Source organism: Dermacentor andersoni, chromosome 1, assembly GCF_023375885.2.
Source record: "Dermacentor andersoni chromosome 1, qqDerAnde1_hic_scaffold, whole genome shotgun sequence".
NCBI lineage: Eukaryota > Metazoa > Arthropoda > Arachnida > Ixodida > Ixodidae > Dermacentor > Dermacentor andersoni.
Window position 1 is genome coordinate 345378724 of NC_092814.1, and position 60948 is coordinate 345439671.

A 60948-nucleotide genomic window follows, 5' to 3' on the forward strand; every position below is an offset into this window, starting at 1 on the left:
ACATAACCAGCCTGCATCATCTATATACAAGGGCGAGTGAGAAAGTCTTTGGCCTTATTTTTTTAGCCAAGTTACGGCTGTAAATGGGACATCACCATATCCATTCCCAGAGGTGTACCTTTCTTGGACCGCCCCGACTTTACCTGCCGGTAGCTCCGCGACACGTCGCTGCATTCAGTTGTTAAGATGGCGGTTGTGCTTCACACGTCCATGGCGTACGAGCAGCGCAGTGTAATTCGTTTTCTATGGAGCAAGGGACGAACACGCATCGAAATCCACAGGGATATGTAGCCCACTTATGGGGAAAGCTGTGTCGCTTTGAGAAGTTCGCAAACGGCCGTGAACACATGAATAACAAATGAGCGTTCGGCGAGTCCGCGTGCGTCGCTGACTGACGGAATTTCTCAAATTTAGTGCTGCAATGGTAAAAATGGGTCTGAACCAGTGTGGGGACTATGTGGAAAATAGTGTAAAGTACGTGGAATAGTACGTATATTTATAATAACCTGTATGCACCTGACTTTAGGTAATAAAAAATAGGGGCAAAGGCTTTCTGATTCGCCCTCGTAGCTTCAGTACCACGAGGAACAAACTCGGCATTAATGCTAAATTTATATTGGAAATATTCGTGTACAGTAATTTCACTTCCAAGTACGCGTATAAGATATGAGTTGATCATGTAAAACAATTTTATTCAGCCGTAAATTTGGAATGATTACGCGAAACAAATGTGGTATTGCTGTGCATCACGGACAGGCTGACATAGCCGGCATTGAATTAGCGGATGGATGGATGGATGGATGAAAAACTTTATTAGGGTCCTTTAGGGCGCGCCCTAGCGCGCATCGGGCCGCTCCCACGTCGGGACAGAGAGGCCGAGCCTCTCTCCGGAAAAATCAGTCCGTGAGGTTGTGGCATTTCACTTTGTATACCGATAACACTAACGGATACGCGATGCATAATAATACTACTAAGTGACAGAATTGTGCATGATCATCTGGTTTACAGGAAACACTAAGAAATGAATTCTCTACGAAGTGGACGTTCGTATTAAATATCAGTTGAATACATAGACCACTTGGGTGCGGAGACACTAATGCAGTGAATGCGCCTGAGCACTGCGCACGCAAAACATTTCCTATACTTCACAAAACAGATGTCACCTCCGGCTTGCCCCTGTGGCAGCGACTGTGAGGACTCTCGTCCTCTGTTGCTAGATTGCAGGAGACGCCCTAAGCGCAGGCCACAATTAGAAAAAGTACTACATGCAATTGATCCCCGTTGACTTCTGCTAAAATAAATTGCTCGGCACTTGACCAGCCAAAACAGCACAGCCAAAGGTATTAAACGCATTTGAACATTTATTGGAAAAAAACAAACATCAAAAGTGGGCCAGGAGGCGCAATTGGTACAGTTATGTAAACGCAACTAATCTACTATCACTTGCATTCATGTGGAGTTGTTGTTTAATAAGTGTGTCGCACTCATCGTAATCCGCTTTGTGTGATGAAGCTCGGTTTTTACTGTTGTGTCTCTGCGTGTGGAATATGTCATCTCTGTATTATCTTCGTCTGTACGCCTGCTCAACTTGGAGCTCATTGCGGCCTTGTGCACGTTAGAACTCGGTATACGCGTAGGTGTCCAGACTCACTGTAGTGGGTGACGGTACTTATCTTCTTCGCCTTTTGTCTCAGAATGTTCCAGTGTGACAGGGCTATATGTGAACTTCTTTTACTCTCTTATCTGAATCCGCTTGAGATTTTTCGAACATATCACGCTACTTCTTGCATATCAATATTTTCTTCTTACTATCACTATTTTTTCGAGAGAAGCAGCCGCCGCCATCATATGCGACCAAAAATTTTCCATTTATTTTTATTTTGGTAAGAGGAAACGGTGTATATTCCTAATACACCCTGCCGAATTATTTGTCGTCACCAGCTGCAAAGGTGTGTCTGAAGGAAATGTCGCCACCATGCAGAGCACCTGCAGCCTCTCATTTACAGTGACGGAATGGTACGCAGTAGAGAAAACAGGCATGTGCGCTTTTTATAAGGCCTGCTGCAGTATGCAAGTCCTCGGCCTCCTACACTGCGAAAATAATGAACAGGAACTCAGAAAATGATTTCCCACAAGCAGCAGTGGAAGAATTATCTCTTCCAGCCGACTCGCCGCGGGTGTGCTGACGAGACGTCTTGCCGGCTGTCAACAGAATGGGCGAATCGCTACTTGAAGAGCGCTAGCTTGGGCCGGTCGCTACACGTTGAATTTAATAGGGATAACATCGCGTGGGACAGGATGAACAGAGGGAAAACGACCAGAGCGCTGTCCGTTTTCCTTCTGCTAGTCCTGTCCTGTCTTTTCTCAAATCATTTACAGTGACTGCCGGCCTAATCGCGTACTCATTTTCGAGATAACGACGTCTCACGAATCCTGTCCGCTCACCCATTTAAGTGAGGTGACCTACCCAGTGAGTGCTTTATTTTTTTATTTTTTGCAATGATTTACGTCAATGCTTGTGTCACGGCGGGAGTCTGAAATCTTAAATGTTAGTACGTCACGTGATGGAGAAAACAGGAAACTGAAGTCGTTGTTCAGAATTCCTGACTAGTTTTTCAACAGGAACAATCCGGCTATGAGCCTTAGAGCACAGCATAACTCAATCAAGGACAAGTGGCATTGCCGAGACTTCTAAATCGAGGGGACCCTGGTCTCTTTTCTAAAGCACTGGTAAAGTACAGTCCCATAACATTGTGAGTTGTTGAAAGCATCGGGACGTAATGCGATCACTTGTAGCGGTTGCCTATAGAATGGCGGAACCAATTTGAACTCGTAATTATATCCGGCCTTTCTTATACCATATTTATGATCAGGATCAATCAATGAACCAATAAATCAATCTTAATTATCACGCTTTTGATCAATAACATTACAGCATAGAAAATCTATATACGATATAACGGGCACCAAGTGTCCAGAAGTGAGGTAGAAAGAATAGTAAAAAGAACATTCACTTGTTTCTACTTCTATTCTTGTCTTCATTCGCGATCAGTAATCCTTGTCAGTACGATATGAACCAACTAGCCCAGCTACTGGCAATCTTAGATGTCTCCTATGGTGTTGGGCTGCTAAGCACGAGGTCCCGGGATCAAATCGGGGCCACGGCAGCCGTATTGCCGTTTTTCGATGGGGGCGAGATGAGAGAACACCCGTGTACTTAGGTTTAGGTGCATGTTAAAGAAGCACACGTGGTCCAAGTTATCCCGGAGTCCCTCACTATGGCGTGCCTCTTAATTAGATCATGATTTTGGCACGTAAAACCCCGCAATTTTATTAATTTCCATTTAAATATCTCGTAACACTTGTCGCAGGCGTGTCGCTATGGCAGTCGTTGTAACACTTCTCAGTATAGTTGTTCCCGTACTGAGAGAAACAACAAACGAACAAACTAGAAAATGGAAATTCCGTACTCACTTCAGAACAACACTCATTTGGGATAGATGGTGCATACTTGAACTAGGAAAGAACAGCGCCAACTAAGACTATCACAAGCGGGAGAACGACACAGGACAAGCGTCAACTTCGTCTATCTTATTCACTGAAAAATCAGCAAATATAAGGAAAATCACACACACGCGCACAAGGATCACAATGCATGATCTACCAACCGTTCAAGCTATGACATTTCACTTTTAAAGAGGGTCACAGAACTTTCACTAACACAGTTTCTTCCTCTCTTCCTTATATGGAATGCGCCCAAAACCTCACGTGCCTTTGTATCTCTGCTTCTGCCAAGAATCTTTATCTCTCGGAACCGTGGTTCACATTTCTTGCAGTAGAGGCATTGTTTCCGTGGCGAATGTTCCGCCGCCCAGCCACACACAGTGCAAGTTGCGCAATGTTGCGAAAGATGAGCGCCTCCTTTTTCATTCAGTGAGCGCAAATGTTCAGCTTCGCGGTCATTCACGCATACCCAGGTAGCACACACGTCGTATTAATGGATTCAACTTCTCAAACAGATTTTTGAGCAAGCTTGACGCATTAAAAACGTCGCAAGCAGGATAGCTTGAAAACGAGGGGTGAATACGTTTCGAAAACGTTTTGATAATATTGGCCGTATCTGTTCAGTTGGCTCGCTGGGTTTTCGACGGCGCCGTTCATTGCGGAAGAATTCTCCACTTATCCAGAGACACTCGCCGTGTCAATTGCTGCTGTATTCGCCCTGGATTAGCACGAGTTCGGCTACAAAAATAAGTCTTTTGTGGTATTGACCTCACGTCAGAAGAGACGAACGATAGCAAATGATGTTGACACCGCAACAGGCCACGAAGAAATGGTGCGCGAGTGCAGTAACATTCAAACCGCTCATCGTGACGCACACAACGGCACAACAGCGGAGCAACGCTGCCAGTCAGTAGACCATGCAGGTGTTAGTGCTGATTCTGACAACGCATCCCCATTTCTGCAACTTTCGCTTTTTCATAAACTTTATCATCATTCAATTGTTTTCGACGATTTCTTGCAGTCCCCTGCGGTAATTGTTTTCTCATGACCACCGGCGCAAATGTATATCACTCTCGTCGTTTTGCAAGTTCATTCATACCCCTCACTATCGTCGAATGGAACCACTTGCCATCGCACGTACCTACTGAAGGATACGCAGCAAAATTCAAGGAGCTGCTACACACTGAGCGCAGTGCCCGACCGAATTACTTTTTACACATTTTGTTTTCAGTTTCTTACACAATGAGATTTATTTTACCGACGGCATGTTAACTTTTCTGTTGTTCCATTTTGTGAGCAATCTTATGCGGTGTATTCAAAGGCTTTTTCTATATTGCGCATAAATAAAGGTATCGAGTTAAAGAGCGAACATCACTTTCGATGGCACCGAACAAATGCAACGGTACATCCGTTAATGTAGGAACGGTGCTCTGCAGAAAGTGTAGCGGTGAATTCTACTGTGAGCAAAGTGTATACAAAAACAATGTGCAGAAACCGCCTTCGATGAATGCAAGTACAAGCGAATAGCCTGAAGGAGCGAGCAAACAAAAGAACAAGAGCGAGCGAAATATAGTTGGCTAGAGAGCAAAAGAACAACCCAACGTCTTCCTTGCACATCAACAATACTTATGACCAACCGCTGATCTGTTATCAACCATAAAAACAGCGGGAGACAGTAAGCTATTCGCTGTAATATTCATGGGACTCAACGGTATGGGCTAGGCACGCTTGGGCCTGCTCAGGCGCGCCCATCGTCTAGCCACAATGATGCGGCACTGACGGCGTCCTAAATGAAAGGGGGAAAATAAAAGGCCTGCGAAATGCAAAGTGGATACTCCCAGCTCACTGCTCTTGTTTGAGTCGGAGTGGCATATCGAGCAAGGGAGCCAGCGCACGAGAGGTTCATTTGAGACAGGTGCGGTGAGAGGTGAGGACGTTCATTTGAGGTGCGAAGGTGCGAGTAAAAGCTGGCGTGAAAGAGAGAAGCTGGGGGCTTTTGTTCCTTGAATATTCACTTTGTCTAGGCACTACGGAGGAGGTTTCTTAGCGCGTGTTGTAGGCGTTTGTCCCTAGGCGTGCCGGCATTGCGGTGTGGGGTCGAGTTCGTTTACGCTCGGACGCTGGCTGCCGGCGCGGTAAAAGACCGCTGTGTCGGACAGACTGTCTCGCACCTCTCGCGCACGTGCTAAGTCAGTCGGGGCGGATGACAGCTTACGGCGATGTACCTTGTAAATCACATCACAGATGTTTCTGTAGGAGCAGTAGCGACCAAAGTAGAGCCCGGGCCGTATACATTGAAAATATAGAAGGCAGAGCGCCTTAGCAATCGCGGTTGAATGAAAGTGGCTGAAAGGCCGCCCGTGACGAAGGCGGACTCAGCACCACGCTTCGGCCTCCGCGGCCCCACCCCATGGACCGCCCAGCTTCCAGCTTTGATCCCCCGCTACCCCTGGGGTGTCCTGGAGATCCTGCGCCGCCTGCTATATTATAACCTCAAGAGCTTTCCTGAGGCCTCCCTTTTTCCGGTTACATGTGCCCTCCTGGAGCAGTGCTTGCAAAAAATCCAATCTCTCGTCGCGACGAAGAAAGCGACCAGCGATTTATACAACAGCAGTCAGAAGTTTGCCCCTTCAGACAGCGATCACCAAATGGGGCATCCGTGCCCACTGCCTCACCGCGCGGGCATCCAGCGGCGGAGCGCAAACAAACTCTACCGCACTCCGCAATGCCGGCATCTCCAGGGGACAAACGCATACAACACGCACTAAGAAACCTCCTTCGTAGTGCATGGCAGAGTCATATATTCAAGGAGGAAAAGCCACCACACTTTAACGCGACAGTGTTAAGGAGCTCGTGTCGCAGAAAAGCCGGTGTCGTCGGCGTCGGTATCGGCGGCGTTGGCCCTGAACGAAAAATCCCGGAATGCAATTCATAAATAAAAACACCTTTCAAGATGGGCTGGGTGGGAATCGAACCAGCGCCCCCGGAGTGTGAGACGGAAACGCTACCACTCAGCCATGAGTTCTTTTTTTTTCTTTATTGCCAGTCCTCGCCATGTCACAACACAAATTCCTTAAATGATATATGCAAAGACCAAAGAAGCAAAAAGGAATGAATACACAAACCGAAGAAGGAACAGTAATATTTACATTCGTTGCCGTCCGCTACTATGGCACGACGTTGTCGGATTAAAATTCCTTTAGTGCTGCCAGGGGTTCAACCTTGGACAGCCACTCAGGAACAGGCTGTTGCAACTTCTGCACTTCCACATACCGCTGCAAGCATTACCCCGAAGTACACACGCGCCGGTCGGGCACCCGGGTCACAATGGTAGCCCGCCATTCTTGCACGCCATAAACAGTGGAGGCCCGTAAGCATGATCAGGTCGTACGGGAAACCTTCATCGTCGTATACTGGCAGAAACCTGATTCCGTTGGGATCTATTGATAGCTCCTTTTTTAGAGTCCTTTTCAACACGTCCCAGAAAAAGACCCCTTTCCAACAGTGGATGAAGACATGATCTATGCTTTCTGTTTTTTTTTACATACAAGGCAGTGAGTCCCCCTGGCATGTAGAATCCACGTTGTTCAAGGAAGATTTAACAGGTAGAGTACCAGTGTGTAAATTAAAGAAGAACGATTCAGTGGCTGGCTGAACTGGCATCTTCTTCACCCTTTTCAGTACATCTAGGCCTGGGCCTCCACTGTACGGGGCCCTGTACATAGGTATCAGCAAAACAATGTCACACAAATCACGATATACCTTTTCCGTTTTACACTCCACAAATATGCACTAGAAAAACGAACACGCAAGAAGGAAGCACTCTGAATTATTTACCTAAGAAAACCACGAACTGGTCCTGGCATTATTTCGGTGCCTACAACGAATTCTGGAAGTGACCTTGACAGCCTCATTTGGATAACGTTGCGTAGAAATGGGTCATTTGTGTCTCGAAAAAAGAGAACCTGTTTACTAGTTGACGCATGAAGAGGTGCGCCAACCCCTGACCACCATCCTTCACGCGCCGGAAGAGATGATCTCGGTTGCAACGCTCCGAGCTCGATGCCCAAACGAAAACAGCAAACACCGCGGTGTAGCTTCTGCACATTATTCCGAGAGCACTGTAGGACCTGCATTACGTACGAGATCTTTGTCAGGAGAAACATGTTGCACGCTGCTTTTCTCGCGAATATTGATAGGTGACCGGCGTTCCATCGGTCGGCGTTTTCTTTTAGTTCTTTTCTCCGCTCCTGCCAGTACTCGCTACTGTCCTTGTAGGCATCAAGGGGTGCGCCAAGGTACTTAACTGGAGTCGTGACACAGGTTACGTTCGAAAAGTGGTCTGGAGTGGACGCCCATGCTCCATGCCAAAACCCCAAACATTACTATCAGTTCACGAAGCTATTAGTGGCGTTACCACACTGTCTGACGATATTCACCGCGTTCAATACACTTTGCGTATCTTTCCAACATACAGCCACATCGTCAGCATATGCCAATAACTTCACCCCTGCTGCTTGGAGGCAAAATCCCTTAATGTATTCATTTTCAATGATGGCCTGACATAGCGTTTCTATGTAAACACAAAACAGGAGTGGGCTGAGTGGACAACCCTCGGGAACGGAGCGCTTCACGTTAATGGAGGCCCCCAACGTCTGATTAGTTATAAGTCTAGTATAGCATCTCCGGTACGCCATGGTCACCCCCTCAGTGATTAAGTGGCCAAAATTAACGTGTTCAAGGATGGTGAGCAATGTCTGGTGAGAAACGCAATCAAACGCTTTCTCCAAATCCAGCTGGAGGTTCGCTACTGCATCACACTTGTCGTCACAACACTCCAGCACACACTTCATCTTATGAATGTTAGTAAAAATCGTTCTTCCGCGAATGCCACACGTCTGGAGTGGGCCGACTACTTGCTTAATAAATGACTGCACCCGCCGTGAAAGCACCTTCATCAATATTTTGTAGTCACAATTAGTAAGCGCTATGGTTCTATAGGAGGAAAGTTGTTTGAGCTTTTCGGTCTCTTCTGTTTTCGGAATTCGCACTGTATGGGACTGGCCAAAGGATGGTGGAAATATATTCAGTTCGTATGCTTCATTGAAAACAGCGGTTAAGATAGGAGCTAGGTGGCCCTTAAACGATTTGTACCAAGCGGCACAAAGACCGTCTGGACCTGGTGACTTGCCAGAATTCAGATCTTCGATGGCCTTCATCGCTTAATGTTGTGTAATTGATCGTTGTAACGGTTTTTAGCTTCACTCGAGAGCTGTGGCATTCGCTGCAAAAATAAATTCTTGAAAGCGTGCATATTGACAGACTTGAATGCAAAAAGCTCTTGGTAATGTTCAAAGAAAGCATGCCCTATATTATAGTTATCGGTTAGTCCCACCCCTTCATATTCAATGGCCTCAATCTTCTTACGTCTGGAGTGCTTTTTTTCTAGACCCAGTGCTCTTTTCGTTGGCGTTTCCCCACATGTTAGTCTTTCTGCTCTCGCGCGCACGATTACGCCTCGATAGCGCTCTTCGTCGAACACTTCGAGCTTTTTCTTAACAGCGCGCCTATCGTCTCGATAAGCGCCCGGTTGCAGCATTCCAGCGTCGCCAATTTTTGCAGCAATGTTTTTAAATCCTGTTATCTGGCCTTCTCGTCATATCGCAGTAGGGTACTTCTTTCAATTGCCTTCATTTTTATTGTTTGCTTCAGCAACTCCCATTCCTCGCCAAATTTCGTGAAACTGTCTTTTCCAACAGAATTAATAGCAGTCTCTACCTTTTCGTTAGGTCTCATCCCGTAGCAGCTCAGTATTCATTTTCCACAGTTCCCAGACGAATTCCTTTCGTTCTTTTTTTGCGGCCCACCCTGCAGTTTACCAGCCAGTGGTCAGAAAAGGATACGGCAGTAACTGCATAGCACTGGCATTTTTGTAATAAATCATATGATAGATAAATACGGTCCAATCGTGCGTGACATGTGCCCTGGAAATGAGTACCTCACGTCTCGGTCAGCCCGAAAATAATCAGCGATATCTTCTAATTCAAATTCATGTACAGTCTGCGCCAGGATATCGCTGCTTTTTTCATAAACTACGCGTCGCGTAGACCTATCCTCGGCGTTCAATACGCAGTTAAAATTCCCTACACAGGCTATTATTTTGTGCACACGGAAATGATGCTTTAAACTCAAAAAGAAATTTGCCCTCTCTTGCAGAGTATTAGGCGCATAAATGCAAAACACGCGCCAGGGGACATTGCAATAACTGAAATCACAAACGACAAGGCGACTGGAAGTACACGAGTAGTAACCCTCTACGACAAGACCTGGGAGCTTCCTCACGAACAACACACACCTCGCCGAAGTCCCTAAGGCGTGTTTCACTACAGTATAGTAGCTATACGTGAACCTTTGCACCATGCTCCCGGTGTCCTCCTCGCCGTCTACCTTGGTTTCTTGCACGGCTAAAACATCGAGGTCGTGGTCCACTAGTAGCCTGTAAACCTGATTCTGTTTCCTTTTGGCGGCCAGACCTCGAACGTTTAGCGTGCAGAGGCTAAGCGACGGGTTGGTAGCCATTACTTATGTAACCTGGAGGGTGGAAAGCCCGGAGCATGGTGCTCACCTTAACGTATAGCTGACCGCTCGACGCCTCCGTGGCCATCCGGTGGTCGTCGCACGAGTTCGTCTTTGGTCGGCTTCACGGTGGGCCTACGGTCAGCCTCCAGGTTCGGCTTAAGCTTGAGGATGGAGCGCCTTACGGAATGCGTCTTGGCGGGCGGTGGCTCCGAGTCACCGCCAGCTTTTCCGTCGACTTTCTCCTCCTACTGCAGGGATTTCTTGACCGGTGCCGAGACGCCTTCGACCCGGCCGCTAGCAGGGGTCGCGTTGTCGTCCGCCTCTGCCTGCGTAGCAACCGTAGCTGGCTGGTGGTTCTCATTTTCTTACGAGGCCTTCCTCACACTCTCGACTGTGGCTGCTGGTTCCTTGGGGGGAGGGATATTATTCCGTCCTCCTTCGGCGTGCTTTGTCGTTCCGCTGGTTTGTGCCGCCACTTCGCCGTTTCGAGCTCCCGTGGCCCCTGTCTCCACCTCGGTCACGTCCATCACGTGGTGTAACGTCGACGGCTCGCTCTCCGCCGCACCCGCGGCTACTGCGTATGAACGCACACAGTCCGCGTCGTTGTGTCCAAAAAGCCGGCACCGCGAGCAACGGCGAACCTTGCATTCACGACGAACGTGGCCAGAGCCCCGGCAGCGCAGGCACTGCATGGGACTGCCTGGGGCTACCTCCAGCGCAAGCTCGCCGGGGACGCGGATCTGGTGGGGCAGGTCGTCGACTTTCATTCCAGCCTTCAGCTGCAGCAGCACTGCTCGGGTCGTCGAGACCTTGTCGGAAACGCCATCCACTCGCCAGCGCTCGCGGGTCACTTCGGTTACTTCGCCAAAAGAGGCCAGCGCGGTCTTTACATCTTCGTCATCCACCCCATGTAGAAGCCAGTGGATACGAAGCTTCACCTGTTGTTCCTTGGGGTCAATGACCAGGCAGCGGCGCCCCTTCACCTGCAGCTCCTTTAGTGCGGCAGCTTATGAGCAGCCTCGGGTGTCTTCATGGTTACCGCCCATACATGGTTGATTTGGTATGCTCCAAGGGCGACGACGCCAGAGAGCAAACCAACAGCTTGAAGCGCGTAACGGAAATCTTGTACACGGAACGGGCGAACACGAGCGTCGCCGTGCAAGAAAACTGTGTTTAAAACGATGCGTCCTGTAGGTAGCCGAGGCAAAATATTCTGGTAATCCTTATCATCCTCCGTCGAAAGCCTGTTGCCGCGGCTAACAGCCGCATATGCCGCTCCATTGGAGCCCATGATCCTACGATCCGTTCAGCTTGGAAGCCGGAAGCATTGTGTTGTATTGTATTGGGTTTTATGGCGCATAAGCAACTCAGGCTATCATGCGCCAAACATATGGTATAATTTATTTCAAAAATTGGGTATCCTCAGTGAAAGTCCTTGTCCGGACAAGGACTCTGAGGAGCCCAACAAATGAAATGGAGACCTCAGCCTTCTTCTCAGGACTGAGAAAATGGGTGAGGTGTATCATAAGATGCGCGAAAAAACTGGGTAAGAATTTTTAGAATTAGTGGTTCTGTGATATATTATATTTCGTTTAGGATCGCTGCGTCTTTCAAAAAACTAAAAACGGATGAAGTTCCTACAAGTGGGTCATCTCCTAAAAGTAGACTGGGATGGAAGGGAGTGCGTTCAATGTAAAATACAGTAAAATATTTTTTTCCTTAGCCGTTCAAGTTGTGTGCACGAGAATAAGATGTGATTTACAGTGAGTTCATCTCCGCATTTCTCACATAAGGGTTTGTCTTGTATTGTCAGTAGAAAGTTATGTGTTAGGTTTGTGTGTCCGATGCGCAGGCGGCATAAAATTACTTCTATAAAACGTTCCTGATGCCTGCATGATCTCCATTCTCCCAGAATAGGTTTTACTAAATGTAGTTTGTTATTTTCTTCGCTATTCCATGTACACTGCCATTTTTCTTTAAGCTTGTTTTTCACTAACTTCATGCAATCTGCATAGGGTACATTTACAGTACTGACATCTTTATGGCAGGCTTGAGCAGCGCACGCGTCAGCTCTCTCGTTGCCTCTAATTCCGTGATGGCTTGGTATCCAACAGAGCTTAATTTCGTGTCCTTGTGTTTGAGCAGTTATTATGTTACGGATTATATTTCCTATTAAAGGTTCCCTTACGTTTCTGGCTTTCAGTGCTGTGATTGCACTCAGCGAGTCCGTGTAGATAATGCTGTTTTGAATGTTCATCTCGACTATTTTTGATACAGCCACCGAAATGGCATAACATTTGGCTGAGAAAATTGACGCGCACTGAGGCAACCTGACTACCTTTTCCCATTTATCTTGCACTACAGCACTTCCGACGTAAAGTGATGTTTTAGAACCGTCAGTATAAAATGCTGTGTATTTGTACTTTTCGTCTAGCGCCGAAAATTCTTGTATTATATGTTCACGTGGAGTTTGCTTTTTATGAAATTGTGTCAGTGTGTAGTCACGTACACTGGGAAAGGTGTGCCAAGGTGGCAGTGGTTCGGGTCTCTGGGCAACATCAGGCAGTGTGTCTAGAATACCTAATTCCTGGCAAATTTCTTTAAATCGGAGAATAAGGGGTCTCGTCGCATTCGGTTTGTTGTTAAAAAGCTGCTTAGACGGGCCCTTCGTAACTATGGAGTAGCAGAGATGTTTTGGTAGTGAACGGGTTTTTACGACATATGCACATATGAGCATGGCTCTTCTATCTGCGAGGGCTGGTTCGTTACATTCGACATACAGACTGTTTATGGGTGATGTCCTGTATGCCCCACTTGCAAGGCGCAGACCTGAGTTATGTACTGGATCTAATTGCTTCAGGTAGGACGGTCGAGCTGAGTTGTATACTATGCACCCATAATCTAGGCAAGAGCGAACTTTACTGCGGTAGATGTGTAAAAGGCAGGTCCTATCAGCCCCCCAGCGTTTATGTGAAAGCACCTTTAATATGTTTAATGACTGGGAGGTTTTCTTCTTCAGGTTCTTTATGTGTGGCAAGAAGGTCAGTTTTCTGTCAAAAGTTATGCCCAGAAATATGTGTTCACTTTTTACCGGCAATTCCGCTTCGTTCAGGTGTAGTCTAGGAGCTGTCTGTAGGCCACGTTTGAGTGGGAAAAGGATGGCCATTGTTTTCTGTGGGGAGAACCGGAAACCATTTCGGTCAGCCCACGCTACAAGTTTATTTATTGTTAACTGCACTTGTCTTTCGCATGTTGGTATGTTTGAGGACCTGCAAGCTATCTGAAGATCGTCGACATAGATTGAATACATAATTGACATTGGAATTATTTCATTGATTGAATTAATTTTAACAACAAAGAGGGTCGTGCTTGAAACACTCCCTTGGGGCACTCCATTTTCTTGAATGGAACTTCTCGACAGGGTTGAACCGAGGCGCACATGGAATGAACGGTTTGACAGGAAGTCCTTTAGGCAGTTCAGCATCCTGCCACGAATGCCAAGTTCAGCCAAATCGTGAAGAATTCCGTACCTCCAGGTTGTGTCATAAGCTTTCTCTAAATCGAAAAAAAAAAACAGCAAGACATTGCTGTTTGTGTATAAAGGCTTCACGGACAGTATTTTCAAGACGAACCAGGTGGTCTGTTGTGGAGCATGCCTTTTTGAAACCGCACTGATGGACATCGAGAAGCTCACGGCCTTCTAGCACGAAGGTTAATCTCATATTCACGATACTTTCATGTGATTTTGCAAGGCAGCTGGTGAGCGCTATGGGCCTGTAACTACTGGGAGAGGTTGGTGGTTTTCGGGCTTTAAAAATGGAATAATGATGGCCTTCTTCCAGGCCTCGGGTAGTTTACCCGATACCCAAACCTTATTAAAAAAACTTAAGAGTGTCTCTATGGCAGGTTCAGAGAGGTGGGACAGCATTTGATAGTGTATTCCGTCAGGGCCAGGTGCAGTATGTTTACCAGCGGACAAGACTGTGTTGATTTCTTGAACTGTGAATAATTTATTATATGGTTCATTTGTATATCCACTTGTTGGGAGTCTTTGTTTTTCGGCTGTGTTTTTGTACGTAAGAAATGATTCTGTGCAGTTTGATGAGCTGGTATCTGCCGAAAAATATTCACCTAAAATGTTTGCCTGTTCTTCGATGTTTGTCTGTATACCAGGGGCTGTTAGAAGGGAAAGTGTGAAAGGGGAATATTTACCATCTAGCTTTCGTACCATCTCCCACATTTCGTTTGATGTGGTTGAGCTATTCATGGAAGTCACGTAATTTTGCCACAAAGTCTTTTCGGTTCTACGGCTGATATATCGGGCTTGTGCTCTTGCCTGTTTAAAGTTTATTAGATTTTTCTGCGTGGGGTACCTTCGAAAGTTTCCCCATGCTTTGTTCTGTTTCTTTTTTGCTAATCTACATTCTTTTGTATACCAGGTTTTGTGGTTTTGTTTCACCACTCCAGAAGATTGAGGTATGGCCAGGAGCGCGGCAGAAATAATGCAGTTTGTGACAATTTAATTAAGTTCATCTATACCTAAATTATGTGGATCTATTTTTTCTAAGCTGGAATTTTCTTGAAACAGCGCCGACTCGGCCAAATGAAGCTTCCAACGTCGTGGTTTTGTAGGAATGATTTGCGGAGATGATGTTAGGTTGATAAGAACAGGTAAATGATCGCTACCATATGGGCTGTCCAAGACATCCCATTTCATAGCATTAAAAACAGAAGGCGATGTAAGAGACAAATCTATGCAGCTCCATTTTCCGGAGCCTGGAGAGCAGTATTCGTGTTTGCCCCTGTTGAGCAGGTATATATTATTGCAGAGAATAAAATCTTCTAAAATACGGCCTCTAGTGTCCGTTTGTTCGCTTCCCCACAAATTAGAGTGAGCATTAAAATCGCCGACTAACAGATATGGCTCTGGTAATTATTTTAAAAGGTCTTCTCAGTCATGAAGTGTTACTGTCAGGTGTGGTTGGCTATATACGGAGCATACTGTAATTGTTTTAAAGTGTACTACAGATACTGCAACGGCTTCAAATGTAGTCTGAAGCTTGACTTCACGAGTAGCCACACTACTTAGAACAACTATGGCAGTACCTCCAGAGAGCCTATTTGCTTGCTCTCGGTCGTGACGAAAGACTTTATATTTACTTAAGATAGTTTTATGTTTTGATCCCAAGTTTGTCTCCTGGAGACACAAAACAACCGAGGAATATACAGCAAGAATATCTTTTATGTCACCGCAGTTTTTTACTATGCCTCGACAGTTCCAGTGAATTAGGAACGCCATATTTAATAACTTTGACGGATGTATTTCAAAACCTATGCTCACGGTTTTGTGGGGCCCGTTATTGGAATTTTTCCTCCCTTTCTGTAATCAAGGGAGTTGCGCCGCCGCTGCTGCGGAGGCGGGCTACTGCTTATAGCCATCGCCTCCAGCGAGGTGATGGGTTTCCGCGGGGAACCCGCGTGGGTACGGATTTGTGGCTTCTCCCGATGGGGGGGAAGCCATGCGGCCTACCGGCTCAGGGGCCAGCGAGCCTTTTTTGTGTGATACTATGGCAGCTTTGGCTGCACCTGTCAGAGTTGTGGATGGCCCTGCCTGGGCAGTGGCCTGAAGTTGGAGTGGTGTGTCGTCACTCCCACTAACTTTGGTTGTGCCAGAGGCCGCCGTCAGGTGCACCTCCAGGATGTCAATGGTGCCGACACCGGAGTGCCGTTCGAGTGGGGGACAGGGCAGGTACACATCAACAATGGTGTACTGTGAACCCACTGTCACCAGACGCCGCTCGGTCCCCCGGCGCACGGAGTCAACATATGACCTGGATGTCTCTTGACTGAACTTTTTCCTTGCCTCAGGGTAAGATGTGTTGTCTCGGACTTTTAGATTGATTATTTGTTTTTCTTTTTTTGAATACTTCACAGGTTCGTGAGTACGCTGCATGTGGACCGTTGCAATTTGCACACTTTGTTTCACTTGCTTGGCAGTTGTCAGTATTGTGTTCGGTTTCGGCGCATTTGGCACAGGTCTCCTTACCTCTACATGTTTTGCTGCCATGGCCATACCTTTGTCATTTCAAACATCTCCGAGGGTTAGGGATGTATGGGCGCACTGGGCACCTGATGAATGCAACCCGGACAGACTCGGGCAAGCGAGTGCTGCCGAATGTTAGCACGATGTCAGGTGTTGTTTTTTCTTCGCCGTTGCGCCTTATATTTATGCGGCGAAGGGACGTTACTCCTTGGTCTCGCAAATTCTCGAGGAGCTCATTTTCGTTCTCTGTCAATAGCAGCCGCTAAGAAATTACTCCCTGAACGCTGTTCAGGCTTCTGTGAGGTGTTACAGTAATGTTAAGGTCAGCAAGCTTCTTTTGTGCGAGTAACGCATCACTCTGCTTTTTGGATTTGACTTCTACAAGCAGATCTCCTGAATACAGTTTTTTTGCTTCATATTCTTCGCCTATGTTAGCTACTAGCCACTGACCAGCTGCCAGACCAGCTGAGTTGACCAGTCCAGCTGAGTTTTTCATTCGAGAGCGCCAAGTGGAGGGCACTAATTTGCTCTTCAAGCTCATTGTCATGTCGTTACGGCTGTGTGAGGCGTCTTTTCAGTGACGTAATTAAGGCGTAAAGAGCAGTATTAAGATGAAAGGGACAAAATGTTGCTTTTGGGGTGCCTGCATCGGGATCGGTCGTCATTCGTGAAACTAGCGAACTCTACAGGATGCGGAGGAAGCCGAGAATTACCGCGTCTGCGCACATTGCCTATATCCGCTAGACAGCCATCATCGTGGTACTTCAGTTTCCCGTATAGCAGCAATGTTGCAGACGAGAAAACTGACAAACGGGCTCTTTGTTAATGTTCACTGCGAGTACGGTAGCGCATTACGAGTAGGTAGGGAAGTGCCCGGTCCTATTTCCTTGCCTTAGGCTACAGCGCACTTGTACAATACAGGTGTATTGCGTGAGCCACACCGTGCTGTTGTCGCTTGCGATTTAGCTTCTTCGATTGTGTTTTGGCCCCTTTTATCCCACGTGCCTGGTATGTCATGGTCATAAGAGGAAGCTTGTGTCCAATATGAGGCGGCCAAATTCGATTTTCTTCGGCGCCTCGAAATTCTAGCAATATATTGCGCTGCTTCTAGTTTTTTTCGTTTTATAGTCTGTAGTTCGCGATCGCATATCGCATATACTCAGTGTAACTCATTAGTGGATACTGCATTCGTGAATTATGAACCCCCTTGGCGTAGAATATCCTGTTACTCCAGGTAGTTACTATTTTTTGCTGTTTGTGGCTGGTACCGGTCCCTACGCTGCGCGGCCTTCGCGGCACTTAATCGGCCGCCTGCCGAGTTCGTGCGTGTGCCATGTGTACGCGCGGAGTTTCAGAAGTGCTCGCGCGGTTTTTCCGATTTTTGCGCTGTTCGTGTGCTTCGCCCAACATGGCATCCGCTGTTGTTGGTCCTTGTGCAACAAAATTTCCAAGCGTACGTAAAACAGAGGAACCTCTATTTAGGCATATCAGTTCATTAAGTAAGTTGATGGGTAAAAGTACATAACAGTTGATGCTTAGAGTTCATTTAATATGGGTTATTTGCGCAGCAATTTTAGCCATGTGATTGCACAATTCATTTGTGCATGATTAATCGCATATATAGGTCCCTGCCTGGAGGTTTTAGTAGAAAATATGATTACAAGGTGACAGTGTAGGAATAAATGCAGCACTATCGAACAAATGCTTGAAAACTTAGCGTGGTGTGATGAATGGTAGTAAGCAGATGACAGGTCACATAAAACGTGATATAATACCTTAAGTACATAGGGGCTTTGATCCTTGCTTCATCGCAATGTGCCAACTGATCGTTTTCATTCAGTCCACTGGCATCGACACAGTGGCCCCTGGTCAAAGGGTGGGAGACTATGTGGATGTACATTAGGGGGTATCTTCCCTCATCTGATTTAAAGGAAGTCCTCCAAATCGTTTAGGAAATGCAAGCAATCAGATCAGAAGGGGAAGTGAACGCAATTTACATTGTCATTACATAGTTGAGATAGTTGGTATACTTTATGTGGACTCTACATATTATGCGCCCATTTCATCGAACAGCCTGTCCGAACAATTTCCACAATACATTTTTACAGTTATGGTTGCTAGTATTTATTTTTATGATCCGAATACGGTGTTGTAGTTGTAGTTGCAAATTTTGTGTATGTGCCACATTCATAAGTCATAACATTACCACATCTTTCACATTGTAGCTTAAGTGTACTGCTATATGTTTCATTACAAGCTGCAAAAATTTGAAAGAATCTGTAGGCCTGCCCACTTATCTGGCAAGCACACCGAGAGTGAACACCGAAAGTTCAGTGCTACCAAGTGAAGAGTGAGCGCATGCATGTGTCAGAGATTGTATGTGGGCAAGTCGTTCTGGTGAAGCCACTGCATCTGCATTCAAAATATTTCAGCTACCAGCGTTGTGCAAGATATCGTGTCCACTTCGACGAAATGAAGCACCAGTGCAATTATCTGGGCATACCTGTCCAGGGCAGCAAGTGTGTCTAGATCGAAAACATTTCAAAGCACCAGCATGTACGGCAGTGTCATTGCCAGCGGGCCTGTAGAATAAAAAGTCGTCCGCTCCCAAGATTTTCATCAATGGAACTCTGCCTGGGCTGTGTGCCAAATATGTTCGGATGTGAAAATGAGGGTGAAATGGTAAAGAATTTGCTCGGGGCTACATGTGTGAAATATTTTTGTCATTCGAAGTGCGTTATACAGCGAAGCTGTTGGCCCCTTGTTGGTCGTCATTTTTTGTGTTCGTGTCCGTTACCAAAAATATGGGCCGATCGTGGTGGCAGTGCAGGACCACAAGCAATGACGCGTACCCCTGTAAGGCAGAGGCTTCGGCAAAGTGAAGTGCACAGTGCATACATTCTTTGGAATCACGGATACAGCATACAGAACAGCGTACCTTTCAATAAAGAGCAAGCGTAAAACAAGCATACAAGCCACATAATTGCTAATAAGGTGCGCCTGGTAACAATGCGAAGCACGTAGCGCTCCCCGCGTGCTTTTCCCGGTAGCGATTACTGCTGCGTAAGATGCCGCGGCGATGGCAGCTTGTGACGTGGGAAGTGACGTCCCTAGCCTTTCGTATATGGAATAACTAGCCTAGCAACTGATTTCAGTGTTGTTGCAGCACCGCTACGGGTGGCGGCGGGCTCTCAAAATTACCATCATTATAAAGCAGCAAAACATTGCATACCCGAACAGCAGTTGTAGTGGTGGTTTTAAACAGTTTCGCTGGACATCCACTTTCGCAGGGCCAGGAGGGCTAGCCAATTTCTTTCTTTTTTACTTTAGGAGACTGGAGGTGTGTGCAAAGTGTACTAATGTATCCATGGGTTTTCCAAATGATTAATTGCGATCTTATGCCTGTTTTTGCGAGAATGGTACATATGTGCCTTTTGTACAATGCTGTTTATATACAGCGATGCATATTATGAACATTGCTCCCTCGGTTACTGAAACGCAGCTTTCTGCGCATTGCAGTTAATCTCCAGGTTTACACAAGTTTCTAATTGTGAGGCTTGCACATTCATTTCTTGTGTACTACAGTACTAAGATTGTTTTAGTTGTGTAGCGTTACTCAGCCACATCGTACTCTGCATTACAGTCGTGCTCATTTGTTACACATATTTCCTTGTTTGATTATTCTATACTATCTTTGACTTGATTGTTCTTTTTTTAGTTTTGCGGTTCTTTTAATTCTCTCACCATTACTATATTTGATGTACCGTACAGAAAATATTTTCAATTTTGACATCTTGCCGTTGTTGGTTTTTATCATAGGAATGATTTTTGGTGGTATGTGTCGTTATTCCTTTTTGTTTATTTTTTCTTTTTGTTTTCAAGCTTTTAGATTATGGGGTGACATTGCTTGTAGGCAGATACCATGCGATTCGATCTCACATTTTCATTCTGCTTCTTGCAGTTCCTGTCATATCAATTTCTAAATAACTCTAGTCTGTTCATCTGATAGCAAGTGCTCTTTACTGTGCAAAAATAAGAAGCTTTAGCTCACTTGGCGTTCTTGCTGTTAGTCATTGTATGTGTACTTACGAATTTTGTTTATGCATTTTAGGACATATATTTATGCATTTTAGGACTTAAGTGTATTTTAGGACAGTCAAGCTGCTGACGCAGCTTTTTTCCTCAATACCTGTCCATATTCAAATGTATGTTGTATATGGGAAATAAAGCACTTACTTACTTACTTACTTACTTACTTACTTACTTACTTACTTACTGCATGTTCTAGTTATGGTTGATCAATTTCTAGTTCATAAAGAATTGTTTCTGGGAGTGTTCTTGATGTGGTTTTAATTCGATTTACTTTGCAGTTCTCATATATTTTGCTCAAACCTTACAAAAGTATTATTTTTTCAATAAAGGGTTGCTTTGTCATTTCATGCGCTATTGGCACAACAGCCCTGGCATGGCCGATTGTCAAGAGGAACCTGTTTTTTAGCGGGATATCATTCCCATTTTGGTTGTGAACGTTGTTGCTGCGTACCAAAGGCGGATTCATCTTCATGGACAGGTTTCTTCTCAAATGACTTGGACGAAGATGCGTCAGCCTCTACAGGCAACAGTGCTTGGCACTGCGCCAGGAGCTCAATAGCTCTAGACACCGACGCTTCGATTCATTTCGAAAGGGTGAAAACGAGCTTCAGATTATCGTAGACCTTTAAAGACTGCTTCTAGACCAGCCTTTTGATAACGTCTTGAAACTGTTTCGAAATCACATTATGTGTATTTCCCAATCCTACTCAAAACCAGCTTTTCGAATACGTTTTGAAGAGCTCTTCTAGATCGTCTGAATAAATTAATTAAGCCGAATATTAGCGGACATATACGACGTTTCAACGACGAAGTTGTCTAACTCGTATCTTCTTTAAACTGTTTTTATCGTCTCGGATAAACGCTATAAAACGTTATGTATCTCTCTCGTGCTACCTGGATTGGCCCTCATAAGTTTTCCCACAGGTCAATGGTATTTCATATACCAAACCACTGCAGCACTTTACAAACTGCTTGCCATGCTTTCTGCTGCAACTGCCACTCGTGCCGTGGCTCGCGCCGCGGGCGCAGTGCTGTGCTTGTTTCCGTGGAGCCGAAAACAGGACTGGGACGCCATGTCTGTTCGCCACCTTTCTCACATTGTGGACAATCCTATGTACATACGGAACCACTTCCGGCTTCGCAGCTTTTTTTTTGTGCGCGTGGTTTGTTGACCATGGAACCTTTCATTTTCTGCAAGAGTGCTTCAGCCACTGCTGTGATGACCGTGCTTGGGAACCCAGCAGAAACCAACCTATCAACTTACTTGTTATAGCTCGCACGCATTGCATGGTGACATGATTTGACGAGAGCAGACTCAGGACAAAGTTTAGCAATGGAACTTTTTACAGTTTTTGAATGAACCGACGCACAAGGAAGCAATTTCTTTTGTGCTCGAGACGCGTACTGCCAACATACATGCTCTTCACCCCAAGGTAAGATTAATGTCCAAAAACTGCAAGGGCCCCCGCAAGGTTAGTTCATGCGTGAATACCAACCCCTCCCGCCCCCCCCCCCCCCCCCCCCGGGAACCATGCCTCTACTGCAAGAAGTGTCAACCACCGTTCCGAGAGATGCAGAATCAGAGATACAAAGGTACGTAGGATTTTGGAAGCACTGGATATAAAGAAGAGAGCAAAAACTGTATAATTGATAGTTCTGTGACCCTCTTTAAAAGCGACATGTCATATCTTGAACAGTTTGGCAGATGATGCAGTGTGGTCCTTGTGCGCATGTCTGTGATTTTCCTTATATTTGCAGATTTTTCAGTGAATAAAGACAGATGAAGTTGGCGCTTGTCCTGTGTCGCTCTCTTGCTTCTGATCGCCTTAGTTTACGCTCTCCTTTCCTAGTGGAAGTATGGACCATCTAGCCCAAATGAATGTTGTTCTTAACCATGTTTCGAAAACACAGGGCCCTTTTTTATGGGACAGCAAATCGTCGTATTCTCAACCTAATGCCTTCGTTTCACCCATCGTTGCATCAACATGTCGTGTAAGCTACATTTCGTTTTGCCTTCGGAAGGGACTCGTTCCAGCGGACGTGAGTGCCATTTTTGGTTACTTGCGACCACCCGTCGGACTGCTAAAACGCCATTTGCAGGTTCTTCAAAGCAGAGTTGTGGCGGCAGATTAGAAGATGTGAAGGCCATGTGCGTGTGAGTTGTTACAATGTGGATCCGGGATGGCTGCCGGAGATAACGTTTCGTGCAATTCGCCAACTTATATGAAGACCGACTGAGTTTTGGTGGGCTCACACAGTGAACCAGGGGTTACAGTCGGCTCCTCTGATGAAGGACGAGAAGCCCCCGAAAAGACTGTTGACGGTCATCGGAGACGGTGAGCTTCCCAATGATTTCAGGCACGTTTTGAACAAAGGTCCGAAATTGAGCCATGAGCCATGGATAGAAGCACATGAGTTCCTAGCGCTGAATAGGCGCATTGTAAGAAAGGCGTCTGAAGAAAACCATGAAAGATGCCTACTGGATGGTGTGAATGGGCTGATAAGATCTGCGAGCAGCACGGCCAATTCGCCTACCAAAGATTTTATGGTAAATGTCGTGTCGTATTTCAGGAAGAAACTCTGGCTTCTTCAAGCCGACAAGGATGGCAGCTGTGGGGTGCTCACCGAGAGAGAGTTTAGAGGCTCCTCGAAAACATGCACAGCTCTGCGCCTGCGCCGCGAGCAGGGTACGAGGAGCAGCTGCAGCAGAAAACATGGCAAGCAGTTTGTAAAGTGCTGCACTGCTGTGGTATATGAAATACCATTGACCTGCGAGAAAACCTATTTGGCCCAAACGGGTAGTTGCGTGAATGACCGTGCAGGTGAACATGTGCGGTCACTGAAAGAAGGAGGTGCGCATCTTTCGCAACATTGCGCAACTTGCACTGCGTGTGACCTGGCGGACGAACATGCGCCAAGGAAACAATGCCTCTACTGCATCAAGTGTGAACCGCGGTACCGATAGATAACGATTCTTGTCAGAAGCAGAGATACAAAGGCACGTGAGGTTTTGGAAGCATTCCATATAAAGAAGAGAGAAAAAACTGTTAGTGATAGTTCCGTGACCCTATTTAAAAGCGAAATGTTATATCTTGAATGGTTTGGCAGATGATGAATTGTGGTCCTTTGCGCATGTCTGTGATTTTCCTTATATTTCCTGATTCTTCAGTGAATAAATGCAGATGAAGTTGGCGCTTGTCCTGTGTCGTTCTCCTTCTCGTGATCGTCTTAGTTGGCGCTCTTCTTTCTTAGTTCCGCAGTAACTCTTTCACGATATGGCTTTTTTTCCTCCCATGGCGCCTACCCGCTGCGTTATTATGTGCCTGTAGTTATTTCAGCGAACGTCACAGATTAATACGGTTGTTTTCTACCCGGGACCAGTACTTCGAGTCTTACACGCAGTGTTAACTCAGTGACTATGGTGCTGCGTGGCTGCGCTCGAGGTGCCGCGTTGGATCTGGGCCGCGGCGGCCGCATTTCGCTGGGGGTGAAATGCAGAAAGACAGTCTGCGTACTTCAATATAGGTGCATGTTAAAGAACCCTTCGAGGCCAAAATTAATCATTATTCTCCACTACGTTGTGCGTCATAATCAAATCGTGATTTCGGCACGTAAAACGCCAGAATGCATTTTTTATTTTTTTTAACCTCGAGTAAGTCTTTTCTTTGAAATAGTTCTGCATCATTTGACTTTACACCAGCCTAAATAATATTGCTGCATGAGTCTTCGTTTTCTTTCCCACCACTTTTCTACTTTTACTTCTTTTCTAGTCATCCGAGAGGTCTCTTATGACCTCTTACGTTGTTCTTACAGCCTGCTACGAGCGTCCTACTGCGTTAATCGCATACACGCGGGTTTCTTCGATCTGGCTGAGGAATGAAAACACCAGCATAATATGGGTCTCACGATAAGCCTTCTCTCGTATCTTGGCGCCGAACAGACGATTGCTGCTGCGTACGTCTTTCGGCCGCATGGTGTATGCGTTGCGGCGTATAAAGATGGATTCACCTAGGAGTTGGTTGGTCGCCGCGGCTTGCTGCTGGATAAACGTGTTCACTTTCGCCCTGATCCGTTCGGCCGCCGTGGTGTATGTGGCGCTGTTGCAGGCCTTCCCGGTGACCAGGCAGCGGGCGTCGTGGCCCGTCAACCTTGCTGTCGTCTGCTACTTCCTTACAGGTGCGTAGCTGCGTTCGTAGGAGGATGTGCATTTTTTTTAAACGATGAAAAGCGCTCGGTTGAAGCCCGGGCTATCGTCTGTGACAACTGTTTTTCTTTTTGAAATGCGCAGAAGATTTCTTATGCTTTGAGTTGTCTGCAGTTCAAAATAAGATATAGCATTGGCAGCAGCGTGCACTTTATCTGATCGCGGCAGCACCCGGTTGACCGAGCGATTTGTGCTTTTCTTGTAGAACTGCACAGATGATTATGAGGAACACGATATATTAGAGCGCTCGGGGTTAACTTTGATCAAGCAGATTTATCTGATGTTCAGCGAAAGCACAATACGCGAGCTTTTTTTTTTTTTTTGCATTCAACTTCCGTCGAAATGCGTCCGCCGCGCCTGAAAATCGAACCCCTGACCTTGTGTTCAAAAGCAAAACGTCACAGCCACTCAGTCACTGTGGCGGGTCCTGCGAGAGCCTTTTCATGTGTGAAGTGGAAGAGCAGCGGAGAATGTTTTCAGCGTCGATATCTTCGGTTGTAACATGCATATTACCAGCATGTACATGCCTTTCTTGTAGGCCCAGACAATTCCTATGCATTCCTGTTTTCACGCAAGTTCAACCAAGCTTTAGAGCAACGTGGTATGTTTCAGACGGGTATATTATACAAACGATGTGCTGTTCGCGTTTGCCCCGCGTGAATGATGAGCATTGATGATGAGCATGTAATGAGCATGCTTAGCCTACTTCAGCTACTTTGTGTCTATTTATCTAGTCTCTCTACCCCGCTTTCTTTTGAATAATAATGGGAAATATATCTGTAAAATTTATTCACTGCTTGGCGGATGCACACGTGCACCCGGCCACAAAATATTACGGACCACGAAATCTGAGAAAAATCTGGATATCTCCGGCAACCTCACAACGCAGCCTAATATTAGCATTTCGGCCTCCACTAGAATATGCTAGGAACATCTTCGGATACAGCATTAATGGCTACTGCTACAGACTGCTCGAGAATTGAACGTTTTTCAACATCCTGTTGTCCGCAAACTTTTGTGGGCGGGTGTACCTCGAGCACAGTAGCCCGACGTTTTAGCACTGCGTCGGGAATACAGGCGGGCAGTCAGATATTATTTGTCAGCGCTAACGCACGCCGGCACGCCACGGGCGCATTCTCGGAGGCCACGTAAAAGGCGAACTTCACGCTCCCGCCGTTAGATGGTGCAACGTCTCCAGAGGGAAGCGCGAGATAGGTGTCCGGCAGCAGTACATAAAAAAAAAAAGGTTCGCTGCACGTGCCTGCCACCATATGGCGCAGTGTGTCCAGAAGGAAGCGTCAGAGAGGAACTCGGTAGCAGTAAACGGCTCATGTACGACGCGTTTCAGCGGTGGCCATACGGTGTGTCGCTAAATTGCTCGAATATTAACCACAATAGCAGCAACATTCATCGTGAGATGGGTTCTGCTGGAATCTTAACGCAATTGTCATTGTTTGCTGACCTCAACCGTTTCGAGCATATCTATCTATCTATCTATCTATCTATCTATCTATCTATCTATCTATCTATCTATCTATCTATCTATCTATCTATCTATCTATCTATCTATCTATCTATCTATCTATCTATCTATCTAAATTCTCTCACGCGGACCAGTAGCCCAAGTTGTCTACCAGCTTGGGCCGCTACCTATAAGCTCGTGATGCCATCGCAGTCGTTCCATCGTCGTCATTCCGGCTTCGTGATCTGACTCGTCAGATCATCGTCGTCACGCCATCTACGTCGAACCAGTGGCCTAAATGGTCTAAAATCGCGTGCCACTAGGTGAGCGCTCGGGTTCGTGACGCCTTCGTGGTTGTCGCATCGTCGTCCTCCCAGCTTTGTCATCCGACTCTCGTCGTTCCCTCGTCGTCCCTTCATCTTCATCATGCAGTTATCATGCATTAGTTCCCACACCGCCGTCGTGATGCCGTCGTAGTCGTTCAGTCGTCGACAATCTGGCCTCGTCATCCGACTCTCGTCGTGCCGTTGTCGTCACGCCATCATCGTCATACAGCCTTCGTGATACATGTGTCACGGCCGCTCGATGAAAACGCACAGGTGCGGCCTGCCGTATGCGGCGGAGACGGCGTAGCTCGCCTAGTGTTCCGGGCCACCGCAGCGGCGCCACCAGTAGGGGAGAGCAGCCGGAGATATTTGCGGCGGATCGCAGCGTGACAGCGCAGCTCGCATGCTCTCGCCGCTATTTAAAGGGCGATAATAAATTTTTTATAGTGTTAATCATATTAGTAAGCGTGACTATCGAATGTACCAGGTCGGCGATGTTTCCACCAAAATATAGCAACTGTTCGTTTGTTACTAAAGTGGTTGCTTGGGCTAGTTCGCATTGCGCGCGTCTCTCTGTTTCCTCCTTCCTTGCCGTTGCGCTGTACACTCTCGAAGATGTTCGTATATGGAACAGTTATTTCTGCAACAGCACAGCCGCTTGTTGACAAGTGCGCTTGTGTTTACTGAAGCATTGTGTTTTTCACTCTAGAAAAAAGAAGACGAGCTAGAGCAACGGATAAGTTATAACTGCTTTATTGTCCGTGTAGGAAAAATAATGCTCTTTGTTGTTGTAATCACAGGCGCAGTACTTTCCTGGCGAGAGGCTTTTGCGCCAGGCGTACAAGCCGCTCAACTGACAGGTTAATATCTCCTGCCCAGTTTTCATGGGACCGGTCGCAAGAGCTTTCTCAGGAAAACTTTGCACACTTCCATGGTACGGCCCTCCGCTCCGCAAGTCAGCTCACGGCATTGCAAAAGGTGCCGAAGAAAAAATTCTATACACCGCCACTCCTTTATCATCGAAGTGATGCCAATTTCACCAGTTGAATGGCCAACACACACACACACACACATATATATATATATATATATATATATATATATATATATATATATATATATATATATATATATAGTAGGCAAAGAGGGATTCTTCAGGCTACCTTTCAAACGTAAAGAACTTGAGTGGTGCTACAAGGTAAACAGAACAAGTATTTAATCTCGACAGTTTCGATCGGTGGACCGATCTTCATCAGGGTTTACAAAAAAAACCCTGTAAACCCTGATGAAGATCGGTCCACCGATCGAAACTGTCGAGATTAAATACTTGTTCTGTTTACCTTGTAGCACCACTCAAGTTCTATATATATATATATTCAAATCCCGGTGCCGTGCTATTCTCCACCGGAAAATACAAAAAAAAAAACCGTGTGTTGAGAAAATTGCACAAACAGGCCTGGAGTGCGGCCTGATCCCGGTGACCAGAACCGGTAACGCACTCTCTCACCAGAGCAGGATTGGCCACCCTGGTGCAGTACTTGGCCACAACCTCCTATATGAATACAACAATCGAACCCCGGCCCTCAGTCCCCAGCAGCCGCGAAGCAACTGACCACGGCAGCGGTCAGATCTGTGACGCTGCAGAGGGTGCTAAGAATACCTGGCTCCGGACAGGCCGCCATTGGAATCTGAACCTGGCAACGTTTAACGTTAGAACGCTATCTAGTGAGGCGAGTCTAGCAGTGTTATTGGAGGAATTAGAGGGTAGTAAATGGGATATAATAGGGCTCAGTGAGGTTAGGAGGACAAAAGAAGCATATACAGTGCTAAAAAGCGGGCATGTACTGTGTTACCGGGGCTTAGCGGAGAGACGAGAACTAGGAATCGGATTCCTGATTAATAAGGAAATAGCTGGTAACATACAGGAATTCTATAGCATTAACGAGAGGGTGGCATGTCTTGTTGTGAAACTTAATAAGAGGTACAAAATGAAGGTTGTACAGGTCTACGCTCCTACATCTAGTCATGATGACCAGGAAGTCGAAAGCTTTTATGAAGACGTAGAATCGGCGATGGGTAAAGTCAAAACAAAGTACACTATACTGATGGGCGACTTCAATGCCAGGGTAGGCAAGAAGCAGGCTGGAGACAAGTCAGTGGGGGAATATGGCATAGGCTCTAGGAATAGCAGAGGAGAATTATTAGTAGAGTTTGCAGAACAGAATAATATGCGTATAATGAATACCTTTTTCCGCAAGCGGGTTAGCCGAAAGTGGACGTGGAAGAGCCCGAATGGTGAGACTAGAAATGAAATCGACTTCATACTCTGCGCGAACCCTGGCATCATTCAAGATGTAGACGTGCTCGGCAAGGTACGCTGCAGTGACCACAGGATGGTAAGAACTCGAATTAGCCTAGACTTGAGGAGGGAACGAAAGAAACTGGTACACAAGAAGCCAATCAATGAGTTAGCGGTAAGAGGGAAACTAGAGGAATTCCGGATCAAACTACAGAACAGGTATTCGGCTTTAACTCAGGAAGAGGACCTTAGTGTTGAAGCAATGAACGACAATCTCATGGGCATCATTAAGGAGTGCGCAATAGAAGTCGGTGGTAACGCCGTTAGACAGGAAACCAGTAAGCTATCGCAGGAGACGAAAGATCTGATCAAGAAACGCCAATGTATGAAAGCCTCTAATCCTACAGCTAGAATAGAACTGGCAGAACTTTCTAAGTTAATCAACAAGCGTAAGACAGCGGACATCAGGAACTATAATATGGATAGAATTGAACAGGCTCTCAGGAACGGAGGAAGCCTAAAAACAGTGAAGAAGAAACTAGGAATAGGCAAGAATCAGATGTGTGCGTTAAGAGACAAAGCCGGCAATATCGTTACTAATATGGACGAGATAGTTCAAGTGGCTGAGGAGTTCTATAGAGATTTATACAGTACCAGTGGCACCCACGACGATAGTGGAAGAGAGAATAGCCTAGAGGAATTCGAAATCCCACAGGTAACGCCAGAAGAAGTAAAGAAAGCCTTAGGAGCTATGCAAAGGGGGAAGGCAGCTGGGGAGGATCAGGTAACAGCAGATTTGTTGAAGGATGGTGGTCAGATTGTTCTAGAGAAACTGGCCGCCCTGTATACGCAATGCCTCATAACCTCGAGCGTACCGCAATCTTGGAAGAACGCTAACATAATCCTAATCCATAAGAAAGGGGACGCCAAAGACTTGAAAAATTATAGACCGATCAGCTTACTGTCCGTTGCCTACAAAGTATTTACTAAGGTAATCGCAAATAGAATCAGGAACACCTTAGACTTCTGTCAACCAAAGGACCAGGCAGGATTCCGTAAAGGCTACTCAACAATAGACCATATTCACACTATCAATCAAGTGATAGAGAAATGTGCAGAATATAACCAACCCTTATATATAGCTTTCATTGATTACGAGAAAGCGTTTGATTCAGTCGAAACCTCAGCAGTCATGGAGGCATTACGGAATCAGGGTGTAGATGAGCCATATGTAAAAATACTGGAAGATATCTATAGCGGCTCCACAGCCACCGTAGTCCTCCACAAAGAAAGCAACAAAATCCCTATAAAGAAAGGCGTCAGACAGGGAGATACGATATCTCCAATGCTATTCACAGCATGTTTACAGGAGGTATTCAGAGGCCTGGAGTGGGAAGAATTGGGGATAAAAGTTGATGGAGAATACCTTAGCAACTTGCGATTCGCTGATGATATTGCCTTGCTTAGTAACTCAGGAGACCAATTGCAATGCATGCTCACTGACCTGGAGAGGCAAAGCAGAAGGGTGGGTCTGAAAATTAATCTGCAGAAAACTAAAGTACTGTTTAACAGTCTCGGAAGAGAACAGCAGTTTACGATAGGTAGCGAAACACTGGAAGTGGTAAGGGAATACATATACTTAGGGCAGGTAGTGACCACGGATCCGGATCATGAGACTGAAATAACCAGAAGAATAAGAATGGGTTGGGGTGCGTTTGGCAGGCATTCTCAAATCATGAACAGTAGGTTGCCACTATCCCTCAAAAGGAAAGTGTACAACAGCTGTGTGTTACCAGTACTCACATATGGGGCAGAAACCTGGAGGCTTACGAAAAGGGTTCTGCTGAAATTGCGAACGACGCAACGAGCTATGGAAAGAAGAATGATGGGTGTAACGTTAAGGGATAAGAAAAGAGCAGATTGGGTGAGGCAACAAACGCGGGTAAACGACATCTTAGTTGAAATCAAGAAAAAGAAATGGGCATGGGCCGGACATGTAATGAGGAGGGAAGATAACCGATGGTCACTAAGAGCTACGGACTGGATTCCAAGAGAAGGGAAGCGTAGCAGGGGGCGGCAGAAAGTTAGGTGGGCAGATGACATTAAGACGTTTGCAGGGACAACATGGCCACAATTAGTACATGACCGGGGTAGTTGGAGAAGTATGGGAGAGGCCTTTGCCCTGCAGTGGGCGTAACTAGGCTGATGATGATGATGATATATATATATATATATATATATATATATATATATATATATATATATATATATATATATCTTTGCAGCGTTGAACGGCAAGGAAGCTTAAAAAGATTTCTGGATCTTACATGGTCATATATCCTTTGCTTGAGCAAGCCTTCCAAATTACACACTCCCTTAGAATGACGTTGCCACATTTAGGCTTCTTCATGGAGATACTGCGGACATGGTTCCTAATGAACTCGGCAGTCTTGTCGCCTTGTGCAACACCATCAAGTACCTTCGTAAATTAGGCGATGTCCTTGTTCTTTTCAAAAAATTGTGCGCGCTCCTCAGCTCCATCGACCTTCTCTTGAAGTGCCTGTAGCGCTTCTTTAAGACGCGCGGCCTTCGCTTGTACGCGGCGCGTTCAATCGAAGGCCGTTTTTTTCAAACTCGAGAGAAGTTTGGCATGATGTATCTGCAAATGATGCAATTTCGGCACAGATTTCAACCACTGGCTCGGTGTTATCAGACATTACGGTTTCATTGCTGTCAGGCAGTGAGCCGGCCGTTTTGACCAACAACAGGCTCGTCATGTGAAGCAACAGTGCCCGCGCATTTTGCCCGTGACTGCGGATCACCCTATCTTCTTTCCAAGCGCGGCCACTTCTTCCTTGGAGCTGACGTGGCCCTCGTGCTCATGTAGCTGTGATAACTGGGGAACACTGTCGGCACCGCAGTTGGCAAAAGCACCATCAACTTGGCGGTCGCCTTGTAGTGGCGCTCTGTAAAATGCAGAGCACACACCAATGACCTGTCATTTGGCTGCTATATTGTTCCTTTCCCGCCAGGTCCCTCCTGGGAAATGTTTCGCAGCCATGCTGCCCTGCGTTCTGAGTCGCTAGGGAAACTCGTGGTAGCGGATTTGGGTGTTCTTCGAAGCATTCGTCGTACACAGCGGCACGCAACAGTTGCGCGGCATTGTGCCGCAAGCATAGAAGATCACGCAGGCGTGAACTATTTTGAGTGACACTAAACAGTAACGATGCACGCGAATAAAAAAAAATTAAAACCACTGAGCTGCGCGCCATTTTTAATGCTCCCTCCTTCCCGCCAGTGCCTCGCGCGGGCTCTCCCCGACTACTAGCGCCCTCCTCGTGAAACGCGGAGACAACTGCAAATTCCGCTTCCACGCTCTCGCCCATAGACGATGGCGCGACGCGGCAGGCCGCACCTGTGCGTTTTCATCGAGCGGCCGTGCATGTGTTGTCACGCTATTCTCATATACTCATCGTCCTTCCATTGTACTCAAACCGTTGTCATGTCAATGTAGTAATTTTCTCGTCGTTAAACTAGTCATCTTGCCGTCGTCGACACGCTGTTGTTTTACCATCGTCATTACGTCACTAACTTCATCCTATTATCGTCATGCCATCGTCGTCATACCGCCTTCATAGGTCTATCGGCATCATTCGTTCTTCATTGTATTCTATTCATTCTGTCGTCATTCAATCCCGATTATGCCTCCGTTGTCATGTCATCGTCGTCATTGTGTCGTCATCAGGCAGTCAATATCATGCGTCCGTTGTCATATCATCGTCGTCATCGTCATTCCAACGTTGTCAGTGGGTTGTCGTCATACACTCTTGCTCATCTCATTGCCTTCATGCCGTCGTCGTCATGCTGCCGTCATTATAACATCATGATCATTTAAGGATCGTCACCTGACTGACGTCATAACGTCGACGTCATACTGCGTTTGTCATTCCATCGATATCATTCCTTTTTCTTCATAGTACTTACTCCGGCGACGTCATAGAGTCGTTTTCATGCCATCATGATCATGGGCGACTTTGGCAAGTAAGTACGATAGGAAAGAGCGACGATACTGGAGTTTGTCGCATATAGCTGAAGCAAGGGAAGTCCCAGAAGGGCCACTACATATGTTAATTAAACGCGACTTCGGGAATGCGGTATTGCAGGAATGCTAATCGCATTACCGTCGACAGCCATCGTGAGATGAGTTCTGCCGCGATTCCTTTTTAAAGCGAAGGGGTGGGGGCATTCATGGCCTTCCCAACGGAGGTTTCGTATACCTAAGTGCGCATGTTACGCTTTTCGCTGAATAGACAGCAACTTAAGCTACATAGTATGTGCAGCTGGGTATGCGCCACTGGGTATTTGCCACTAGGTATGTATGTGCCGGAATAAACAACTTAGGTCACTGGATATTTGCAGCTCGGTATTTGCCACTTCTGCAGAATGTGTACGTGTCACTGTGACACAAGAATTATAGAAACCTTAAATAAGCTTAAAAATGTGTCACACTTATCTGTGCTCCCCAAAAATGTGACCTCTCGTCAAAATTGTTCCCTCGACAAGCATCATACATCGCCTTCGTCCTCCTGACACAGGCCGCTAACATATACAGGCGAGAATGCTGTGCTTGTGTCGTCCACTATTACTGCCGCGCCACTAAGTCAAGCATCACGTCATTTAGATTCCAACGCGTCTTTAGATTCATTTTCGTAGTGACGTACTTTATTAAAATCAATCTAATTTTGTTTAACATTACAGCAGAAATAGTGCTTGAAATGGTACAGAGCACACTCAAAAATACTCGGCACAGTTTCCTCACTGGAGGTAATGGTTGCCTTTGCTTGGGAGCTTCGTACTTCTTTTGGGTTATTTGCCAATTCTGCCTTTTATCAAACTTTTGAAAACTAGGGGATTACCATTCTGTCGACTGCTTATTCGACGTAGCTTTTTGAGCAACAATGCGCCTTTCATGTCATTTTCACCACAGAATTTCATCCCATAATTACTAGAGCAAACTCTGGCGCTAGCGCCTACGGGAGTACCAAGTGTGGTGGTTCAGCCAGCATGGAAATTGATGGGTAGTACATGGATGGGCTTAAACTTGATCCTTCTGGCTTCAAACGGCTTCGTGACTTCGTGAACTCACTCTCAGCAATCTACAGCGCAATAATTAAGTTAATAAATATTATTTAAATGGTCTGACGGCAGGATTCGAACACGGGACTTCTTGCATAGAAGCATAATATTGAAACCATTACGAAACGAAGGCATGCATCGACAAGCGGCCTTAAAACGCCCTTATGAATTTCTCGTGGGCAAGGCAGCGCGTTGAGACGCTCGGCGCGTTTTGATTTGGCCTCCTCGACAGGCTGAACTGCTGCAATGGGTATCAATTGTGCGCGTTCGCAAGATCTTCTGCAGTCAGGAAAGTATACATTGCCCTGAAATTTAGGACAATGAAGGCGCATAAAGCACAATAAACGAAGGAACACGAACGCCTAAATCCGCAAGCACGGAGGTAAGAAAAATCCATGCACCACTCATCATTCCCATGGTGGCTGAACGATTGCAGCGCCAGGGTTGCCTCTAGTAAATATTGCAAGAAATTCAACGGTTCTCACACTGAATAAGGGTCAAGATGCAAATATAAACTGAATCACTGCGCATATGCACGCTAAAATGTAAGGCACTCCAGAACGCTATCAACGAACGAACGCCACATGCTGTTTGCTATCAAACGTTGTGTATAGGGTTATCCAATGCCGCTTAGATGGCTTGCGTCGTATCGCAAACATTCTTCCATGCTGGAAAGCTGCCACATGCGCATTTGATGAGATTTAAAGGGGCTATCAATGCTGATTGACATTTTATTGCAAGCAGCTGTATCAGCCAGTGCGACCAGAGGAATGCCATCGCAGTCTCCAAAGAAACAGGAATATCTATAGAATAAAAAATAAATTATGGGGTTTTACGTGCCAAAACCACATTCTGATTACGAGGCACGCCGTAGTGGAGGACTCCAGAAATTTCGACCACCTGGGGATCTTTAACGTGCACCTAAATCTAAGTACACGGGTGTTTTCGCATTTCGCTTCCATCGAAATGCGGCCGCCATGGCCGGGATTCGATCCCGCGACCTCGTGCTCAGCAGCCCAACACCATAACCACTGAGCAACCACGGCGGGTTATCTGTATAGAGGCGCGGATTGTTTTAAATTAGCTCTACACAAGGGCAACGTTTAATTTAGAGGAACTGTTTCCTATGCCTACCTCGTTTGAATTGGAAATATGTTGCAAATTACATATTCATGCGCGTTTTGTATGGTGTATGAAAACATTTTGCGTTGTGTAGTCTGCGGAGATTGAGACGATTCTTAAGAGGACTAAAGATCAGGAGGATTAAGACACTTAAAGTAATGTTTGATGTTTAAGCATGTTGAACAGGTTATATAAAATTCGTTGAAGAGTTAGCATATCGCGTATTATAAGGAGTTTTAAAAAAATGCGTCAGTGAAGCGAACAGCGGCCAAAGCTAGGTGAGGATTTGGTAGATAGATGAGAATGGTAAATTTGCATTATCAAGGTGGCATCCGTAGACAAAGGATAGGGGTTATTGGACACACCTAGGAGCTGCATTCGTCGAGCAGTTACATCGAAATAGAATGGCGATTATAGCAATGAAATGTTTTTGAACTTGATCAGAAGGTATTGGTGGGCTAGTTGGTTGGCCATTATCGATTCAACGTCAGCGATCCTGCTGAGATATGGACGAACATAAGTCACGCAAACACTAGCGCTGATATTGAAGTTGAAACGTTTTTGAAATAGATAGAGTGTGTAATAAATGTTAAGGAAAATTACTCGCGATCGTTATTAACAACGCTTCCTTACGCTGAGCGACGCTCATGGCGGCTTTTAGGTTGCTTCTTTTTTTTTCCCCAACGCGGTTTCGTATGGAAATGTAAATGGCACTGAACGTCACCTAAATATCTCCCGCAAAACTAGTGATGTCGTCGACGTTGACTGTAAAGCTGGTTTCCTTTAGAACAAGTAGAAATCACAGCTCCTTCTGTGGCACGTTTCCATGGGAGAAGAAGCTCAATTCCGCTGATTCTAAATGAATCTGGTTAGGCATGAGCCTCGCGTTTTCACTAATATGCTACACAGCTTTTCAATTGACACTTGAGCCCTAGAATGGGCATATTGTTGCGTCCAAGCATAAAAGGGACGCGGAGATCAAGAAGAGAAGGGAAGAGGAGAACGAAGACTGTGCAGCGGCCATTCCTGCTGTTCGTAGCCTGCTGTTCCTGCTCTCGCACGCCTAAATAAACGCCTTTTCCCCGTGCTTCTAACAATATATTTATTTTTCGCAGATCTGAATCACGATATATGACTAATACTCATGAATATCTTATGGAAGACGACTGTTAACAGTGATTCGTGACATTGGTTCTTCTGCGGCGCTCAACTTTAATTTTAATGTTTGAGTCAAAATATATAAGCACACCGTGTACATACCGGAGAAGCACCATACGTATAAAAAGATATTAAGTTTGTATTGTCTGTGTGTCACTAAGTTAGGGCAATATCGTTTACTGCATCGCTACTGCTCCGACTATGTGTGTTTTATGACAAGCATTGTTCGTTTGATGAGATTTAAGAGAGAACGACCGGGAGACGGAGGGACTAACTTTAATAGTGTCGGTAAAACGTTTTTATTCCTTATACACGGATGTTATCTCCACTTTCGGTAGTTACCTTCTGGAGAGGAACGGAAAGGGGAATGAGATTCTATAGCGGGGTTTCGTTAAAAGTGCATGAGCAGCTGTGGTTCTTGCAGGTCGTCCATGAGGGAGTCCAAGGTGCGTCTTCTGTGCTATCGCTGCCGGCTTGGCTATACCGAATGCTGCCAATGTGCTGGCAGTGGCGATGTGGGACGCTTCTGAATGCTTTTCCATCGATGCCTCGTGAGCCCTGGGCCACGGAGAGGAAAGTATCGGCTCGTGCTCCGCTGCGGCATATTAAACAGCAATCCGTAACTGTCTTAGACGCAGCTGCACCGTGTCTTTTTCTCTTGTGGAACAGCGCTAAGCTCACTGGGGAAAGGGGTGTGCCCGTTCTCGGATTTCGCTGGCGAACTTTGTTCGCTCTTGAGTATCCTTGAGCAATGGCTCACCGGGAAAGGGGCGTGTCCGTTATCGCATTGCGCTAGCGAACTTTGTTCGCTCTTGAGTATTCTTGAGCAATGATCTTCACTGGCTTCATTGCCAGGTATGTTCATGCAGTTGTAACTAAGAAACATTCAACGCATCGAACTTGCTTATTCTTCTAGCTTATCATGGAAATATAAGTTGGGTGAATAAGGTATAGACTTCCATTTTGCAAACACAGCGCGACATCAAACTATGTATGCATATATATATATATATATATATATGCTTTAGTCGGCGGCGTACTGTGGAAACTGTAGTGGCATAAAAATAGTTATACCAAAACCAAAGAGGTGCAACCAACCCGACCACTCAACAAGCAAGAAATAGCAAAACACACACACGCACGAGCTGACGCTGGTATGCTATACACATGTCCTATCTCAGGCGAAATCGATAAATTAGGGGCTCGCGAATATTCGCAATATTCAGTACGATTCCGATGGCCCTTGCTGTTCAATTTAGGTTAGATTCTAGGATAGAATGTTTCAAGTTGTCCCTTTTTTTCGCTTCTCTTAAAGAATTGACCGCAGTAACACGGTTCAGCGCTGCGCTTGCATGAACGCCTCGGAGGGTGTTCTAACTATACGCGGCTGCGACATGTTGACATGACGTATTACGCAAGGCAAGACCTGGGCTGAGCAGCAGGAATAGGCCAGATATCTCACAACGTACGGCCGCGGTGAGGAGCGTCGCCGTGTGGCGTCGCACCGTGATGGTACACAAGACGAGGCCGACGGGCAACCATTGGGGCCAGTCCGGTGAAACATTGCCCCCCCCCCCCCCCCAACGTTAGCTTCACACTGACTGCCCGTTACACTCAGAAGAGCAGTGCACACACATAGTAGCTCAGCAGGAACGCTGCTCATAATCACATGCTCACCACGCTCGTGCCAGACGCGGAAGGCAGAACGAAGCTCGGCCACCGAATGTGACTGGGCGTCGCGGCGACGGTACAGTTCGATCTTTTTGAGCGTGAACACGGGAACGCGTGGCTTTCTGTACTGCTAGCGCAGTTCAGCTGGTTAAGCGGTTAAGCGGCCCCTCGCAATATCTGTGCGCATGCGCGGCGAGAGTAGCTTCCCTTCGCCCGCATCATGCAGTCGGAGCGCGGGCTTGTCGTGTGCTAGCTGTTTTCTTTTCCCTCCTTGGTGGTGACCGCGTAATTGAAAGGGGGATGCTTCCACTTTAAACTTTGTGTTCCTCATGCTTAGAGTTGCCTTAATTACCTGAAAATCGTTACCTTGTTTTTTTTTTCTTTTCTCCCGAGTTCCTTTAGCCACACAATGCAGGCAACAGGCTAAGAAACACAAACCTCCGAACTTTCTTTTTGTACTTGTCAAAACAAAGTATTGAAACACTTGGAGAAGGAACAGCTGTAAGCTGCAATTACTTGCTGTTCAATTTCTGTTAATATTTTGTCATATGCACTTTTGCAGCACGGAGTACTACCATCCTAGACAGTAGTGAAGAGCTCACGGCAGGCACAAAGTTATTATTTACTCTAAGGTGCTCCCACGCTTGGCAAACCGCTTCCCACAGCTTGTTCACAGTCGCCGAATAAATAGGCTGTCGCAACATGGCTGCTTTCATGCGCACCCTATACATTTTCGCAGATGATCATGTCAGCGCCCTTGGTCGTCCAGGAGAGCAGACTTATGTTCTTATGTGCTCATTCAGAGCGTTCGCAGTGTACACTGGCGCAAGGTCCTGCTGGAACACAAAATCAGCATCTGTTAAGTACTGTGGGTGTAAGGGAGGAGTACGTTCTCCAAGACTTCGCTACAGTAGCGTTGTGGAGTAAGAGCGCCCTCGGTGAGGTGCAGAGGCCCGAGACCATGCCTTGACACTGCGCTCCACACGTTCACGCAGGAGCATCGGCTCGCGGTGACTCCCTGCACGTTGGCTGGCTCGTAACTGCATGGAAATCATAATAAATTTAGTCTTTCACCTAAAATGAAGTCCTTTCAGAAAAAAAGTTCTTACCGTGTCCTATCTTTCGCCACTGTTGCACTCGCTGGTTTCGACGCGTTGAAAAAGTCAACTCGTCCGAGAAGATTACTCGACCCCAGTCAACGGATCTGCACGAGACGTGCGCATCGCCAAATTGCAGTCGTGACGGCTTGTTCGAAGCAGTGAGGACGGGCTTTTGCGCAGCCATATAACTTCGCGGTTGAGCACTCCTGAGGAGTCGACGTACGCTGACAACGGACGCGTCTACATCCGGCAGCTACCGCACTTCCTTCGCGGACTGGAACGATTTCTCCACGACTGCAGCTACCACAAGCGCGTCCTCTTCATCCGTCGTTGCACTTGGTCGATGGCTATGTGTGGCGTCAAAAATTCGGCGTTCCTTGCTGTTTTCAAGCTTATTCATACATTATGTGGAACGTAATTGAAAGTTCAACATTGTTACCGTTCTTGAAGTGTACGGCTCCCTTATTGCGGTACGCGTGTAGCAGACGAAACGTGCGTGTTGGAGCGACGCAATGCGCGCGAAGGCAGGCACGTGCCCAGGGGGGGCCCGGGGGGCCCGGGCCTCTCCCTCCCCCCCCCCGAAATTAAGCGGCAACCCCCCCCCCCCATCTGCCTAACCTACCACTCCTCACACACATTCCTAAAGCGTCGACAAATCAATCTACTCGGCTGTCAACATTTTGCTGCTTTTACAGCGAAAGCAGTGTATGTCTAACTTCCGTAGTATTTTTCGGCTTCCGCTGACAGAAAAAATAATCATGTGGGCCGATCCTGGTGATAGTGCAAAATGGGTTAAGAACAATGGCACATACCCCTGTGGACTCGGGAACCTATAACGCGCCCTTCGGAATTTTCGGGATCGGCCTACCTATGGGGAGTTCTTAATGCCTGCTTCACCGGCGCCGCGGGTGGGCCCGCTATTGCACTATCTTCGGGATCGGCCCACGTATGGGGAGTACTAAACGTCTGCTTCACCTTTGCCGTGGGTCGGCCAGGCGTTGTAGTACTATCGGGGTTGGTCTACTTATGCGGGGTGCTTAACGCCTACTTCACCTCCGCCGAGGCCAGTTTTCTCTTCGATACGTGCCAGCGCGAATAACTCAAGATGAATTCATTTGTCACCATCTATTGCTGCAGGCATGGAGTAGTTTATAGTTTTAATTATCATATTTATTTTATTTATAATGCCCAACACAATTTTTATGTCACCATGTATTCAACAATCACGCGCATCTCTGTTGTTTCGTTAGTTCAACCTTCTTTGTTTAGACTGATACAGGGGCCAGGAAAGGTATTCGGTTCAGAGTCGGCTGGTATGTATGGTCGTGGAATGAGTTGTGGCTGGAGAAAACGCCAGTTGCGTTTAACTTTTCCTTTCGCTTCATTATTTCCTCGAGTGACGGCTCGCCGCGACGCTGGCAGATCCTCGGAACCGTATATCCGTGATATGGGTTAGACAAGGTGGAAAATAAAATATTGCGAAACAGCGTCCATCATCAGACCCTGCAATAACAGTTCAACCCATAAGCAATATGACTGTCAGCCGTTACCTCGTCTGGTGCCTCCCTAATTGTACAGTGCCTGTCGTGGAAAATTGGCAACTGGAAACAAGAGTCGCAAGGAGATGAGAAATTAAGCGATCTACTAAGGGAGAAAGCCAAGGCAACAGCCATACAGGGAGGAAAAGCGAAAATTGTTAGTGAAAATACTTATGGATCAACATCTTTTTATTGAAAAGGAAGTAGAGAAAACGCCGCTCGAAGTGGAGAATAATTCTGTGTGGCTTGAATGACGCTTCTACAGTTATCAATCGAGCCGCCTGGCGTAGCCACTTCCCTGCTGTGCTACTGGGGGGATGGGGGGTTCTAACCTTCCGCGGTGGGAGCAGTACGTCTAGAACCGCAGCGTCCTGCGCTCTACGCGGTTGTACGGGACTGGTGACCACGCATCGTTACGCAACTTCCCAAATAACAACTCGTGTCGGTTTTGCTACTTTGTAGAACAATAAACGAGGGATCCAAAAGAACTGTGATTGTTCCGCAAACATACATTTCTGTATAATTCTTCCATAGCTAATTCAAAAACCGCAACTAGAAATCTTTATTGTGCACTTTCGCTTGTTAACTTGTTCTTGGCAAGGTTCTTCCTGCGCATGTTTCATGCGCGAGTCCATTTGATGTGGTTTTTTGTTTGCCAAGTAAAGGAGAGGTGTATCTCACAGGCGTACCTGTGAGATGCATGTCATTTCTATTCGCTTTTGAGACTTTACGCGTCTTTATGGCAAATGGTGGGCATTATTCACATTTGTACTAGTAAAGCACCCTCCCCCTAATTTGCATAGAAAAGTTACCTTGGGTTGCCCCCCCCCCCCCCCCCCCCCCCGGAAAAAAAGCTCTGCGTACGTGCCTGCGCGAAGGTGTATAGAATTCTCATGCCACACGCACGGTGCATGCGCACTGCTTCACGGTGCCGCCGCTAACTGCGCTGGCAGTGCGCCAAGTCATGCGCTGCCGTGTTCACGCTCAAAAAGATCGCGACTGTACGTCCACGTCGTTCTTGCGGGTAAGCCCAACTCCGCGCCCCTGGGAACCCTGAAACCCTTCACAAGCGCAAGCCGCGCAAGCAGCGTCGAGTGGAACAGCACGACGACGGCGACGGCGGCGGCGCGTATACGGCGTGAATGCTCGTCTAGCGTCTGTATAATTGCTATCGAAATAATATCAGCAACAGCAACGCTTAACCGAGTCTCGAGGGATAGGGACCGAGGCAAGTGAGGATTTCACCGAATGATTCTGCTGCATGAGAGCAGCGTGGTTGCTGAGCAGAGGCGCCCGTTTCTAAGCGCTCCCCACGGGGCAGATGACTTCTGCTCAATAATTTCCGCTCATTCGATATTAATGCCTCGCCTCCTTTAGGCAGCCTATATTTTGAGCTCGCGTGTTGTTTCTTTTTATGAGAAAGGACCAATTTTTTAGCCAGTCTCAAAATGTGCGGTGCTGTAGCACCAAACTTCTCTCCTTCAGCGAAAGCAACACTTTATAGCTCTATAGCGTTAGCCAACCTGATAAATGAATAAAAATTTTGTAAAAAGCACGGTGCAAGGTATAATTATAATATCTGCTGTGTTCGGTTGTCAGATTTATTCACAGGGTGTAAACGTGCATATGGTTACGTGATGTTCCTATCTTTTATTACTGTCATTGTCATGATGTGCCAGATAACTTAAAGCGGTCGTTACTTATTTACAAACCTCACAGTAAACCTGTGTTCTACTTGGGAACGGCAGTATGCACATGTATAAAGTAACGTAAACCAATGTATTGTTTAGATAAAATGGACTCAACACAAATTTACATTTCAGTATATGTTCATAAATGAGGAAAAACAAACTATGTTGGACTCGACATTGGAACGTCAGCATTCTCGAATATTCATATTCGATTCGTAATCATGTGACTATTCGAACACCTCTACTATAAATACATACGTTCGGAATCTTGCACAGCAACCGAAGGCCAGTATAAGTACCCCCCCCCCCCCCCTCGTCCTTTCCTGTCTTTTTCGATATTTACACTCACCATAGCTGTGTATTTGCCCACTTGTAAAATATATTTTCCCGGATTTATGGGTTAAGAACTATTTCACTGCATTCCAACGTCGTCTAGACTATTAATTATGTATGGAATACAAATGACAGCTCGCGTTGAAAGCTCGGCTTGATTTGACTGCGATGACCATGGGTGCAACTTTGGTAAAAGCTTTCTTGCTATAAACTAGACTGCACCGAGCCCGGTTCCACAAACTTTATACCGCAGGTCCCATTGCCGGAGTCATGGCAAGGTACATATCGATATGGAAGCTCTCCGTGGTTGGGTGCCTCGGTGGTTCACTCGCCATATGCGCCTGCTCCTTCGCGCCCTCGATGCTCTTCCTCGACGTCTTCTTAGGTATCGTGCACGGTAGGTATTCTTCTTTCCAGCTCATTCTCATGCATGTGACACATGTTCTTATTCATCCGCAGGGTTTCCGAAAGAGCTTAATATTATCGCAGCCTAGGTCAAGCAGCTTGCAAACTTATTTTACGTAAGAGCGTTCATTGGTAAGCGTTCGGGTGCCCACCATTCAGTGGCGATATCCGCGTGATAATGAGACGACAGCCGCTGTGATGGCCAATAGCAGACGTCACATACGTTAAAGAAAATTTTTTGAATGTGAGTTTATGTTTGGAGCATGCTGCGCTCGCATATGCGACCAACACACTCATACATGTGCTGCTTTGCTGGTCGCAAGCACGAACTCCGCACTGCACTGACGTATCGTATACTTTTGCCAGTGATAGCGAAAATGCGTCCCTGATTTCTACTTTCCTTTCTGATACAGGCACCTGTATCGGTTTTCTGAGCCTCTTCAGCGTCGTTGTACAGCAGAACTTTCTCAAGTACCGCGCAGCGGCATCCGGCCTCGCCACTGCAGGCTTCACAGTTGGAGGACTTGTCTTCCCGCCGGTAATGAAGGCACTGGAGGAGAAATACGGAATCCGTGGCACTTTCTTAATTTTAGGAGCCACTATGCTGAACTCGGTGGCCGGTGCTTTGCTGCAACGCACGCCGCCGCCAGCTCCACTGCAACGAGAAAGAAATGGGGCCTCGGCCCACGATTCAGATAGAAGATATGTTGTCCTCCGTAGTGGCAAAGAATTCAAGAGACCGCTTCGGTGTTCCGATTATCCACACCCACTAGATGATGGCGGTTCTTGTGGATGCAATCGTACCCCCGATCAATATTGCCTGGAGGTCCACCAATTGGCAATTGAAGGACAGGATGTCGATTGCGATGAGCCTAAATGGGAAAGAACTGTGCGAGATGGCGCTGTTTCAGTCGGTTTCAACTATGCGAAAAAGGACGTTCACTTTCCAGTAGAGAAGGGTGCTGTACCACAGCTAGTCGGAGAGGACGAAGATCAAACGCAATCGAACGGAGAACACACAGGGGCCAAAAGAGAACGTTTTCTCTCTTTTCTCTTGTCACCTAAATTCTATCTCATCGCCTTTTCGTTTTCCGTAATGCACTTTAACATGACGACGTATACTACCGTCGTAGTCGACTTTGGAGTGGACCGTGGGATACCTGCGTGGAACGTAGTGTACCTAGTGTCAATCTACGCATTGACCGACTTGGTGGCTCGGCTCGGCTCTGGTTGGATTACCGACAGGAAGTACCTGCGAAAAAGCACCATGATGGCGTCTCACCTGGCGCTCTGGGGCGCATCGCTCTGCCTGATGCCGCTTTGTAGTTCGTATCCAAACCAAGTGGTTCTGTCAGTCTTATCTGGCTGGTGCAACGGCTCAACGATAATACTTATAGTTGTGCTCTTCATGGAGTTGGTGGACACTGACAAGGTTGGCGTCTGCTTCGGAATTGCCAATGCAGTCGCCGGACTTGTGGGACTCGCCAGGCCGTTACTAATAGGTGAGCGAAAGCAATCGCTGTGATTACTCAGTATTACCACTGGAGCATATAGTTTCGATGATGGTCCATGCGTTGGAAAGAATAGCACTCGAACGCGTACAGTATGTCGCACACGCATATGTAACAGTCAGCATATACATTATATGCATATGCTCCCTTTGCGGACTTTGTTAAAATCCTTTCCGCATAAACTTTGTTGCTGAGTCGGAATGCTGTCTCCAGGCCGGTTTGCCGTAGGAAACGAATTTATGCCCAAATTTTGCTCGCATGGAAGTTAACAGGAAGGAGTGGGGAAGAGTAACTTTGTAACTGTGGCTGGTATATCACCTAAAGCTAAAGTGTCTGCGCCACAAGGGTAGGAACTGGACCGTAGGCGTCTTGGGAACAGGTCGCCACGGGAACTCATATTGTGTATTTGGTGTGAATCTGCATCTGTATTCCTACCCACTCGTCATTACTTTGCTTTTAGGCATCGCACAGGTCTGTTGAGCGGGCGTGAATATGGCACTCTCGTCTCTCCAACAGTAATGACCTGGTGTACAAGCTCGCGCCGATACTTTCTGTCTTTGCGTTCACCCGTAATGATTGTCTTTCCGCATGACTGACGAATGCGATTTGTCGCTTTCTCTCTCTACACGCAGGATTCTTCAGAGATACTCACGGGGACTACGCTGGTTTATTCAGCCTCATTGGGGGATCGACGATGCTTGTGTCTCTACTATGGTTGTACTATCGAGTGACAGAACAGTGCGCATTCATGATAAAACACAGAAACTCGCCGAGAATTGGTCCGAAAAGAAGGGCTGCATGTCCACATCATGAGAAAAGTACCGGTGCAAAAAAAGAACTACAATTTCGGGTAGTGTGAGCCGGTGAGGAGACTCCTATTGACAACAACATGACATAGAAAGGAAAACGAAACATTGGTTCTGGGCTAGTCCAGCGTTTAAATTTGGAGGGGAACCAACCAACCAACGAAACAAATATGCTTCGTGCTTCAATTATCTTCAACTCCTCCTGCGCGTGCTGCCGCAGCCCAGAGTCTACCGTGGCGCGAGCAGTTTAGCTTTCGGGAAATTTGGACTCACAGCTGTCACCTCTGTCAACCCATCAGGACCACGACCAGGCAAGAGCATGTGCACGCACACGGCCCTCTGCGTCAAAACATCATCAGCTTAGCCTCACCCATAGTCTCAAGGGCAGCCTGAAGCACCCGAGCATGACACGTAACTTCCACTCCAGTTCTGAATTATTTGTACACAGACGAATATATTGTGTTGTCTGGAGCTCGTGAACCTATACCACTTGTACGCTCAACGAGTATGTACCATATTTGTACTGTCTCAGTGCAACTGTATCAAACACGAACTCAAGTGTTTATATGCTTTTACAAACAAGCTTCGGCGGCTTAATAACAAAAAGAAAAGACTTTACAGGCAGGCTAAGCTGACTGGTCTAGCGAGTGTCCATGATAAACACAAAGCGTGTGAAAAGGCTTATAAGGCATTGCTAAAATCCACTCGCAATAACTTTTTTTCTCATGATTTACCATCCATGCTAAAAAATAATACTCGTCACTTTTGGCGTGTAGTGAACCCTGCAATTCCCACTGACATCATTCTTACTGATTCTTTTGGTGTTCCCATCCCCGATTCAGATTGCGCTCAACTTCTTAATGATACGTTTGTAACAATTTTCACTCATGAAGACGTTAACTCATTGCCAACTTTAAAGACATTAGTGGGAATCACAATGCATGAGGTAGACATCAGTGAGGCTGGTGTTTTATCTCTACTAACCAATCTTAAAATGTCATCTAGTGCCGACCATCTAGGTTTCAACAATAACATTTTAAAGAATACATCACATATTATTTGGCCTATGTTAACAGCTCTATTTTTCCAGTCACTATCAACTGGTGGTATTCCTAATGACTGGCGCTTTGCTAAAATAATACCCATTTTCAAATCAGGTGATCGTGCTTCTCCCCTTAATTATCGTCCCATCTCCTTAACCAGCATTATTTGTAAATTACTCGAACATATACACAGTCAAGTCATCAACTTCCTTGAAGACCATAACATTATTTTTAAGCATCAGCACGGTTTTCGCAAGGGCTACTCATGCGACACACAACTTGCCGGATTTATTAACGACATACACGCACTAATAGACGCCGGGTTCGAAGTTGACGCAATATTTTCAGATTTTTCTAAGGCATTTGACCATGTTCGACACCATAGGTTGTTACTTAAACATTCACAGCTTAACATTCACCCTACTATAATTGCATGGATCACCGATTTTCTGTCATCTAGAATTCAGTTTACATCAGTTAACAATTCCAATTCATGTTATGCTGATGTTACGTCTGGAGTTCCACAAGGCAGCGTACTTGGTCCTTTACTCTTTCTAATTTATATTAATGATTTACCCAGTTGCGTGTCACCTAAAATCAGACTATTTGCAGACGATTGTGTAGTTTACCGATGTGTAACAAGTAACACTGATAGCCACCTACTACAAACTGACCTGGACGCAATAAGTGCATGGTGTTCTAATTGGTTAATGCCATTAAATATTTCCAAAACTAAACTCATGTCTTTCACCAATAGGCCACGAATTCTAACCACCTACTCCCTTGATAACAACCCTGTGGAACTCGCAACTACTTACAAGTACCTTGGCATCAATCTTCAGTCAAACTTATCATGGAATAATCATATTAATCTTACCCTTGCCTCTTGAAATCGTACTCTAGGACTTATTAAACATAACTTAAAAGAAGCCCCAATGCATGTTAAAAAACTAGCATACACAACATTAATCCGTCCTAAACTAGAATACGCGTCTGCCATCTGGGATCCCGAACAAACTTATATCATCAGTAACATCGAAGCCTTGCAGAACCGTGCTGCGCGATTTATATTTTCAGATTATTCACGTTACACCAGCGTCACCTCGTTAAAGAATAAAGCTGACTTGGACAACTTAGCACTTCGCCGTAAAATTTCTCGCCTAACACTTTTCCATAAGCTTTATCACCATCCATCACTTCACGATGATTTCTTTCAGTCACCAACAGTTATTTTTCCACGCCGTGACCATCCATACAAAGTCAAACGCATTAACTGCCAGTCATCCCATTATGCATATTCGTTCTTACCACGCACAATAACTGAATGGAACGCCTTACCATCAGTCATTGCCACGGAACCAGACTTGACTAAGTTTCAACATTTAATTCGCTCACGATTTGTCGACTAATCGTATTATTATTCTTTTTTGGGACTTTTACAGTGTTTTCGATGTTTGTTGCTGTTTTTCATTGCAGTTGCCTTATGTTCTCTTAATATGTACTAATGTTTTCTCTGTAATAATTGTGACATAATTATCTTGTATATTACCTATGTTTCACTGTATTATTACTTCTGTTACACTCTCTTGTTTTTAGTATATACTAACTATGACCAGTGCTTGTGATTGCCCCCCCTCCCCCATGTAATACCCTCGTAATGAGGGCCTTTGGGGGTATTTTGAATAAATAAATAAATAAATAATAACGTATAACTTACGGCCCCCCCTGCAACTACTACGAGTGTTATAGGGCCCTACTTTTATACCATACCCAATGTACTACACACCGTCATGTGATCAATAAAGAACTTGAAATTGAATGAACTTGAAAAAGAACTATATACAACAGCCTGTGGAAGTCTTGGACGCCATTTTGTAGCGATGCCTACCGCTAGATTTCATATATATGTCCCTCTTATCATCTGACGTTCACGACCGGCCGATCCCACGTGACCGCGGGCGGAGCGTCGCTCTGACGACCGACGAGCGCGGAAAGCGCAAATAGGGATAGCGTCGGAAAAACGGCATCTCTACAAAATCAAGGCTTTGATGTTTTTTAATCTTGTACTTGATGGGTCTGAATTCTTCGCGAGCGGCTAGATTACTTATGATCTTCTGGAGCACACCGCACAAGCGGTGTCATTTTTTTGTCTCTCTCTTCTCTGTGGCTAAGCAGTGCTGACGCACTTCGCATGGGCTCCTATTTTTCGGCAATTTTCCGGACACCTGCTTTTTTTCATCGAAACTGTGGCATCGACAGAAGCGGCACGGGAAGCGGCACCGGAGGATATCAAGTTTATGAGCGGTACGTGGAATTCCCGTCATTTTTTGCCGTTTGAAGGTTTTATGCCACGCTAACGGAGCTAACCTTACAAGGCTAAGCGGCCGGCCGAACGCGCGTGACCCGTGACCCGCGGAGCGTGTCCCGTGGCTCGTGAGCGCTCGTGAGCCGCCTCTCGCTCTCTTCGAGAGCGACTTGGCGCTGCCGCTCAGTACCAATGACTGAGGCATCCGACGCAGCAAGAACTGCACGAGAACTGAACCAGGAAAACAACAGCACTGAAAGGCAGGTGGACACGATACGAGAGCAGCAACAACTGGAAGCGGAGTGGACGTATGACGATAGCAGCGGAAAGGCGATAAACATCCAGGAAACATGACACACATGGGAGAGGAGAGGCAAGACTCAGGTGCATATAAAACCCACAGCTGAGGAAGCAGACCAACTACGAACGCAGCAAGCCGGAGCAACAATGCCTATTGCGGGAAACATGCCACATTATAGAAAACCGAGACTTCCGCCTTTGCCAGTGGATGACACGAAGATCATCTACAGATCTAAGGCGGGATTACAACTCTCCAAATGAACATTGGTGGCAGTGACACATGCCATCGGCCGAGCTAGCAAGTTGTCCCAAAAAGCCTTCTATGACAACATCCGGATTCATGTGCAACATGTCGAGAATATAATAATCGCAAGTACACCAAACAAAGACATGGCGTACGACATGCTCCTCAAGATCACCAGCATCCAGGTTGGAGGGTCTATTTACGAAGTTAAAGCACATGTCAGGACACCAGAGGGCATCAGCAAAGGCGTAATCTACAACATCCCGCCAGGCACGAGCGAAGAACTACTACAAGGACTACGAGTATCCGCAAGATACACGGTCCTCGCAGCACGCATGCTGGGAAGATCGTCTACAGCACTCATCTACTTCGACGGACGGCACGTCCCATACAACATCATATATAAATGCTGTGACTACCGCTGCAAATCATACAGGAAATCCGTGCAATACTGCAGAACCTGCGGAGAACTAGGGCATCGGCAACATATCTGCCCGAAACCCCTTACCAACTTCTGTTACATGTGCGGGATGGAAAATCAACCGGAAGAACATGACTGCCAACCCAGTTGTAAGATCTGTCAACAACCCCATGAGACAGCAGGAAAGGGGTGCCGACATAAACTGAAACCAAATCCGCCACCGTGCAAGATCAGACTGCAATGGGAAAACAAGAACCAAGAGCAGCAACGCAGGTGGAACTCAAATTCAGACAGACCTCCCGGCACTATCCGTATCAAGCAATACCTCACTACACAGTGCACGCAGATCCAGAAGTGACTCCAAATTAACAGGCGATGAAGCAAACAATAGACCCCGGTCAAGATCACGGTCTGGATCCCGTACACGCAACCCACAAAAGCGAGTCACGTATGCAGACGCTGCAGGAGGAAACGCACGAGCACAAGCACCCACAGAAACCGAACGAGATCTGCTAGCACAACTCCAAAATCAGCAAGCCCTCATTGACAAGCTCATACAAAGGTGCAAAGAACAAAACACTGCCAATGAATCCTCAAAACCTCAAGGAAAACCAAACATCCCACCGCCCCTTACGGAAGAAAGAATAAAGGAAATTGTAACAATGGAGGTGCAGAAGTAGATGCAGGAGGCCATGACCACTTTTGCAAAGGAGATAACACAACAGCTCCAGCAACACATCACCGCTCAGCTGGCCCCTATCCATGCTACCCTCCAAGACGTTAGCAACTTCATGTCCTATGCCAAGCAGAACCACGTAACGAAAGCCACAGTAGAAAAGCTGCTCAACAACACCGACACGGCTCGCAAGAAAGCACGTAAAGGCCTCCACAATGCCGCCAGACCGGAATCCATGGCCCGGGGCGAAAACAACGATATCGGACAAGATGGCGAGTAATACCAAGAAGATATTACCACAATTCCCAATGAAGCTCTGGCAATGGAACTGTCGCTCTATCCGAACCAAAAGAACAAACCTCCAAGAACTGACGAAACTGGAACAACCAGATATCATCGCTATCCAAGAAACTTATCACACAAATCTGCGCATATAGGGATATGATACACACACCGGATCTCAGAGAACAGCCATCCTGACCAAGAAAAATATCACCACGCAAGGTCACACAATCCAAGGAACAACCGTGGAACACACCCTAGTGGAAGTGCTACCTGAGAAGAAGACACACCGAAGACTATACTTACTATGCTTATATAGTCCACCCAGGGATCCATTATCCGACTTTGTAAACTTTATCACGCAAGCCAGAAGACTATCTAAAGGCCATAAACTCGTAATAACGGGGGATTTTAATGCCCCACACACAGCACGGGGTTACCAGCACACGACCAAGAAAGGAGCGCGAGTGTACGATTCGGCGCAAGAGAATCACCTCACCCTCTGGAATGATCCTAAACTAACGACTCGAATAGGCCACAGTGTGTCCAGGGACACAAATCCCGACCTCACCTTTACAATAGGAATATCCAAGGCGGAATGGACCCGACTGGAAGAAAATCTCGGCAGCGACCACGACATCCTTCTGCTTGAAATCCTGCACCATAAGAAGCCGAGCAGAACCGGAACGGCAAGGCTGACGGACTGGAAGGCCTTCCGAGGACATGACATAGAAGAAAACATCGAAAATATTGAAGAGTGGCTCACCGAAGTGGTCAAAGCGGCGGAGAAGCATACTAAGGTCATCCAATTCACAATGGACACGCCGGCCGTAGACTCTCACCTCGTGCATCTTTGGGATGCCAGAAGAGGACTACTGAGGCGGTGGAAAAAGATGAAACTTAACCGCAAACTCCAGAAACGGATTGCTCACATAACAAAGCAAGCAGAAGAACACGGAGATCAACTGAGCAGTCAGAACTGGCATAAGCTGTGCGACCAACTTCAAGGCACACTCAGCACGAAGAAGACCTGGCATATACTGCGAGCCCTTCTAGCTACCACCAAAACCAAGACTCAGCAAAGACATGACCTCAAGAAAATCATTAACTCCCATCCAGGAACTGAGAAACAAATTCTGGAAGAAATCAAGCGTAAGCTTGTCGGAGACAATGCCCCCAAGGTTACCGATCCCCGACCGTACGAAGGCGAACCAAATCTCACCCTCGACAGCCCTTTCACGCTTCCTGAACTCCATGCCGCCCTTGCCAAATTGACCCGTAACACATCGCCAGGAAATGACAAGGTGACCAACAAGATCCTACGAAACCTCCCAGACAAGGCCCTAAATGGACTCCTCGACTACATGAATAACTGCTGGGAAAAAGGTAAGCTCCCGGCAGAATGGAAGCACGCAGAAGTCATTATGATCCCAAAACACAACAAGCCACTACAAATCAGCAACCTACGGCCCATATCCCTTACTTCCTGCGCCGAAAAGCTTCTCGAACACATGGTTCACGATGGCCTCACCACATACCTCGAAGACTCAGGACTCATGCCTGACACAATGTCTGGCTTCCGACAGCACCTCTCAGCACAAGATAAACTACTACAGCTCAAGGAAGACCTCTTCGACTACCTAGAGCGCCATAAAAAGTTCTATATTTTAGCAATAGATGTTAAAGGAGCCTTCGATAATGTGAAGCATGAAGCAATCCTCCAAAATCTCCAAGACACAAACTGCGGAATCCGGACCTACCAATACGTACACGACTTTCTCAAAGATCGCAGGGCTACGATGGGTATCGGCAACATCCGAAGCGACAAGTTCGAAATGCCCAACAAAGGAACTCCACAGGGGCAGTCATTTCACCTTTGCTGTTCAATCTCGCCATGATTAAGCTCCCACAACGACTCGAAGGAATCGAAGATTTAAGCCATGCAATATACGCCGACGATATAACGTTATGTACAAAAGCGTCCACAACCGGCCAACAGCAAACTACCCTCCAAGAGGCAATCAATCAGATAGAACAGTACCTCTCAAGAAGCGGGCTCCAGTGCGCCCCCGAAAAATCAGAGCTTCTTATACTCAAGGCAAGGACCCGGGGAAGACCACCAGCCTACGTCGCTCCAGATCCCAACGTCAGACTCAATGGAATCGATATCCCTCAAGTTGGCTTACTCCGCGTCCTTGGCCTCACAATACATAAAGACGGTTCTGGCGCAGCTGCACTTCCGAAGCTTCAGAGGACCGTAACACAAGTAACCCATCTCATTCGGTGTATAACCACCCAAAGAAGAGGACTTAAAGAGCAAGAAACCGTCCAATTAATCCAAGCACTCCTTATAAGCCGGATCACATATAGCACCCCATATCTACTCCTCAAGAAAGCTGAAATTGAAAAACTCAACATCATCATCAGAAAAGCAATCAAGAGCGCACTAGGACTACCCAGTACGACCTCAACCATGACACTCCTAAAGCTTGGCCTTCATAATACCTGGGAAGAAATGAGTGAAGCGCACAGAGCCAGCCAGCTGGAACGCCTTAAGCTGACTCAAACAGGTAGAGCAGTACTTCGCAAACTCGCATACAGCGAAAACTTTATAGCAGACTCAGACGCGAAAGCCCAATTGCCGCCACTTCTTCGTGACTCTATCTCAGTCACTCCAATGCCTCGCAACATGCATGCAACATACCACAAAGACAGAAGACAAGCAAGAGTCAGAGCGCTGAGCAAGAAATACTCAAAGGACCCCAACACGAGATATACAGATGCGGCAAAATACCCAGGTAGAAGAGCATACGCAATTACCGTGACCAACAACCAAGGGAAGGAGCTAATCGCTGCCACCATACCGGCCAGAAATCCAGAAACGGCGGGGGAAGTGGCCATCGTCCTCGGCATCGCCACATGCAAAGACACAGCAATCATCTTGAGCGACTCGCAAACGGCATGTAGAAACCTACGGAAAGGCCGAATTTCTGCCGCAGCAGTGAAGATCCTGAAAGAAATAACAAGACGCCAAGAACTACCCGAAACCTACGTCGCATGGACCCCAGGCCACGAACACCTGGCAGGAAACGAAGCAGCACATGCTGTCGCCCGAGAGCATACCAGCCGGGATTTCCTGCCGCACGGTCTCCGGAAAGCGACGAGGGTGGAGGACGTTCTCATCAACTACGCCGCAATATTGCAACATTACCGACTGGAAAGAAGACAGTATCCTCTACCACATCCAAAATTAAGCAAGGAAGAAGCCACCGCCCTCCGCAGACTACAAACGAATACTTATCTCCATGGAATTATCATGCACCGAATGCACCCCACCGAATTCTCATACCTATGCCGATATTGTGAGGTACCAGACACCCTCCAACACATGGTGTTGGTGTTCCCACACCGCGAGTACAACAGTCAAGATGATGCCCCAGAACCGCTACAAGCGATCGAAGAAACGTGGGAGGCAATATTAAAGGCACAGAGCCTGGAAGATCAGCGAAGTCTGGTGGACCGGGCCCGGGCTGCGGCATTAGCCAACAGCTTTTTGGACTAAGAGAGCCGCCCACCTAGGGCGAAGAAAGAACACTTTCTCGCTGTTTCACACAATAAACGTTCATTCCTCCTCCTCCTCTCTTCTCTGTTTTCCAGACTTTCGCACTGTTCGTATTAAGCATCCTAGCTAGCTTGACCAAGTTAACACATTGCTGGGGTTTTAGGAAATTTGCCCTTGCATTCACTGGAACTCAAAAAGAGGAAATAAAATGATAGGTAAATAGTGCAACACCGCATTCGTCTCGTTTGAACATGTAGTTTTGACTTTGCACATAACTAACGATATGAGTCTGAAAACTTGGTTCTTACTATAACTTGGCATCATCGATATATTGCATCTCATAGTTGTAATGGATATCAGCCACATTCTCGCTGAACAAGAAAAGAAACAAAAATTACATTAATATCTGGGATTTTACGTGCCAATATCACCATATGATTATGATGCACGCCGTAATGTGGAACTCCGAAATAATTTTGACAACTTGGGCTTCTTTAACAAGCACTCAGTGCACCGTATACGGGAGTTTTTGCGTTCCGCCCTCATCGAAATGCGACCGCCGAGGCCGGGATTTGATCACGCGACCTAGAAGCGCAGCAATAAAGCCACTACGCCACCACGGCAGGTAACAACAACAAAAAAAAAAGAAAAAGACAGTGGTGACTGATCTCATAGACTGCCTGTGAGTGACATTGCTGTTTTGTCTTCTACATTGTGCTTCTTTTTTAAAGAGGTAAGCTCGCTATGGAGTTGTCCTTATGTGTATATGAAGAGGCTTGTGCGGACTCCTTCACTCCTGTGTAATAAGCGCACATGCTATTGTTACTGGACCGTGCTTTCGGGGCTGGTGCTTGTTGATGAGACAATCTTGGCGCGCTTGTGTTCGCGTGTGTATCGTGTTCTTCTCACATTTTCCTGATTCTTTTCCTTTTTTAAATTTTTCTTTAGTAAAGAATTTGGAATTTCGGAATAGCCACCTCTGACGTAACCTACCTTCCTATGCTTCTGCTTCTAAATAAAAAACAACCACGACGACGATGACATGTATTTTGACGACCACCGACCATGTTCTTAGCGAAGTGTTGCGTGACCTCCAAGGTTTAACCTTTGTCTTGCGGGAACAACTTTCCCGGTTAAACAGTTTGCTTCAAGTTATTAGTACAGTCTGTTCACAAATCCCGTCGTCACCTGGTGGTGGCACTCAATATCTTAAGCTTCTCTCAAATGTGACAGGAAAGAGAATAGTTATCATCTTCCCTAATGAATAGGGTCTTCTAGGGAAGTTTTTTATCGCCGCATATTTTTTTAAATAAAAAGAAGCACTTTGGAGGAAATGACAATGTCACGGCTTGTCACCCGTTCGCCGTCGGCGCGAAGTCGTCGACGGGGTATACGAGCCGATTGGTCGATCCGTACTCAAGCGAACACAGCGAAGGAGTCGGGAGAAATAAATAAATAAAAAATTCATTTATCGACTGAAAACAACACACAATTTAAACGAAACACAAAAAGCACAAGAACACTAACACACATGCGCTTAATCTAGATCAATGATGAATACAAAAGAAATGAAACGAGCAATTAACAGTGGATATAAATATTAACGCTACACAAGAATACACTGAACGGTTGTCCACTAATCAGAGTTCAAAAGAAAACAAATGATGGCATGCGCATGGCCGGGCAGCAGCAGCAAATCGACAAAGCGTGGAGTCGACGGCAGAGCTTACCCGAAGAACGCTGGCAAGCCGATCTCGTTGCGGTGGATGCGATTGCTGGGCTGGGTTTCCCGGGAGTCTAGGTCTGACGTATTCTCTCGAGCAGGTTGAGCTAACTTGAGGGGAACTACCGTGAGCTTCGCTGCTGACGTTGGTTTGTCGTCTCTTACGTCAACTAGTAACTCGCAGGTCAGACGCGGCTAGGCGGCCCAGGCCAATTGCCCAGGCGATACTTGACGCTCCTTGACGCTTTTCAGCAGATTGTAGGCTCAGCTTCTAGACTGCTTAGTTCGGTCTAAAACCTGCGTTGAAATAACTTATCCTTTCCCTAGTTCCCTGTGTTGGGGAACGGCAGATATTGATGACGATCCAATCAAGTTCACCCATTTGTATCCCTGCTCCTCCCAAGGTCTTGGCCCAGCCCCTTTTAATTAGGGGAGAGGGAACGCGTTATTCACCCTTGCTGTTAGAGGTCGCGCACTTGTATTGCACCACACATGCACACCCTTGAGTCCGTGGCGGGCCATTATTGTTCGTTCACAATCATAGGAGGGCGATTCCACGAGAGATCAACACGGGTCAAAAATTTCATATTTTAGATTTCATTGAATATTTTATATTTTATGCGCATATCACTAGGTAGCACTAAAGTGAACGTGGCTTCTTTGCCAAATGAATATTTTAGGAGGAAAAAAATAACGAGATTCTTCAGTGTGGAGGTGCCTATTTAATGCACAAGGCGTTTTCACAAATTCACAACGATGTGAAATACAGTATGTTACAGCTACAAAGAATACATCCTTGTGTGTAAAAGCTAGACATAAAGAAGGGTCAGCTAGCACTGTTTCAGGCTTCCGTGCAAAACGGAAGTGTTTTAAAAAAATTGCTTAATTTGCTACAATCTTCAAAAGTTGCTATATTTACGATTTTTTATCAACTAAACCATAGCATGTAGCCTTCTGAAATTTGCTGGACTGCGAGACCTTAACCTATTCAACAAATGTGCTGAATATTCTTGCTGTATCACAATTTATCATTTCTACAATTCGCCTCAAATTTGAAGTTTTGACAAAAATAAACGCTATTTAAAAATGAAAATAAGAAATACCCCATCGTAAATTTTTCTCAAAATCTCGTAAACAACTATTCACAGGCACGTGAAAAGGAATATTAAAAGACATGTTGCATTATTTTGTTTGTAATCACAATACAGGTGGTAGAAATGAGAGCTTTGCCAGAATGCAGCAAGGTGCTGAGGAAAAGGCACATCGGGGTAAAAAGAGCGTGCATATGGCTCTGACTTGCCTAAACTTGACCGTAATGGCGACGTAAAGCCAGTTTTGAACTTATAATTATTACTTCTGCATAAAAGTGCGTTTAGTACACTACTTCTACGCTTGAATGGGAATAACGAAGTGTCAGCATAACCATTACGTGGCTCACTTTATTTAATAGCAAGTGCGTGCGCCTTGCAGCGTAGATAATTTGTGCCTTCTGTTAATGCAGGGTTTTTATTTCTTTGTGTGCTACAGAATTAACAGTTAACTCTGTATAAATGTACACAGGTAACAGAATGTGCGGCAGGTAAATGCCTCTAAAAATGTCGTACTGGTCATTACATGAACGTCATTATACAACCTAAGAGGCGGTGGTGGGAGTGGCGATGCGGTTGGTTAAGGCAGACTTAGCTGGCAGATAGTTCCAGCGATTGTTTATTTTACCGCCTCTGAAGAAAAAGAAAAAAAGGAACTGTTAGAATACTATATAATAAAAAGTTCACAGTCCCTAAGGATCACCACTTGTCGGAAAGTTCACAGTTTCTTAGAAAAGCTGGAAAGAAGCAAGACACTTCCTCTTTCAGATACTTGGGTCTTTTGCGAAACATTACCTGGTCCGCGCACTCTTGAGGAAATTGCCTCTGTGCAAAGCCTCAAGTAGAGCATTTATTTCTTCATTGAAGTATTGGCAGGGCCACATGAACTCTCGGCCAAACTTGCTGGTATACAATGTATGGGATAGTTGTTGAAGCACCACTGACGAATGCTAAACGATGATAGCGTGCTGAGAACACGTCCTAAGTTTACGAAGCGCTGCAGTACTGGCAGCTCTTTCCGCATTTTTCTATAGGACCAACCGATCCAGAGGGCCAGATAACGCATTTTTTTAATGGAGCGAATCCAATACGCAGTGGCACAGTTGCTTTCCTGTTGACTTACTGACCTGTCAGTGCACACTTGATAATCCGCACATGCCGCTTCGAGCATACCCGCTGTATACACTCAGAAAGGCTTGATCATTTTCCAATCACCTGCAGCAGTGTAAGACACTAATACAACGCGATCGAAATTGGTGGCGTCAGGCTCGCTTAACCCAATGTGCCGTAACCGTATGCCCGGAACACGTGGCAAAGATTTCCACTTGTTCCTTTTGAGGCGGCGAAAGTTCTCCACTTCATCCACATCTGCATAGAGCAGTTTTACGTTTTTCAGCGTTGCGGCCATCTGCGCCGCCATTTCAGAGGCTGACCTAATGGCTGTAGTGCTGTCTGCTCCGAAATTGTACAGCGAGGCTTGGTGCTTTACTAAGCCACCAACACCATCGCAAGCGTTTTTGCCATGTCCTGTGGCCGAAAAAAAGCCACTTTGTTGACGTGTGCTCCTTCTGTGACAGCTGCTAAAGCTGATACTTGTTTTGAAATGGCTACTAGCGCCGTCAGACACGTATGTAGCATGTTTGCCAAGCTGAAGTTCTTCCTTCATGCACTCATCGATTTTTTCCAGCGCAAAGCTAGCGTGTGCAGCATCATGACATACCTCATCACTAAGAACCGCAAAACATTGAGTGGATCCTCTACTCGTGACGACACACGTAAATAGCAAGACCTGTTTTTTTGTGCCAATGGTATGATTGTACGTCGTTCGGTACAACAGCTGTCCAATTCTCTGCAAAGTCAAAGACACGGGATCCGTGCTGTTGATTCCGTTTGGCGTCGTGTATTGCTGATACTTGAATGCCCTTATATAATCATGGGTGATCCACCTGACAAGCCATGCACCAAGCTCCTTGACGAGGTCGCCATTTTCCTATACCGCATTGTTTACCTCTGTCTCTTCAGGGTTTCCCAAAGTTGTAGTAGTAAAGGTATCCTCATCTAAGGGGGCGGGGGGGGGGGCACAATAATCACCGTCGCCCGGGAAAGAATCGGTCGTGGGCGAGGTGCAAAGACATAGTTCTTTGAGGTGGGTAATTGTGTAGGCACCTTCAATGAGCTCTTCTAGCGCGGAAACACACTGTGTGGCGTTGGCGCAATACATGCAAAGGTACACTTCTTGTTGTGGAGCAAGAAGAACCCATTTCGGCCGGAGAGAATAAAGCTTTGAGAGCCCAATAGATGTATCCGGATGGGCTTCCTTAAAGAGACCATATGTCTCCCGTACCGAGCGGGTCATGAATCTCTTGGCAGCCTATACTGTTTGTTCCCATCAATCGAATCAGATACTACGTCCTTTTTGTTGGGAGTCTGCCGAGCATATCCATGCTCGTCTTTGGTATAATATTCCACAGCGGTCTAAACGTCTGTTGGGTTCAACCGTGTTCTCTCAGGTGCGTCTGGTGCTGACCATATTCCACATTTCTCGCGCCAACGTCGGGGTTTGTATATCATGTAGGCTGACAAATGTGGAATGAGAGCTTGAACGTTTCGGCGCTCCAGCTGGCTTCGCAGTAGAGTCAACAAGCGCATTCGCTTTTGGTACGAAGAGCACATGTCATAGGTTTCTATAAATTTGGCGAACCATTCGGTGCACATGCCGCATTTGGTACCTGAGGGGTCCAAATGACGCTTGCGCTATACGAAGTAAGATTTGGACCTTGCAGTGCCACCGAGATGAATTTGCTTTAGCACCGGGCGAAAGTTCCTTCGTCGCGAATCCGACTTCTGCTGATGAACGTGAGGCAGTTTCAAGTGGCACTTCTTTCTACCTCCCAGTTCGTCTTCTTACGGTAAGAATTCATCGCCTCCCGTGGCTGCACTTCCCATTCTTCTACACTCTATCAACTCGATCAAAAGAGACGATTTTTACAGCAGCCGCACCGGAAAGCGTGAACTAAATATGGGCGCCAATGATGGCCGAGGAGAGGCATGACTCCACGAATTTATGCCGGAAATTCAGACATTTTAGAACGGCGTGGTTGAAATAATTATAGTTTACCAAAACTGGCTTTACGTCGCCATTACGGTCAAGTTTAGGCAAGTCAGAGCCTTATGCACGCTCTTTTTACCCCGATGATCTTTTTCCTCAGCACCTTGCTGCATTCTGGCAAAGCTCTCATTTCTACCACCTGTATTGTGATTACAAACAAAATAATGCAACATGTTTTTTTAATATTCTTTTTCACGTGCCTGTGAATAGTTATTTACGAGATTTTGAGAAAAATTTACGATGGGGTATTTTCTATTTTCATCTTTAAATAGCGTTCATTTTTGTCAAAACTTCAAATTTGAGGCGAATTGTAGAAATGATAAATTGTTATACAGCAAGAATATTCAGCACATTTGTTGATAGGTTAAGGTCTCGCAGTCCAGCAAATTTCAGAAGGCTACATGCAATGGTTTAGCTGATAAAAAATCGTAAATATAGCCACTTTTGAAGATTGTAGCAAATTAAGCAATATATTTAAAACACTTCCGTTTTGCACGGAAGCCTGAAACAGTGCTAGCTGACCCTTCCTTACGTCTAGCATTTACACACAAGGATGTATTCTTTGTAGCTGTAACATACTGTATTTCACATCGTTGTGAATTTGTGAAAACGCCTTGTGCATTAAATAGGCACCTCCACACTGAAGAATCTCGTTATTTTTTTCCTCCTAAAATATTCATTTGGCAAAGAAGCCACGTTCACTTTAGTGCTACCTAGTGATATGCGCATAAAATATAAAATATTCAATGAAATCTAAAATATGAAATTTTTGACCCGTGTTGATCTCTCGTGGAATCACCCAGGAGAAACGACGGCAGCCGGCCATATGGCGCTGTCGGCACACACACACTGTATGCAATTCGTGGACACACGATTGCACAGGGACACCACATATTTCGGAGTATTCGCGCCCCTGCCTTCTTAGCAAGCTTCTCACAAAAACCTCAGTTCTTAGCAAGCTTCTGAGTGCACGCGTGGGGCAGAGAATACGCAGGGGTTTCTACAAAAAACCGTCGCGGCATCACGGTCGCGTCGACGACAAAAAGACAATAAGCTATAAATCTGCCTTCGATCTCTTTCGGCCGCTTTGCCGAGTGACCGGCAATACCACTCTTCCTCACCGGTCCCGATTCGCACGACCGTTTTGGCGCCCGTTGATTGGTGCTTCGCCGAATCGAATAATGCCGCACCGTCACAGACAACGACAGGCTTCTG

General features: G+C 46.3%; 1 protein-coding gene across 1 annotated transcript; it reads left to right on the top strand.

Annotated features, from left to right (window-relative positions):
- The first annotated feature begins 24147 nt into the window (after positions 1-24147).
- LOC126516740 (monocarboxylate transporter 12-like) lies at positions 24148-47874 on the top strand. The gene is made up of 4 exons (XM_072285708.1): positions 24148-24394; positions 42512-42655; positions 43077-44165; positions 44807-47874. Exons 1-4 carry the CDS (start codon positions 24190-24192, stop codon positions 45031-45033), a joined length of 1665 nt encoding a protein of 554 aa, XP_072141809.1. The 5' UTR covers positions 24148-24189; the 3' UTR covers positions 45034-47874.
- The last annotated feature ends 13074 nt before the right edge of the window (positions 47875-60948 follow it).

Coding starts and splice junctions, on each gene's coding strand:
- LOC126516740 (XM_072285708.1), top strand. CDS start 24,190: ATGGTGTATGCGTTGCGGCGTATAAAGATGGATTCACCTAGGAGTTGG. Junction 24,395..42,511: donor CGTCTGCTACTTCCTTACAG/GTGCGTAGCTGC, acceptor TTTATACCGCAG/GTCCCATTGCCGGAGTCATG. Junction 44,166..44,806: donor CGCCAGGCCGTTACTAATAG/GTGAGCGAAAGC, acceptor CTCTACACGCAG/GATTCTTCAGAGATACTCAC.